Source organism: Taudactylus pleione, unplaced genomic scaffold, assembly GCF_031769625.1.
Source record: "Taudactylus pleione unplaced genomic scaffold, aTauple2 ptg000428l, whole genome shotgun sequence".
In the NCBI taxonomy this organism is placed as follows: domain Eukaryota; kingdom Metazoa; phylum Chordata; class Amphibia; order Anura; family Myobatrachidae; genus Taudactylus; species Taudactylus pleione.
The window spans coordinates 389,127-461,215 of record NW_028284830.1 but is presented as its reverse complement, the minus strand read 5'-3'; the positions used below and the strand labels follow the sequence as shown (position 1 = coordinate 461,215).

General features: G+C 47.3%; 1 protein-coding gene across 1 annotated transcript; it reads right to left on the bottom strand.

The window, feature by feature from the left end:
* Positions 1–22,708: 22,708 nt before the first annotated feature.
* On the bottom strand, positions 22,709–26,669 carry LOC148506071 (uncharacterized). Its single transcript, XM_088447284.1, has 2 exons — positions 26,135–26,669; positions 22,709–23,601 (listed from the first exon to the last, which is right to left on the bottom strand). Exons 1-2 carry the CDS (start codon positions 26,667–26,669, stop codon positions 22,709–22,711), a joined length of 1,428 nt encoding a protein of 475 aa, XP_088303410.1.
* Between the last annotated feature and the right edge of the window lie 45,420 nt (positions 26,670–72,089).

The window sequence follows — 72,089 nt, the reverse complement described above, 5'->3', positions numbered from 1 at the left end:
GGGGGGACCGTCTCCAACTGGCTTTTGCCAAAAGTGCCAGATGGCCAGTCCGGCTCTAATCTAGTATCAGCTGCAGGGGTTAATTGTACACATGCTGTGAATTAGAAGCAGCTATGTAGCATATCTACGCTGCCGCCGATCTATGGCACAATTGTATACCAAACACGTTGTATAAACGTTTGATTTGATTATATAAATATGTGATACCGGTGATGGGGTACTGTATGTTTATTGAGCAAGAGTAACATGCATTGCGCAAACATTATAAAAGGGAGTACCGCATGCATGCAGGGATACTGTGGAGATTGAGATTCGGGCAAGAATTAACAATACACACTATATATGCCCACCAGCCAACCCGGCAGTATTAAGGGAACTCAGTGAACTGCATTAAAACACAATGATTATAAAACGGAGCTGTGAATACAGCTGTTTTGCAGGATATCTGACACTTGAGAAAGCCCAAATGTGTAACACATTTGTAACATAGGGGTCTATGTACTAAGCAGTGAAAAGTGATGTCTGTGATAAGGTGCCAGCCAATCAGCTTCCAACTGTCATCTCACAGGCTGTGTTTGAAAAATTACAGTTGGGAGCTGATTGGCTGCCACCTTATCACAGACTTATCACTTTTCACTCTGTCACTTATCACTGCTTAGTACATAGACCCCATAGTCTGCTCGAACAATGTTACAATTATAAAACTGCAACACATACTTGCAGGAAAGACCATACAGAATTTAAGAACGTAATATTGAGACTATGTATCATTTTTTTGAATACACTATAAGGTTTGTGAAAGATAATGATAAAATTGGAAGAAGAACAAATGCTCTCCTTTATACTCAGGGGCAATTAAGACGGGAAGCAATCAGGAAGCTGACTGCCTATATACTGGCAGCCGGCTTCCCGACTGTCTTATCCCGGCAAGGGTGAAATGCCGGGCGTCTAGATGCCGGGAGACCGGCGCCCGGCATCACGATCGTAGTGATGCTGGGTGCCGCGAGCGGACAGCCGCGGGGGTGGGGAGGGTTAGGCACCCCCCCGGGGGGGGGAGTTAGGCTAGGGGGAGGGAGGGTTAGGGTTAGGCACCCCCGGGGGGGACTTAGGTTTAGGTAGCGGGGAAGGGGGTGGTTAGGGTTAGGCACTTAGAGGGGGGATTAGGGTTAGGCACTTGGGGGGGAAGTTAGGGTTAGGCACCCCTAAGGAGGGTTAGGGTTAGGGGGGTTAGGTTAGGTTAGTGGATACTTACCTATCCACGATCGGGATTTCCAGCGCTGTGAAATACGGCCGGCCGGCAGTATTTCATACCCATTCCATTAAGACACGGAATACTATTAAAAGCGCCTGATACCATACATCCCCATTTAACAACAGCTATAGACGAATGTAGAAATCTATAATTCAAATACGGTATGAAAGTATAAACACCTAAACATATTAAGAAAAGTACATTCATGTAACAAGCACCGAGTATCAGAATAGAACACGTGGAAACGACGACAGGTGGCATTTTAAAACCACTATAATATATTTTCTACATATGTATACACACTTTTCTTTAATTCTTTCATTTTAAACATATATTTCGCCTCAATTTTTGGACCTAATTAAAACCTTTTAATAAAGACCCTAATAAAAGTTACATTTTAATAACCAATCCAGAGAAGCAATTGGATCAAATTACGACCCTATGAGTGCACCAGACATAAATCTTATATTTTTCTTCTGTTGTTCTTATGTAGCATACCTGCATTCAGCGGGACAGTCCCATTTTTTGTGTTAGGGAGAGCAGAGGTAGAACAGACGACACACGAAATGTCGCTCCTTGTAAATCATAAAAGTTGGGACTGATTTAGTCTGCTGGTATCATTACCGACACATAATTTGACACCAAACCTTTAGTTCCTATAAAGAACATGCCTGGGATCCATCCAGTGGGGCATTGATTACTAAAACTCATTTAAATGTGGCGTTTTTTGATAAACGGAGGGGGGAGGCTCAAACCAGTATTTTGTCTATAGCCTGATGGCATCTCAATCCTAGTTTCTTACCATGCTAGACAAGCACCTCCCTCGTAAAATAGTGGTGGAAATATTTACTTGTGGTTAAACACACCAATTATTTATGCATGTTATTCACATCAGTAATACACAGGGCCAGTTCTACGCATACGTAGGGCGCCACATAGTGGAGGGCGCCTCAGCTGCGACCATGCGGGCCACGGGCAGACTGTGTCTCTGTGACACAGCTGCACCGCACGTGTAGCGCTGATCGGACAGAGTTCGGTCAGCACTACACAGTGACGAACACTCAGGCGCCGGCAGCTGTGTTTGTTTTAATTAGCAGCCAATGAGAGTCTGTTAGACTCTCATTGGCTGCTGCGCCCACTGCCGCAGCCGGGCTCGGGAGGACGGATGGAGGAGCAGATGGCAGTGGCGAGAGCAGGAGCCGGAGCAGGGATTCAGGTAAGTGTTTATTTTTTATTTTTTTTATTACGTGTGTGTCTACTGGGGGGGGCACTACAAGGGGGACTACTACTGGGGGCACTGCATGGGGGGAACCTTCACTGGTGGCACAACAAGGGGGGACTATTACAAGGGGGGACTACTACTAGGGGCACTACAAGGAGGGGACTACTACAAGGGGAGGACTACTACTAGGGGCACTACAAGGGGGGGACTACTACTATGGGCACTACAAGGGGAGGACTACCACTGGGGGCACTGCATCAGGGGACCACTACGGGGGGCACCATATAAAGGGCAATACTGGGGGTACTGCATAGGGGGGACTACAACTGGGGCCACTGTTTAAAGGGCACTGCATAAGGGGTACCAATTTTGGGGATACTGGATGGGGGGACTACTACTGGGGCACTATATAAGGGGCTCTGAATAGGGGGTACCACTGCTGGGGGCACTGCATAGGTGGAGTACTACTGGGAGCACTATATAAGGGGCTTACTACTGGGGGCACAAGGGGCACTGCACAGGGGGGACCACTACTGGGGGCACTATATAAGGGGCACTGCATAGGGGGTACCACTACTTGGGGCACTGCATAGGGGGACTATTACTGGGGGCACTGCACAGGGGGGACCACTACTGGGGGCACTGTAAAAGGGGCACTGCATGGGGGGATTACTACTGGGGGCACTACTGGTGTCCTGCATAAGGGGGACCTCTCCTGGGGCACAAAGGGCATTGTATAGGGGGGACCACTACAGGGAGCACTGCATAGGGGGGACTACTACTGGGGGCACTATATAAGGGGCACTACTGGGGGACTGCATAAGGGGGACCACTCCTGGGGCACAAGGGGTACTTCACAGGGGAGACAACTACTGGGGACACTGTATAATGGGCACTGCATAGGGGGGATCACTACTTTGGGCCTGCATAAGGGTGACCACTACTGGGGGAAATGTATAAGAGGCACTACTTGGGGCCTGCTTAAGAGAGACCACTACTGGGTGCATTGCATACTGGGGGTACTGTATAAGGGGCACTACAGGGGGGACTGCATTAAGGCGCATATGGAATGGAAAGGACTGTTCCCAGAGTGACGAGAAAGGGGTGTGTGTCATGGTTAGGGCTTTTTCCATGAGACTACGGCCACTTAATTTGTTTGGGCACGCTCAGCAATATGCCTGGGGGAGCCAAAAAATATACTCGCTTACCAAAAAATTTGGGCTAGGGCCGGCCCTGGTAATACACAGCCATTCACATATATTGATGTCACTTAGTGGTATTACTTTAATAAGCACTGGGCACATGCACTCACTAAGCATGTCAGCAGAAGAAGTCTAATAAGCAGATGGCAGTCAATAGATAGATAATGAAAAGGTCGACAGTGTCTAGGTATATACCAACTGGTAGACAGGCAATAAGCAGGTACAAAAATTTTACATGGTCAAAAGTTCAAAACAGAAAAAGTCGACTTGGATGAAGATTGACCGTTACAAAAGGTTGATGTCACCATCAAGCGCTGGAAAATCCAGCTCTTCCCTGAACGCCGGACCGGACCAGGGGAGGTTGTCCTTCCCGGGGGGGAGGAGGGGAGGCTGTCATTCTGGAGGCAGGGAGAGAGCCTCCCCATATGAAGCGGGGATGTGGTAAAAACCGGAACAGTCCGGACCATATGAGGAGGCTGTAATCTCTCCCTCCTCCGGGGACAGCCTCCCGAATGACAGCCAATCACCATACGGGAAATGGGTCCCAGGTTGGAAGTCCTGGGTAACCCGTTTCCACTGAGCCTGACCAGGGTTTTACCCGCGTATACTTTGACACTGCAATAACCCGGGTATTTTGACAAGTGTAAAAGGAGTATTAGACACATTTTCAGCAAAAAATGCACCCAACGTTAGCAGAATTGCACGGGACTTAGCAGCTCACTCACAGCAGGCATATTGCACTGCAATGGCATATCAAGGCTAGATGAGCAAGGACACATCTGTATGCACACAAACACTGTAGGCTGACAGTGGAAGATCTACTGTACTGTGTAGTGGTGGCACAAGACAATTGGTTCTCTGTAGGGCTCTCTGTGGAGAGTACTTCGGGGGCATGTCATACAGGATGCCAAGGAGCAAAGAAGATGAATGCCGTAGGTTAGGCCTCTGTGGAGAGTCGCTAAATCCTAGTGCAAGGTTAAAAGGAACAATCCAAGAAGAGAATCGTAAACCATTTGTCATGAATCGGCACATAGGATGCACTTTCTGGATTATAGGTGCTGGTTTCCTCCTAGGTAAGTTCAGTTGGTGGGTAAGCTCATAACTTTGGCCAAGTTTATGCCAAAACCCTCGTATATAATGTATAATTATTAAATGGTTGATTGTATGGTGCATCTGCTCTCCCCTTTTTTCTATGTTGTAGTACTAAGTCTCAGCTAGGTAGCCCATCCTATTAGAAATATCTAGGGTGTGCAGTTCAGGCCCCCTTTCCTAACCTAATCCGCCCCCCTCCCTGCGGCTGTCCACGCCCGCCACCCGGCTTACCTTCGATCGGTGTACCGGGCGTAGATAAAATGACAGGCATCGGGATTTTGACGCCTGTCATTGGACCCCTGCCAGGATTAGACAGTCGGGAAGCCGGCGGTCAGCATTTCGGCTTCCTCACTGCATCCCGTAAAACCTTTATGTATTTATAACTATATAGCAAGTCAGTTGTGGAATAAACTTTGGGGTGTGGGGGCCCTTCAACTGCTCTGGCTGGGCTTCTTTGGGGCATCACCACTTAATACTTATTTTTAACACTTTATATCACTCTATGTTTGTTTTTTTATTTATTAAATTTTCACACATTTGTTTTTCACTTAAAACGTCTATCACTAAGCAGCTACTTTCACTTACCTAACACTTCAACACTTCACTGCTATTTTTCATTTTTGTGGTGCCCCAGGGTGGCTTGGCTGGGTTGGTTTGGGGGTGCCCCAAGCTCCAGACATGAACCCCTATAATGTTAGAGACTTACCTGATGAGGTTATATTGACGTTGGTGGGTAAGCTCATAATTTTGGTCAAATTTATGCCAATACTCTCGTATATAATGTAGAATTATTTAATGGTTGTATTGTGCATCTGCTCTCCCCTTGTTTCTGTGTTGTAGTACTAAGTCTCAGCTAGGTAGCACATCCTTTTAGAAATAGCTAGGGTGTGCAGTCCAGGCCCCCTCTTCCTAAAATATTTATTATATTACATGTATGTATACACACCTGACGGCCAAGACTCTTTCAATCTGGACTAGCACCCCACCCACCTGCCTCTGATGTTTTTACATAGGGAACCAGCATTTGCTGACTGTATAGCAAAGCCACAGGTAAACCTTTATGTATTTATAACTATATAGCAAGTCAGTTGTGGGGGACTTACCAGATGAGGTTATCTTAATGTTGGTGGGTATGCTCATAACTTTGGCCAAATTTATGCCAACAACATCTTGTATGTATAATTAATAAATGGTTGTATGGTGCATCTACTCTCCCCTTTTTTCTAACATCAGTTCAGTGACAGATCTTTGGGCCTGATTCAGACCCACTCGCGAGCAGCTGTCCGCTCGCAAGTGGGTCGATGTTATGGACTGAGCATGCGCACGACGGAGGGAGCTCCGTCGTGCGCATGCGCCAGACGCGACGAGCGAAGGAAAGTCCTCCGCTCGTTGTGTCCGATCAAAGGGGGCGTGCTGTCAATGTTGATTGACAGCACGCCCCCTTTGGTGGGCGTGCCTCCCTGACGGGGGCGTTCCCACGGGAACGCCTCCCGTCAAAAGCCGGCCCACTGACATCACTAGTGATGTCAGTGGGAGTGATTTTGGCTCTGATAGAGCCAAAATCACTCCGGAGCTTGCGGTTGAAAACCTCAACCGCAGGCTCCGGCTCGCAATTTCGATGGTCGCGATGGTCTCGACCATCGCGGCCATCACAATGCACGCTCGTATAGCCTGTGGGTGGTGACCCACAGCTATACGAGCATCCAGGAGGACGCTCCATTTTCATGGAGCCCGGCCCTCATTCAGAGCGTGCGCTCTGCTCAGAGCGTACGGCTCTGAATGAGGGCCTTTGTCTCTTCTTCCTGGGCTGATGACGCTCAGGTAAATTTACTAAGATTCGTGTTGGTCCAAATGTGGCTGTATGGGAATGTTGAGTCATTTTTTCAAACCCAGGAATTTACGATTGCAAAAACGGGAGTACTTCACGGGCAAAATCACAGTTAAAATGCAGACAAAAATACTAATAGAAATAAATACACCATCGTCTAAACACGGCATAAAGGTCGTCTCAACATGGCAGTACTTTCCCTAGACAGGAATACAACACGGGAATTTACAAAAAATCGTGATTATAATCACGGGTGTAATACTAGCAAACTCGGTGTCCAAATCAGTGGCGTATCTATAATGGGTACAGTGTGTGTGGGACACACAGCCCCCCGGGTCCAGGGGGCCCCGCACCGCACACCCTGCACCCATATTAGTTTAAATTTACCTGTTCGTGTCCCGCATCGGGTGTCTGCGCGGCTCAGAACACCGGATAATGACCGCTGTGGCCATGTTTCCAGCATTCTGCGCATGCGCAGTAGACTCTGGGCACACTCTAGTAAATAGGGTAGGGAAAATTGAGTCCCCCTATTTTTAAAACCAGCACTGGGCTCAAATCTGGCCGGGGTGTAATGCCACAGCAAGGGGACCCTTTCACCGGGTCTCCCCGGCCAAAGCATTATCACCAAGCCAGTCAGCCCAAGCCGGGAAGCTCAGGGGAGGTGGGGACCCTCCCAATCAAGGGTTCCACCATCTCCCAAGCACTCCAGGCTTAAGCTGAAGCCCGGGCTCTTCCCTGCACCCCTGGGCGGTGGGTGCAGAGGTAATAGTTTTGAAAATAAAATATTTTCGTCACTCTCCCGCAACTTGCGTCACAGCGTCCCATGGGTGGTTGGGAGGTTTGGGGGGACACTCTTTCACCACTTCTCTAGCTACCTCTGGCGTGCACGAGGACGCAAGCGATTTAATAAACTACGGTGCATTTAGCATCACAAAAAGTTTAACAACCCTTGTTGTAATGCTCATTACGCATTCGCCGACATACACCCAGTTTGCAAATGTAGCACAGTCTGTTTCCAGCCAACAATTTTGTTACCTTATACTGTACTTCAGGACACTCAGTTTTCCAATGAATAAGATAAAGATTTGTGACCAGATGTTAATGACAGAGACAGACATGACGAAGGCTGTAAGGACAGAAGGAAGACCAATGAGAGCCAGTGCACGAAAAATTACGAGTGGAAAAATACATTTAATTCAGGGACTGCAATGTCTGCATAGGAGATAAAACAAAATTACCATCTTCCCATAAATCAGCTGTGTGATTTGGGACAAAACTGTGACACGGTCTGTCTGTGAAATATATGAATTTAATATTGCATCTGAATCCAAAACAAGAAATACAGCGTACAGATTATGTTAAACTGATATTGTACTATTTTCCCCTGTGCTGTCAACTTCGGGAAGGATGCAACAAACTTTTGTTTGTTGGTGGAAATCAAGAATTAAAACGTTACCATGAATTGTTCCAAAAAGCTGCCCTGGTTGGCAGGGGCTGGCTGGCCGGCAACTTTTAGCCTGGGAGAAGGAGTCCAGAGCACTGGTCCATAAGTAACGGCCTATTTATTAATAACAAAAAAGGGCCTTGTGTTGCGTTATTCTAATTCTAATTATTATTATAATAATAATAATAATAATAATAATAATACATTTTAAATTGCACTGATATTGTGTGAGCTACAAACTTATTCGATACTTTATTCCGCTTCGGCCGATCTACACTGGTGCCTCCACACAAGCCTTGTGATGTTTACCTGGGGTCTATGGGCCCGATTCAGACCCGCTCGCTAGATGCGTTCACACGCAGCCAAAGTATGCAAATCCCGCGATCACACAGCAAGGAATTAGCACGCCCACTATGTCTTGCCGTGCGATCGCGGTGTGTATATAGATGCCCACCTTAAGACACTCACTTTCCCTTTGCAATACATGTCATCTCCAGGAAGTGTATGCAAGAATCGGTAATCTTGAGTACCATCGGATGCATACGCAGCATGCTTGTGGCTGACCATACCCTATCGCAAGCATTGCGAGCGCTTCAGTGTAAAATTCAGCCAATGGATGAGTACTATGCCATTGCGTCTTAATCTTACATGCCTACCCTCCCGGTTTTCGCGGGAGGCTCCCGATTTTTCGGGTAACCCCCCACACCCCCGGAAGGGTAGGCATTTCTCCCGCATTCTGCCCACTTCCTAGTGAAGTGGGCAGAATTAGGAGAATACCCGCGGCAATCGCGGGTCTCCGTGAAGGGGGCGGGGCTTAAGCTGTGATTCTGCATGAATCACAGCATTTGGCCCCGCCCCCTATGTAAATTGTGCCCAATCGCGGCAATTTTACCGCAAGGGGGCAGGGCTTAATGACGCGAATCATCAAGCCCCGCCCCCGTCAACCCCCTGCTGCTTCTCTTACCCGGGCTTCTCCCGGGAAGAGAATATTAAAGGTAGGCAACCCTGGTCTTAATTATGCACGCCTCTAAAATGGCATTAAGATGCTCAGGCACGCCTGCGCTCACACCACCACTCCCCCGTTTCCATCGACCAACCCCTGTCACCACCCACAAACAGCTCGTCCTGTCACTCATTCTAGCGAGGTGGATGTGAACGCTTCGTGATTGCATGTACTGCGAACGCATCCTAGTGAGCGGGTCTGAATCGAGCCCTATGTACTAAACCTTGATGAGAGATAAAGTGGACGGAGACAGTACATACTGTACCAATCAGCTCTTACCTGTCACTTTACAGGCTGTGTTTAAAAAATTATAGGTAGGAGCTGATTGGTTGGTACTTTATCTCTACCCAAGCTTTGATAATCTCCCCACAGCATTTAATGGCAAGACTCTAGATGGTGCATTTTTTTCCTGGACTCAAGGTCCGATTATTATGCTCCTTATAGTTTTTTCTGTAGATAAATGTGGGAGGATTCCTTACTGTCACTCTGTGATAATATAAACCTGTCACCCTGCCAGTGGACTACCAGGTAGAACAGTTGCCTTTTGGATAGAATAAAATATGTCCTTTAGTGAACTGAGGGCGCTGAGCGCTCGCAACCGGGTCGATGGTGGCCCAGAGCGCATGCGCACGACGGAGCCGGCTCCGTCGTGCACATGCGCGAGACCCGGATAGCGACGGGCAATCTGTCACTCCGGGTCTCGCACCAAAGGAGGCGTGCTGTCGATGTTGAGTGACAGCACGCCCCTTTTGGTGGGTGGGCCAGGGGGGGTGGCTGCCCAGACGGAGGCATTCCCATGAGAACACCTACCGTCTGGGGGCGGCCCCACTGACATCACAAGTGATGTCAGTGGATGAGCTTTTGGCTCTGTTTGAGCCGAAAGCTCTCTGGGGCTTGCGGCCAGGAGACCCTACCACAAGGGTCTCATCGTAAGCCCGATGGTCGCGATGGTCTTGACCATCGCGACCATCATCCTGGCAGCTCACATTAGCTGTGGGTGGCAACCCACAGCAATGCGAGCGGTCAGGAGGTCGCTCCATAAAAGAAAAAAAAAACGCCCTGATTTAGAACGAGCGCTCTGTCAGAGTGTCCGGCTCTGAATCAGGGCCTGAATCTGTTTGCAGATGGTAGGTATGATTTGATGCTGACTACCTCGATCAGCTGCTGGTTAGCTGTGTGCACTAAGCTCAGAGGTGCACACTCTTTCACTTTATTCAGTTGCCTGGGCCTGAGCTGACAGAAGTGTATGTGTGTTACATTAAGTAGCAGGCTATTTTACCGTGTCAGATATACAGTAGAACTCCGCTCTGCATGAGTTCTGTCACACTGGAGGTGGCAGTTATGATCCTCTGGACTGAAGCTTCTGTGTGCCTTACTGATGTCTTGCCTGCCTGGGTGAGGAACAAAGGATTTCCTTTATTGCCTAGATGAGGACACGTCCCAATAGTGCAGTAAAGTACCTTAAACAATGGGTTAGAAGTAGCTCTTATATCTGCCACTCCTAGTAGATGGGGGATTTTCTTTTAACTGTTAAGTTGTGCAGGTTGAAAATAGAGTGGAAATAATAGACGGACAAGGAGAAAAGCGCTGCTCCGGAATGGTCCCAGGGGGGGCATGGGGGGGAGGGGTGTATAAGAGGTCTCGAGATGTGCCCCCCAGAGCCAGTCCTATCTGGAGACCTCTCACACACCCCTCCCCCCCCCATACCCCCCCAGGGACCATTCCGGAGCAGCACTGTGCCTACTCATTATACGGTTTGGCCCTGCACCTCCTTGTCCATCTCTTATTTCCACGCACTCACTAAATAACACGCACACACAACCTTCTTCTCCCACACATCTAGTGAGCACACCTGACCCACCCTTCTTTCAGTTTGCACTAGTAGTAGGACCTGGTACTCCTACAACAAGTGCAGCACTCTCCCATCCCCCCTCCCCAACTTCCCGCACCACCACAGATACCCAAACACATATTAACTACCCCCAAACCTTCCCCCCACATCATCTACCCTGCAGCCCAGCCACCACCTCCATCACCCTACCACCGTCCCTCCACCAGCACTACTCCCAATCCACCCACCGTCTACATCATGGGTCTTCAACCTTGGCCCTCCAGCTGCTGTGGAACTACACATCCCAGGATGCCTTGCCACTGTTTTGCTATAACAGCATGCTAAAACTGTGGCAGGGCATCCTGGTATCTGTAGTTCCATAGCAGCTGGAGGGCCAAGGTTGAAGACCCCTGGTCTACACAAACACTGAATGAGCGCGATTCACAACCATTCCTGTAACCAGGTTAATAATAGTGCTAGATCTGATTAAACTCTGTTCTCAGACTGAAAGTCTAAAGCTGGGCATCCACTATACAATTTTCTGTCAGATATCTGTCCAATCTGGCTGGTTGGAATGAGAACCTGGTAATGTATGGGAGAAAATGACAGTCGATCATATGGTTTTAAACACTGAAAAAAGGACAAAAAAATTTGTTCAAATTGGTTACATTTGTGTGTTTTAACTAGGGATGAGCGGGTTCGAATTTCTGAAATCCGAACCCCCCGAGCCCCCCCGATCCGAGTCGTATCCGAGTCAGGCTCGACTTTTCCCGCCTGACTGGGAACTCAAATCGAGGTAAAACGTCATCATCCCGCATACCGGATCTCGCGGGTTTTGGATTCTATTAAAGGTTCCCGCGCCGGCGCCATTTCTCACTCTGGCTGTGGACAGTGAAGAGGGAGGGTGGTTGTTGTCCATAGGGGCTGTGACCACTCAGTCCATAGGGGCTGACTGGGCTGTGTTGTGCTGCTGTCATAGGGGCTGGCTGGGCTGTTTTGTGCAGTCAGTTGTCCATAGGGGTTGTGTCCACTCCAAAGACTATAGGGGCTGGCTGGACTGTGTTGTGCAGTGTCCCATAAAGGCTGTAGTCCTAGAGGGGTGCTGTAGTGTTGTCCAAGGGGTGATCTGTGCATCAGGGGTGCTCCCCCAAAGTGCACTCCAAAAAATTATTTTTTTGTGTTTTTTTGTGTTTGTGAATTGTGTGCGCAGTAGCCGCACGTGCCTCAACAAAGTAACGCCAAGCGTGTGCCTGTGTCATAAGAAAAGGGTCGGCTGGCTTGACCGTTAAAGGGTGCTGTAACCCCCAAAGTGCATTTCAAACAAAATAACAAATTATTTTCTGTGTTTGTGAATTGTGTGCACTGTGGCTGCACGTGCATCAACAAAGGAGCAGTGCCAAGCGTGCACCTGTGTCCCATAAGTAAACGGCCGGCTGGCTTGTCCATTAAAGGGTGCTGTAACCACCAAAGTGCACTCCAAAAAAAATAAAAAAATATATTTTTTTGTGTTTGTGAAATGTGTGCACAGGTGCCACACGTGCATCAACAAAGTAGCGTCAAGCGTGCGTCTGTGTCATAAGTAAAGGCCAGCTGGCTTGACCTTTAAAGGGTGGTTTAACCCCCAAAGAGCACTCCAACCAAAACAAAAAATTATTTTCTGTGTTTGTGAATCGTGTGCACTGTGGCAGCATGTGCATCAACAAAGTAGCGCCAAGCGTGTGCCTGTGTCATAAGTAAAGGGCCGGCTGGCTCGTCTGTTAAAGGGTGGTGTAACCCCCAAAGTGCACTCCAAACAAAATAAAAAAATATTTTCTGTGTTTGTGAATTGTGTGCACTGTGGCTGCATGATCAACAAAGGAGCAGCGCCAAGCGTGTGCCTGTGTCCCATAAGTAAAGGGCCGGCTGGCTCATCTCTTAAAGGGTGATGTAAGCCCCCAAAGTGCACTCCAACAAAAAAAAAAATTTCTTCTGTGTTTGTGAATTGCGTGCACTGTACGTGCATCCTTAAAGCAGCAGCACCAAGCGTGCGGCTGTCTGTTAAAGGGTGGTGTAACCCCCAAAGTGCACTCCACAAAAAAAATACATTTTCTTCTGTGTTTGTGAATTGTGTGCACTGTACGTGCATCCTCAAAGCAGCAGCGCCAAGCGTGTGTCTGTCTGTTAAAGGGTGGTGTAACCCTCAAAGTGCGCTTCACAAAAAATAAAAAATTATTTTTTTCTGTCTTTGTGAATTGTGTGCACTGTAGCTGCACGTGCATCAACAAAGTAGCAGCGCCAAGAGTGCACCTGTGTCCCATAAGTAAAGAGCTGGTTGGCTCATTTCTTAAAGGGTGGTGTAACCCACAAAGTGCACTAGTCTCCCACAAAAATAAAAAAATATTTTCTGTGTTTGTGTGCCTTAGCCGCACGTATATATCAATATAACATAAATGGAGGACCAAACTTTCCCCGATAAAAATAAAATAGGGAAAGATCAAGACCCACTTCCTCCTAGTGCTGAAGCTGCTGCCACTAGTCATGACATAGGCGATAACATGCCACCAACGTCGTCTGCCAAGGCCGATGCCCAATGTCATACTAGAGGGCATATACAATCCCAAATGACAAAGTTAAGGAAAATGACCTTAAAAAACATTTAAATCATCTGAGGAGAAACGTAAACTTGCCAATATGCCATTTACGACACGGAGTGGCAAGGAACGGCTAAGGTCTTTCCCTATGTTCATGACTAGTGGTTCAGCTTCACATGACGATAGAAGCCCTCATCCCGCTAAAAAAATCAAACGAGTTAAGCTGGCAAAAGCACAGCGAAGAACTGTGCATTCTAAGAAAATATCACAAATCCCCAAGGAGAGTCCAAGTGTGGTGGCGGTTGCGATGCATGACCTTCCCAGCACTGGATGGGAAGAGGTGGCTCTTTCCATCATTTGCATGACCTCTGCAAGTGCTGAAAGGAGCACCCACAGTCCACTTGCTGAAATGCAAATTGAAGATGTCACTGTTGAAGTACAACAGGATGAGGATACTGGTGTAGCTGGCGCTGAGGAGGAAGTTGGCGAGGAGGATTCTGATGGTGATGTGGTTTGTTTAAATCAGGCTTCGGGGGAGACAGTTGTTGTCCGTGGGATGAAAAAGCCCATCACGGTCATGCCTGGGCAAAATACCAAACATTCTACCTATTTGGTCTGGAAATATTTCTATCCAAATCCGGACAACAACTGTCTTTCCATATGTACCATATGTAAAGGTGAAATAAGTAGGTGTAGGGACGTTGACCACCTAGGAACATCCTCCCTTATACGTCACCTGAAGCGTGTTCATAAAAAGTTACTGTCAAGTTCAGAAACTTTGGCTAAGACCGTAAGCAGTCCAGGGACACCTAAATCCCTTTGTCCTGTTGTATCCAAGCACCTGCAAACCACACCGTCAACTCCCTCCTCGTCAATTTCCTCCTTAGTCAGGATCGGAAGTAGTCCTGCAGGCCATGTCACTGGCATGACTGACTCTCCTATACAGGATTCCTCCGGAGGATCCTGCATTGCTATGCCTACTGCTGCTGGGAGTCATTCATCATCCCAGAAAGGAAGTAGGAACACCACTACTTTTACTAAACAATTGACCCTCCAACAGTCCTTAGCGAGGAGGATGAAGTACGACAGCAGTCATCCTGAAGCAAAACGTATAATTGAGGCCTTGACTGCTATGTTGGTGTTAGATGTGCATCCGGTATCTGCCATTAGTGCACTGGGATTTAGACAATTGATGGAGGTAGAGTGTCCCCGGTTCCAAATCCTGTCTAGATTCCACTTCACTAGGCAGGCGATACCGAGACTGTGCAGAAACGTCAGAAAAAGTGTCCTCAGTGTCCTGAAAAATGCAGCTGTACCCACTTCACCACGGACAAGTGGAACAGTGTACCCAATGTCCACTTAACCACGGACAAGTGGAACAGGGCAGACTAAGGACTATATGACTGTGACAGCCCACTGGGTAGATGTATCACCTTACGCAGCAACAGCAGCAGCGTCACCAGTAGCAGCATCTCAGAAACGCCAGCTCGTTTCAAGGCAGGCTACGCTGTGTATCACCGGTTTCAGTAAGAGGCACACCGCCGACAACCTCTTAGAAAAACTGAGGGAAATCATCGCCCAGTGGCTTACCCCACTTAGACTCTCCTGGGGATTTGTGATATCTGACAATGCCACCAATATTGTGCGGGCATTACATCTGGGTAAATTCCAGCACGTCCCATGTTTTGCTCACACATTAAATTTGATGGTGTAGATTTTTCTGAAAAATTTCTGGCCACTTTTGCAATTCAGTGACTGCGTGATGAAGACTGGAGCGCCTGCACTCTTGAACCTGCCCCGCCATCACCTGAAGCAAGAGGTTGTGACGCGGTGGAACTCAACCCTCTATATGCTTCAGAGGATAGAGGAGCATCAAAAGGCCATCAAGCCTATATATCCACCTATGACATAGGCAAAGGAGGGGGTATGCACCTGACTCAAGCACAGTGGAGAATGATTTCTGTATTGTGCAAGGTTCTCCAGCCCTTCGAACTTGCCACACGTGAAGTCAGTTCAGACACTGCTAGCTTGAGTCAGGTCATTCCCCTCATCAGGCTTTTGCAGAAGCAGCTGGAGAAAGTGAAGGAAGAGCTAAGATGGAGCGATTCCGCTCAGCATGTGGGATTTGTGGATGAAGCCCTTTATTCGCTTTGCCAGGATTCCAGGGTGGTCAATCTGTTGAAATCAGACCACTACATTTTGGCCACCGTGCTCGATCCTAGGTTTAAAGCCTATGTGGTGTCTCTCTTTCCAGCTGACACAAGCCTGCAGAGGTGCAAAGACCTGCTGGTGAAAACACTGTCAGCTGAAGCGGAACGTGACACGTCAACAGCTCCTTCTTCATTTTCTCCTGCAACTGGGGCTGCCAGGAAAAAACTTAGGTATCCTAAGCAACCCGCTGGCGGTGATGCAGGGCAGGCAGGACCAAGTTTGGACATCTGGTCTGGACTGAAGGACCTGGCAACAATTTCTGACATGTCTACTGTAACTGCATATGATACTGTCACCATTGACAGAATGGTGGAGGATTACATCGGTGACAGCATCCAAGTAGGCATGTCAGACAGTCCGTACCTGTACTGGCAGGAAAAAGAGGCAATTTGGAGGCCCCTGTACAAACTGGCTATATTTTACCTGAGTTGCCCCCCCTCTAGTGTGTACTCCGAAAGAGTGTTTAGTGCAGCAGGGAACCTTGTCAGCGAAAGGCGTAGGAGGTTGCTTCCACAAAATGTGGAGAAGATGATGTTCATAAAAATTAATTACCAACTCTTCCAGGGAGACCAGCCTCCAGAACGTACAGAGGGACCTGTGGTGGTGGATTCCAGCGGGGACGAGTTAATAGTCCGTGAGGATGAGGATGTACACAACACTGAAGAGGGTGAGGAATCGGTGGATGAGGAGGATGAGGACGACATCTTGCCTCCGTAGAGCCAGTTTGTGCAGGGACAGATTAATTGCCAGCTTGTTTTGTGGGGGCCCAAACGAACCAATCATTTCAGCCACAGTCGTGTGGCAGACCCTGGTGCTGAAATGATTGGTTGGTTAAAGTGTGCATGTCCTATTTATACAACATAAGGGTGGGTGGGAGGGCCCAAGGACAATTCCATCTTGCACCTCTTTTTTTTCTTTGCATTATGTACTTTTTGGGGCCTAGTTTTTCAAACTGCCATCCTGTCTGCCACTGCAGTGTCACTCCTAGATGGGTCACGTGTTTGTGCCGCCCACTCGTATCTCTTAGCATAGTCATCCAGCTACCTCGATGCAACCTTTTGGGCATAAAAACACTATTGTGAGGTGTGAGGTGTTCAGAATAGACTGGATATGAGTGGAAATTAAGGTTATTGAGGTTAATAATAGCATAGGAGCAGAAAAACCCAGAAATTCTGTGATTTTAGCAGTTTTTATGCTTTTTAAAAAAAAAAAAAAATACAGATCCAAAACACAAAACCCAGAACCCAAATCATGGAAGGGTGGTTTTCGCAAGACCAATCCAGATCCAAAACACAAAGAAAGATCCAGATCTAAAACCAAAACACAAAACACGAAAAGTGGCCGGTGCACACCCCTAATTTTAACCAAATTGTCTGAACAACTATTTTTGGCTATTTTCCAGTGTTTGTGAACAAATGGACGATTGTCATTTGCTCCCATACATTATCAGGTTTTCATATCAACCAGCCAGATTGGACAGATATCTGACAGATAATTGTATAGTGGATGGCCATTTTAAGTTAAGCTATCCACACTGTGCTACTTCCTAAATAGCCGCCACTCTGCTACAATGCTGTCTATCTCTTTAGGCCCCCATACATAAGAGATGGATTGCAGCAATCGTGCAATTTGCAATCGATTGTGTATAAAAATCTGCAATGTATGGGCTTCACAGATCGCAGATTGCAACCAAAAAGTGATAGGAATTGTTTAATCAGATTGTCCAACATGTTGGATTTCACAGATCAATTGGGGCTGTAGATTGCTAGTGTATGGACATGATCAGCAGATTTGCAGACCGTTTCTAGCAAAATGATGGGCCTTTCAAGATTGCCAGATCTGTGTTTGCTGCAAGCGATCTGCAAATCACTGAAAAAGATCTGTAGTGTCTGGGCGCAGATTGCTCGATTGGGAAATCCTAAGATCGGCAATAAATCTTCAAATTGTTCAATTGTGGTTTTCAGATTGCTGATGTATGGGGGCCTTTAGTGATTCCTCCATGTGTTTGATGTGCTATGGTTATTACACACCTGCTGCAGCTGGCTGCTGGATTAAGTACCCTCTCTCTTTCTCACTGGCTTAAAAGCTCTCCCCTGACTCTGGTACTATGCAACTTCTAACTTTATCTCGACTCCCTGTACTTCAGCAGGGGCTCCGAGAGGGTGGAAGAGATCGGGTGCTAACTACCTGGACCCAGGCTTGAGGGAGGGACCTGGGTCCACACTGCCTGCCACCCTCCTCCCTTATCTGTCAGCGCCAGCAAATTGCATCTCCCCAAGCCAACAACTCTGTAGTTGGTCCAGGGAGGCTGCTGCCTGCGATCAGCTGCAGCAGTCTCCTCTGGCTGTGATCACACTAATCACCTCCCCCCATCTCCCCCCTGTGGAGTGCTCTGCTTCGCGGCGCAGAAAATACATTATTTTTAAGGAGGCATGGTCAAGCCTCAGTCCTCACATAAGGCCATCCCCTCGAAAATATCCGGCCCTGGACCTCAATGCTGATCTCTCCAGGGGCTGTCTGCTGCCTCTCACCAGTAGAAGCCTCTTAACATGTATCTACCTCTCAGCCAACCCCTGGAGCCTCCTTGCTGCATTCACTGCTGTCTGGGACAGTGAAACCTCCTGCAATCCTCACAGCATTCTCTCTCAGATGCAGAGACTCCAGCAGGGCCGGCTCCAGGGGTCGGAGCACCCTGTGCCGGCCCCCTCCAGCGCGCGCTATCTTTGTGCGATGGAAAATGGGGGTATGGCCTAATTACCATAGGCCACGCCCCCTACGTGCCGTTATTAGGAGGCGTGTCCGCCTCCAAATAACGTCAGGCTGGGAAGAGCATCACTAGCTGGGTTTCCCCCAGCCCTCCTGTCACCGATGCGTGACGCCTCCCCAAGATTGTTAACCATAAGTGGGTGTGGCTTCACAGGACAAAGCCACGCCCCCATCCGCCCGCGCACGTCTCAGGCACGCAAGATTATGGCCAAGGACCGACCACCGCACCATGCAATAAAGGTAAGTGACCCACTGCACTCTTACACATAGATTTTTAATATTCAACAATTTTAACATTGGTTATCCGATAATAAACTTAGCTAACCACCTAACAAAATGGGGTTACATGTATATACGGAAAATAAATACTACAAAAAAATATATATACATATATGTATAGTTTTTTGCAAAATGCACATAATGCTAAATATTATGTACAGGTGGGACCTATTCAACTGTCGTGTATTTTGCATAAAATAAAAGAAGGTGAAACTGTTGCCAAATTGAATGTTTTAAAACACTGAAGATCATCCACAGAGTTAACACTGATCTCATCAGTGAGCAACTTTCAATTTCCAGCCCATAGTCAAAAGAGTTCCAAAAGATCTTGTCCGACGGTCATTATCATAAGTACTTCAAGCAGCTCTTGTCCCATTGCAACTCACAGTCTTCTCTTTATGAGTTTCAGTTTACTAAAAGCTCTTCACATGCCACTCACCACTTGTGTGAGCCATAGAGTCAGTAGATACTTGTATGCACAGACAGATTATCATAAGCAGCTGCATAAAGATTGTACTTCAGAAGTCATTTGTGACAACAGAGGAAGCAGTTTATACAAGAGTTGCACTTTGTTCCGTCATCCTGTATTACAGCAGATGCACCCCATTCATCTTCATCCCCACCATCTCCTTCTGAAAGTATATCTGGCCTTCTTGGTTCATCTCCTGTCAGCTTAGGAAAGAGGTTAAATTCACTAATAAGAGGTACTTCATTAACTTTCGCCCATTCCGAAATCCATTCAAGAGATCCCTCTTCAGGTAGTTGTGGATCATTTCTAGAGATGTGCTGGTCCAGTTTTATTCGGTTCTTATCGCCAAACTATCGCAAGTTCAGATTAGTTCGGATTTATCTTATTGGCTATCTAAAACGGGATGCAATCGAGAAGCCGTCTGACGTAAGCCCGACAGTCGGCTTCCCGACTGCTTTATGCCGGCGAGGGTTAAAGGACAGGCGTCTAAATCTAGACGCCTGTCATTTTTCCGACACCGGGTGCCGCAAGCGGACAGCCACGGTACGGGGGGAGGGTTAGGTTTAGGGCTCCCGGGTGGACTTAGGCACCCCCCGGGAGGGTTAGGGTTAGGCTAGGGGGAGGGAGGGTTAGGGTTAGGCACCCCCGAGGGAGAGCTTAGGGTTAGGCCCCCCCCGGGGGACTTAGGTTTAGGCAGCGGGGAAGGGGGGTTAGGGTTAGGCACTCAGAGGGGGGATTAGGGTTAGGCACAGAGGGGAGGTTAGGGCTAGGCACCCCTAAGGAGGGTTAGGGGGGTTAGGTTAGTAGATACTTACCTGAGGACGATCGGGATTTCCAGCGCTGTCGGGCTGTCGCTGCCGGGATCTCTGCTTTTGTCTGCTTGGCGCTGCCGGGATTCGAACTCCCGGCCATGCGGACGCCGGAATTTCATACTGCTCACGTGACAGCCGGATAGCCAATATGATGCCGTTTATGAGATCTGAACATATACGAGTTAATCCGAGTAAAACCGAACCGCACATCTCTAATAATATATTTTTAAAAAATCGAGGATCCAAAAATTGTGTGTCAATCACCCACTGCTTATTTTCTGAAAATCTCTCAGCGAGACTTGCTGTCACCCGCTATTCGCTTCTTTCGAGCAACCGTCCTCACTGGAAGCTCAGTTTCAATCTACAGGAAAGAAATATCTTCATTATTGCTTATCAGATCATTTATTTTTAATGCAAAATGTGTAGCCTTGTCTTTGATTTGACTAAACTCAATTTTCTAAAGCTGTTCAACTTCATTTTTAGAGCAACAATGATGTCAAGGTCGCTAGCCTGCAATTATTTTGAATCTGGACCAATCACATCAAAAACAGGAATAAATAAATTTGCTGTTAAAATGGCCTTGAACTCACATTGCTTTTCATACAACATTGTAGCCTTGAATCACAATTATCCAATGGTGAGATTGAAAATAAAACCTCACTGGCATCCAAACACAGAGTTTGCATCCCTCCGGATAACCAAATAAGTGCTCTCCTACTTTGCCCGCCATCTTGTCTAGTTTTCTGCAATCGTAAAAACTTTACTTGTCCCCTATCTTTTATGAAGTTGTTCTGCCCAAATATTCATTCCTTTGTGGGAATCTCCGATGAAAGCTGCCATGCGACTTCAAAGGCCAAAGAAGTTTTTGCTTCAAGTACAGGTTGAGTCTCCCATATCCAAAATGCTTGGGACCAGGGGTATTTTGGATATCGGAATGTTCCGTATTTTGGAATATTTGCATACCATAATGAGATATCTTGAGAATGGGACCCAAATCTAAACACAGAATGCATGTATGTTATAAACACCTTATACACACAGCCTGCAAGTCATTTTCTACAATATTTTCAATAATTTTGTGCATAAAAAATAGTTTGTGTATATACCTGAAATTCATTTATTCATGAAATTCATTTATGTTTCATATACACCTTATACACAGAGCCTGAAGGTTATTTTATACTGTATTTTAATAATTTTGTGCTTTTAACAAAGTTTGTGTAAATTGAACCATCAGAAAGCAAAGGTTTCACTTAAACCTCCCATCGTCTGAGGATTGACCCGCGTGTGAATCAATGACAATAGCACATACTCAATTGAAATAAAGACACGGAGACTTGTATTTGGCAGAATTTGTTAGCTATTTATTAAAAAATAGAATGAATTAGTTACTATATTAATTAAATAAATTTAAATATGGTGGCAAAGAAAGAACGGCTAACAACAGCCCAAGCCTAACACTATAAACACTCTAACCACAACACAATACTCTCAAGCCTTCTATCTTGACTACCCACCCGGTAAGGTGATGATGCTGCCCCCGGCAGGGTGGTCCAGCAGACTTTAAGAGTCAACGAAGGTGAGCAAAACAATGAGTAAACAAATATTCACAGTGCTAATAGGTAACCTGCCGTTCTTTCCCGCCAAAAGCAAGGCTCTGCCAAAGGAACCTTGCACCGCCACCATAGAACTAACGCACAGAAACCACAACCTCAAACAGATCCTCAAGAAAAAGAACCAAATCTTCCTCCGCTAAGTGAACCCTGTCAGACCGAAAAAGGTAAGTATACCTAAATGACCACCGCCCCGCCATTCTAAAACACAAATTTTGAAACGGCAAAGTTCACTTTTTTCCGGGTTTCATCAATGGCTCTGCCGTCAACCACACCACGCCAACACAATCTAGGGACCATGAAAGACCAGACTATTTTGCAAGCTGGCCATGCCATCATAATCTGACCCAAATCCTCCACCACCGCATGCCTTAACTCCAGAGATGTCCTCTTGCCCAAATCATTCCCGCCTAGATGTATCACCAAGACTCTCGGTAAGCCATACCGCTAAACCTGCTGCAAGAGTTTAGGCTTAAGGCTCTTCCTCAACATACCTCTGACCCCTATCCATCGAACTCTACCAGGTCCCGGAAACAACGGCGTCTCCTGTGCCTGCATGAACCTAGCCGCCCAAAAAACAAATGAATGGCCAATTATCCATACAGTACAATCATCAAAAACCATTCCTATAATGAAGGGAAAACAAAGAAATTATTAAAGTTATTGTAAATCTTAGCATATTTAATAATGTATATCTAACAGGGAACATATTAGTGAGGATCTGCCAAAAAGAAAAATTTTGATTTGAATCTTTAAAGATCAACAAGCTTCTGTGCCAATTTGAAGCGACATAAAGACACAAGAGGATAAGTTAAAATAAAAGAAGGGGTCGGGGGGAGGGGATGTCGGATAACACAAATGAACTCGACCAGAGAGAAAACGTAAAACCTGCTGAGGGACATATAATTGTAATTATTAACCAAATAGCCGAATTAAATCCGTCAGATCAGGTAAAAAAAAATCATCAAAACTCTCCAGACTCCCACTGAAATCAATGGCGAGTAGCTAATGCCCGAGTAGGAAAGACAGGATAAAAAAAACAAGACCAGGACCAATGACGCTTCGTAAAAACACTTAACAAACCATATGTAACGTGCATGCACAACATTAAACCTCAACGATTCGGCCGAATATAACGCTTATAGCTGGCTGATTTCCACCGACCCAGAGCATAAATCTGTGACTCTGGAAATCCCGCAGCGGCGGCGGAAGTGGCAGCACCAATTCGAAATGAATGCGTGCCGAACTCCCCTGGTGAGAGGCCCACGGTGCAAAGACATCGCCGCAGCATCCAGCTAAACTGAAATTTTGTCAGTGGAAGCCCATCGCCATGCATCAGCCATGAGCCCTCTGCTGAGTGTCTAACAGATGCATAACGAGTGGCCAAGCCGACCGGGCAAATTCGACAATCCGCCGAGGGGACCAATGTTATCCAGCGACCCCTGCCTAACTGATCGGTCTTCGAACGACGCAATCTGCACAGCAAGGACCCCTCACCCACCTTCACATCCGAACGAAGCATAGTTGAATCCCTCCACTTGGTGGGAGCAACCAATTCTGACACCAGGAAAGCACCATGAAAAGCCATGGAAAAAACTAACTTAAACAAAAGCGTTTCGAAACCAGAGGCCGCCACGTCCGCAACCGCTCTTAGGATGGACGGTAACAAATAGATGTCTATAGGCCGTCTTTTATCGGGGTTAACCAGCTCAGCGCGCGCCCAACCTTTCAAGGCCTTTGTGATGACAAAACTCCTTGTAAGGTCAGGGATTCCCTTCAATTTGGAGAAAAACAAAATACCTGCCAGGTACCGTGAAACTACCTCTCTCGATTTGCCAGATACATACAGCTGCCAAATAAAAGCAAGCATCAGTTGATGCTGACCCTTACCTCCAAGGCCTTGTCTACGGGAAAAAACTTCCCATTCTTCCCAAGACCGACGGTAAGCCTTGAGGGTGCTTGGTGCAATGGACAGTTCCGCTAACCCCTCCAGTCCGGCTTGATAACCTGCCAAACATAAGAGGGGCACAGCACACCATCAATCTCTGCATCAGGAGCCAATGTACGGAACCGACCCCATTGACATCTGGACAGCACATCGGCAATCCCGTTGTCAACTTCGGGTATGTGTTGAGCTCGAAAAAGCACATTATGATGCACACAGGCAAGCACCAGCTGCGCTAGCACACGCAAAACCAGCAACGACTTTGCTCTCTGCCTGTTTATCGCATGCACCACGCCCAGATTGTCACATCTGAACAAAATGCTGCGATTGCAGATGCGCTCACCCCAAACCTCCAAGGCCACCATTATTGGGAACAGTTCTAAGAGCAGTATATCTCTTGTCAACCCTGCACGAATCCACTCCTCCGGCCAAGTTGTGACGCACCAGGATCCCCTCAGGTAGCAACCGAACCCCGAAGATCCTGCTGCGTTGGTAAAAAGCTGCAAATCCACATTGTCCACAAGAGGGGATAACCATATCCTGATCCCATTAAAATCCGCCAAAAAGGAAACCCAAACTTCCAGGTCTCTCTTTATTTCTGACGATAAACGGATCAAATGGTGAGGTTTGGAAACCCCCGCTGTGGCCCTCTCTAGCTTTCTGCAAAATACCTTTCCCATCTGTATAATTCTACAAGCAAAGTTCATACAACCCAACAGTGATTAGGCCTGCCTGAGAGAAATTTTGCGCGCAACCAAACACTCTGAAATGGATTTTCACAATTTGTCAACTTTATCGTGCGGCAGACAACAGGAGCCAGCCAAGGTATCAATCTCAATACCTAAAAATGACAAACACGAGAGGGGTCCCTCTGTCTTTTCGTCTGCCACTGGTACTCCAAAATGAAAAAACAACGCTCTCATGGAGCCAAGTAACTCGTTACAATGCTCTGACCCAGCAGGCCCCATGCAGAGGAAGTCATCGAGATAGTGCGCTATCCCATGACCCCCACAAGAAAACTCCACGCACCAATGAAGGAAAGTGCTAAATTTTTCAAAATATGCACAGGAAATCGAACACCCCATAGGCAAGCACTTGTCTATGAAGTATTCCCCCCCAATGCGAAAACCCATGAACCTAAACGATTCGCTGCAAAGGGAGCAAACAAAAGGCTGACTCCACATCCATCTTAGCCATGAGGGCCCCGCATCCATATGCCCTAACGATATTGAGAGCATCATCAAAAGACTGATACCTCACTGAACAGTTTTCAGGAGGTATAGCATCATTAACTGAGGACCCCGATGGATAAGACAGATGCTGGATCAGCCGAAATTTTCCTGGAGTTTTCTTAGGCACCACCCCCCTCCGGGGAAAGAATTAGATTCCCCACTGGAGAATGAGCAAAGGGACCTGCCATACGTCCTAATTGAACCTCCTTCTCGACTTTTAACCGAAGAACTTCAGGAAAAAGACGAGCAGATTGTAAATTTCTAGGGGAACCGACTCGAACCTCCCCTATAACGGGTAAACGAAAACCCAACTTGAACTCGAAAAACAAAAACTCAGCGTCCTGTCTATTAGGGTACCACCCTAGCCACCTGGACATAGCATCCAAACGGATAGGGGTTGGTGCCCTATTTAGAACCTGCGCTACCTTCCGCTTTGGGAATAACTCCTCCTCCCGACTTGGAACCCTGTTGGGCCGCCAACCGGAAGCAATTAGTGGCGGGGTGCGATCCGTTACAATGCAAGCAAAGGTGTCAAAATGACATCGTTGGCCCTGGGGACAGGAGGCATTATTAAAGGCAAAACATTTACCTTTAAAAGGCGTCTGCGCAGAAAGCCGCCCGGGGCCCGTCTGGCGACGCCCCGGGGAGGGATCAGAACTCAGGCGCCACGCACCAGACCCCCCTTATGAGAATCTCTGCCTACCCGAGAATCCTCCGCTCCACCTTTTGGTGGTTGCGTGACGTCAAGTCACACTTCCACGTCCTTGCACCCAAAATCTAAGCGTTTGGATCCGTCCTGCTTGCGCCTAAACTCCTCATCATAGGTTCTCCAGGCGCTGCCCTTGGATTTACGCTGCAACCCATGAATCAGGTGGATATACCTTATTATGTTCAGGTGCTCCCCTGGGCAATCTTTCAAGTAGCATGCTGCGAATACGCAAAACCCAGCAAGCCAGTTATCAATCATAAGAACGAAAAGCTTCCAACCACACCCCGCCTTTAAGCTTAGCTGCTTTGAAATCTTTTTTGGCTTGCTCAGTTAGAATAAACATGTCCACATAATCGCCCTTCCTGATTTTTTTCTTGCAACAATCGCGCAGAGCCCCCAATACTGCTGTATTGTCGCAATGCACCACACCTGGTTGATGCTGACGCTTCTTGGACTTCCGCGCTCTACTACTCTGACGCTTAGCCCGCTTATCGCGCCTATCAGCCTCCTTGTGCGCGTATTTAGCAGCCCTCTTCCACGGCTTTTTCGCGCTGCTGACAGAAGAAGCCAGAGAAGAAGAGGTCGACGACAAGTCCGAGACAGAGGAAGAAGAGGAGACAGAGTCAGCAACATCCACATCTTCTGAGGTCTCACCTGATGACCCTGACTGTTCACCCCCGGAAACGGCTGATGATGAAGCCTCCTCCATGCCGACATCATGGTCCAACGCCTCGCCCTCACCAGCATCTGAAAAAGACGAGAAATCCGCCCCCTGGGCCGAAACCCTGGGCACAGCCGACACCATAGGAGACGCACTAGCCCCAGACGCCTCTGGCCTAGCCACTAACTGAGCTGCAGCGGAGCCCATAGCCCTGCAAGCCTGCATGAACTGATCTATCACTGGCCCTATAGTAGCAGAGATTGAACGCTGCCTCTGATCCACCCCTTCGCCAGCTGATTGGCTAGGAGCAAATGCCGCAACCATGGGAGCAAAAGCAGATGCCATTGACGACATCATGGCCGTAAAAGCTGCAGGGTCAAAAGACTGACTTGCCCCCCCACTAACGACCTGCCCAGAAACGACCCTGTCCGCTGAGAGCTGACTAGCAGTAAAAGCATCCGGCTGAACAACAGTACTTGTCAGCCCATTATCCACAGGATTGATATTGGCCTGCCAATCATCCTCCATGTCAAGTGACAACTCCGCCCCCCTTCCAGCAGCTCCTATTGCTACAAGATGGCTGCCCGCCTGCCTGCTAGACTAAGCCCTTATACTGGTGACAGGGCTAATCCTCTCCCTATCTTCCCTTAACCTGCTTTGGGCAAGTCTCCCCTGCCCCTCCGATGACCAACGGGTCTATTATTGCTGTCCATCTCAGTGTGCGTGCACCCCCTAGAAGCGCGCACCCGCAGGGAGCGAGCAACCACCGGCCTCCGTCCGGCGGCTCTGCCCGCCGCAGGTTCATAGTGCGCTGCTCGTGGCTGCTCAGTGCAGCCGCGCCTGACCTCCTCTCTTGGCTGCCCACAGCAGCCATGTCTAAGTCGCGCTGACGGCCAACTAGCGCGGCCACGCATATCCGGCCATAGCGCCGCGGGGTCCTGCTACTCCCGCTGACTACCTCCGCCCCCTCCTGAGAGGCAGAAGCCTCCCGACGGCTCCCTACACTGTCCTCCAGCACCCGGTAACGGGCGGGGGTCCGCGATGCGCGGTGTGGGCGGGGCATGCTACCAAATGGGGGGGTCACAGTCTTTGTAAGGGTTAGGAGGATGGTAGAAAGCGCACAGCGCAAAGGTGGGGGGGAGGGCAGAGAAAGAGAGGGATATATGCAGAAAAATGTGAAGAACAAAGATAAGAAGAGGAAAGAAAAACAGAAGGATAGCTATGAAGAAACTACAACAGAGCGCAGGTAAGAGCACTTACCCACTCCAAGACAGGAACAAAAGAGGCTGACTCCGCCTCCAACAAACTGTAATATCCCTGCTAAAACCTACAACCCTAAAAACCCATTGGCCCTACATGACACGATTCCCCACTCCGGTCCGCCCCCAGCCTAGGAGGTTTAACCCTCTCCACTCCTATACAGTCATTTCGTTTATCTTCTCAGTCATGCTAAAAATATTCCGTATTTCGGAATATGCCGTATTTTGGAATATTTGGATATGGGAGACTTAACCTGTACTTCACAACAATCAGAGAGGCGTAGATTAAAAATGTCACTTGATGTAGATGGAATCTGGCGCTTCTTCAGCAATCTATGCTTGTACACCTTCATATGAATGCCTCATATTTGCTGCACCGTCAATGATTCACCAGCAATTAAATGGTAGCCAAGTCCAAGCACTTCAAAATTAGTCGTCAGCAGCTCATTGAATCCTTGACCTGAGGCATCTGTATTAACCGGGAGAAAAGAGATGATTCATTCATGGATGTCTTCTTTTCTCACATACCTAAGGACAATTGTTGCTTGGTCTACAATTCCTGCATTGTGTGTGGAATCAATTGGGATACTAAACCTCTTTGCACTAATTTCAGGAGCTACAAATTCCTTAAAGATCATTTCCAAAAAAATTTCCATGGTTAATCTCCCTGTTGTTAAGATTGTAGAGTGATTCTTAGCTCCATGGCCACGAAACGTCTTGTTTCCCAAGAAGTTTCACCACATGGAATAAGCGTTTCATGACTCCCATATTGTGATGCACCTCTTTCTTTTTTTCGCTTTAAAGCACGCTCCTTATTTATTAAAGTGTCAATGCCTTTGCTCTTCTTTACAATGAGGTATGCATTAGCAGCATCATAATGACTTTTTTAAAGATTCAAGTTTATTTACCGCTTGATGGCAGTGTCTAAATATGTACAGCCGGTATCAAATGGTGAAGAAGTATCTATAAAAAATGATGCATATGCTGAGGAAAAATTCTTTTATTTTTGGATTTTTTCAATCTGAAATGTTAGCCAAGAGTGCCAAAATGGTCTCCATTTTTTTTCCACGCTAATAGAAATCTGCTTCTTTAAATGAAATGTTGTCACAATCCATGGTACAGTAGTTGCTGGATAAGGGTGCTGGCCAGCAAATACAATTATTTTTTTCAACAGAACTTAATAGAGAAAGCACAAATGCCAGGCTAGAAGATTTTAAAACCACGTCCAAGTCAGGGCTCACTTCTACTGTGATGACTTCTAGATCCGGAAGCCTCCTAGATTCCTCCTGGGAACGACTGTGTGACTGTAGTTGAAAGCTCAGTTTAGGGCTGCTTTCAGGCTAAACTTTCCTATGCACCCCTCTGTATGGCCACGCGTGGTGACTTATAAATAAAATGTAATAATAACTTCCATATCTCTGAAATTAGCTTCTGAATCTGCTCCCTACTCATAGGTTTTGAACAACTACTTTGGCCAGCCACATCCTCCTCATTAAGCCTTTTTTGGGGTACATCAGCAGCCTAAAATATACTTTGTGTCATGGAAGCCCCAAATATTTGAATTACATCACTTTAAAGCTGCACTACCACCCGGTACAGAACAACACCTTGGAAACCTAGGGGCTGCATAGTGCATTCGTTATGTCCCAGAGCTAGTGAGTTTTCCCATGCTTAGTCTTGCATAATCTGCAGTCACAGACATTGTGGCTTCTGATTGGTTCTCCCACTCACAAGCCCTGCCTGCAGCCATTTTAAGGTAGTGAACAAAGATGATCACTTGTTTAGGTGTAAAGGTGCAGCTTTAGCAATTCAACATGCAGAAACAAAATACACATCAATAAAGAGCACAAATATGTATTTGAAAGTGGAAATATAAACACATGGGGCCAAATGTAATAGGGTGATAGTTTAGTCGTAAAACTCTCACACGAATACAATGATCAAGTTGTATTTCAAAAACAGGAAACACCTGGGGCGGGATGCACTAACATATGGCGCCACTTAACGCCATGCACCGCAATTGTACTGATTGCATATGCACTAACATATGCAATCAGTACAGCAAAGGACAGCTCTTCCAATAAGAGCTGTCCTTTGCGATCTCCGCTGCACAGTGGACTTCCGGGTTTATGACCTGGGAGTCCATCTGCGCATGTGCAGACTGATGCGGCAGCCACGGGGCACGATGGAAGGGAGCCAATTAGACCCCTCATAGCAACGCGATGCGGTAGAAGCCCATAGGCTTCTATAGGGTAACGCCAGCAAAAGCAAAAGCTGGCGTTACCCTCCGCATCGGAGACCCGGCGGTAACACATTAGTGCATACGGAAAATGCGGTAAAACCCCAGAAACTGAGTTTTTACCACATTCTTCATTTAGTGCATTCCGCCCTTGGAAGAGATTTTGGGGTAAATCTACTAAAGTTCGATTTTGATTTTTGAGTGATTTGGCATTTGATTTGCATTCGATTTTGCATTTGAGTATTTACTAAAGGCCAAATCAAATGTAAAATCGAATGTAAAACCAAATTTTACTCAAATCAAACTCAAATTGAACATCGGAAAAACATCGGCACTTTAACATAGACCAACACACAAATCCCTTATTTACTATCATTCAATTTGAAATCTAACACAAAATCGAACTTCAAATCCTCAAATGAATAGACCTGCTTCATGCTTTCGATTTGAGCATGAGCAGGTCAGATTGACACAGATATGTACATGCATACATCAGTGAGATGCATGCATGTATCTTACTGTAAAAATCTAAGAAAGACTTCAATTTAGAAAAAAAATAACATGGGGTCCCCCCCTAAAACAGAACCAGCCCCGGACTTTTCATAGCCAGTCCTGGTTGTCTAAGACAGGCGAACAAATGCGTAGAGATCCACTGTACTTAGCACAACCAGCACTGGGCTCTGATCCAGTCTTGGTTCTGGAATTACAGGGGAAAAAATGTGCAGGGTCCCGCTGTAAGCTCCAGAACCAGCACCAGACCATTTCTAGCAGAGGGCTGATGCCACAGCAAGGGGAGCCCTATCACCGGGCCCCCCAGCCGCAGCATCAGCCCAGACCGCTAGTCAGCCCAGGCCAGGGATCCCTGGGAAGTTGGGGACCCCCTCAATAAAGGGGTCCCCCTTTCCAGGTCACCCCTAGCCTTAGCTGATAGCCCGGGGCTATCCCCGCCACCCCTGGGCAGTAGGTGGCGGGTTGATAGTGTAGGTGTAGTGTAAAAAAAGAAGATTAAAATAAAAACATTGTCTTTACAGTAGAACTGCAGGTCCCAGCAAGCCTCCTCTGCATGCTGGTATTTGGGAACAACAAGGACCAGCATGCGGGGTATTAAAGGCCCACTTGTACCTGTAGTTCACCTGTAAATAAATGTTTAAATAAACACAAGACACACACACTGTGAAATTAAAGTTTAATACATACATGATACACACACACATACTCACCTACATTACCTGGAGTGGTCCCCTTGTCCCTGTAGGCATCCATGGTCTTCTTAAAATAAATAAACAAATAAACCAACCTACGTACTAGATAACAACCACGATGGTTGTTATCTCCCGAATGAAGCGCTCAGACACGGCTTTTGCCTCTGTAAAGCCATATCTGAAGTTCTGAACGTTCACTGCCTGAGAGAGATCAGTCCCTGCCTCTCTCAGCCAATGAACAGCTCCTTCCATTGAAGTCAATGGTGGGAACCGAAAAATAAACTTTAGTTACCTTGCATGTAGTTCTCCCAGCGCCCACTCCGGGGGCCTCACATACATTGGGGGGATTCACACACACCGGTGGTCACACACACACACTCATGCACACACACAATCACTCATACACACACACAGTGACATACTCACCACTGCTGCTGGAGTCCGGGTTCTGACGCTGAATGAAAAAGACAGCACTTCGGAAGGTGAAGTATTACTGACTAAACTAATTGGAAATTTCCAATTGCTTAATTAGTCCTAAGGAGGGTGCCGCCGGGGTCCCAGAGCAATTCCCACTGATTTTTCCTAAATTTAAAGTTTTTAGGAAATATCACAACATCTGGAGATGCGAGGGAAAAAAACCTACCGGCTCTCCAAAACCAAAAAAACACGCACCTAATTGAATAGCGAAAATCCCGCACCTGCAGGAAAAACCTTGCAGGTGCAGGATTTTTGATATTCTCGCACACAATTGAATATGCCCCATAGCACGCGATGAAGTTAGCAAATCCTGCGTACGGTCTGACCTTGTGCAAGTGTGCGTGAGGCTCCGATTGTACTCGATGTTACCGATGGTTTCTTATTAACAATTACGGATGTTTATAAGGTAAAGTGGGCGTCCTTATGTTGCGTAGCGGTCGCAGTGGATTAGCATACTATCGCAGCGAGACTGCGTGCATAATTGCTATTGCAATCGCAGTTGCGATGCGCAATGAATGAGGCCCTCTATTCCCACTAGCACTGTCCCATTTTTCAGGAACACATTGTTTTCTATTGAGTGAGGGTAAATGCATCATGAAATCCAACATGTCCACCAAATACTATGGAAAATACTAGTAACAAACTCACTTGTGATGCATTTTCACTCCAAAAACAGAAAAAAACATATTACACTGGGCACCTGTCCATAGCCAGATGAAACTGTATTTTTAAATAGTTAACTTGCAACATGCCCCTTTAAAAGTCTGTTTTTCTATGATTAGGATCCTTTCCAGACAAATCACGCTCTTTGTTTATTTCTCTCTACCTTTCTGAGCACCTCCTTTCACTTTTGTTTTTTGATTTGGTGCTCTCTATATTTATTAAGCTGGAATCAACTATCTTTTGTAAACATTACAAAGAACTCCTGTGAATTGCAGACCACCGCATGGAAGCCCCAGAATGTATCGCATTCTGGAGCTTGGTGCATATGCGGTGAGCGGCCAAACCTCCGAAAACTGCATTTTTGGAGGTTTGATCGCAATATCTGCAAAGATGTATCCAGCCCCGAGAGAGATAAAACGGAGAGATATACAGGGGTATTCAATATGAAATATAAACGTCCCCGTCTATGCGGGTCAAAGTTTTCGCCGCACATCGGAGCTTTTGCCGCCAAAAAAATATTGCGCACTCCCCCAATTATACCCGTATTCAATATGAAATTGGCGAAAACAGCACCCTGCGGATGTGAAATCAGCGAAAACTTAGCTGATTTTTGGGGAAATCACCCTAACACCCCCAAAAAGATGCTCTGACATGGGGGATCACTCTGGATACCCCCGATTAGCCCTGCTGAAGGTTTTTGGGGTCTTTAAACGGGGTCAATAGCTACTATTTTGGGGATTTGGGAAGGTGGTGAATAGTATTTAGAAGTGTTTTTGGCTGAAAATAAGTAGTCCCAGCAAATTTTGGGTACTTGAAAATGGGGGTGAGCATATTTAAAAGTTGCTAAAGTGAAGTTTTAATAAACGTGAAAAATCCACCTGCCACAAACACCTGCAATGAAAAAAACACCTGGGGCATAATTGGGGACCCCCCTAGATTGTAGTTTGCTAGTTTTTAACTTTGTACCCCTCAATTTGTTTTTTCGCTCCCAAAATGAAAGTGCTTTTTTTGGGGTCCTCTGAGGTATTTTTTTTAAATGTTTTGACACAGTTCACCCTTGGGGGACTGTCTGAAGGTTGCAGGGTGGTTTCCGAAATGTTGCACCCCAAAACCCCAATTCTGCACTTTTTTTCGCCACCCATTCCTTGGTGATACTTTTTCGCAGGGTCAAATGCAATATACTTTTCGCACTGGCGAAAAGTTTTCAAATTGAATACGGTGTAAAAGTAAAAGCGGCGAAAATGACGTCATCCGAGTGAAAACCTCGCAGAAACGGCGTTTTCGCTCCATATTGAATACCCCTAATAAAGTACCAACCAATCAGCTTCCAAATGTAATTTTACTGGCTATGGGGTAGATGTACAAAGCCTTGGAGATGGATAAAATTGATGGAGATAAAGGGCCCGATTCACTATGGATCACAATACTGTGTACGAACGCAGTCCAACTGCGATAGCAAGCCAAACCACTGCGATTGCAATGCAATCTCAACACCACATAAGGACGCCCACTTTACCATACGCACATCCGTAATACTTAACAGAATAGCAAAACCATCGGTACAATGAATCAAGTACCATCGGACCCATACGCACACTTGCACAAGCCCTGACCTTACTCCGGAATTGCTAACAACCACGCATCGCAGTGTATAATTTATGCATGCCCCTGCAATGGCATTCAAACGCACTGGCACGTCCGCGTTCGGCCTCCCCCCGTTACCACCCACAAACGGCATTTCCTGTTAATCTCTCTACGATGGGTCTGCGTAGCCTCTGCGATCGCAGTCCCCATCGCAGCGGCAGGTTCGCCCACATGCACTGCGATGCGTATGCATGCGCAGAATGAAACAATCGGCTGGTTGAGTGCGTCTTAGCAACTGCGATCCAAACTGAATCAAGCCCAGAGTACCAACCAATCAGCTCCTGTCACTTTACAAACTGTTTTCAGAAGCTGATTGGCTGGTACTTCACTTTATCTCTCGCTAAGCTTTGATATATCTCCCCATTTTGGTTTCTTTAACAAAAATACAACACACAATATTAATGAAGCAGACTTAATAAAATGTAATTCCAATCAATATAGGAGCCTATTTATCATGCATTGAGGCAGTACACCCTGTTCTTCTAACACCATATTGTAACCAGAACAGAGGTTTTGAAAGAAATCTTAATTGTTAGAAGAATAAACATCTAATGCAGTATGATTTAAATTACTTTTACTGATTTAATGAGGTAATTGTCATTATACTGCCACAATGTAGCTTACCCCACACTTCCACTTGAACAGCTGTTTTCAAATCTCCGACTGAAAAAAATCAAGATTTGTTCTTGATGAAGGACTAAAAACAGAGGTTCACGCACTACGAGTGCTACATCAGTGACTGTATAAATAGCCTAAAAACTAAAACCATTTCTCATTTAAATAAATGAATCCCCCCTTCAGCAACTCTGATTCTGTCAGCCGCCCATACAGTGGGTCAGGGCCGTACTGGCCATCTTGCACTTCTGGCATATGCCAGAAGAGCCGATGGGCCGGTCTGGACTGAAACCCTGGCTGAACAGCTCCGCAATGCTCGGCCAGGATACTGAGAGACAGGGACTGCGGCAAGGACACACCCCGTGCGGCGACACCACACCCTGTGCGGTAAAATCACATCCCTGTGCGACAAGGCCACACCCCGCCTGGCAAGGTAACTCCCCCTTTTCGCTCACACAGGGATTCATCCCAGGGTTGAGCTGGAGCCTCAGTACGTCCCTGCGTTGGGTACAGGATCACCGAATTCAGAAGTGATTTCCACCTGTGACTCCTGCTAGCTTCAGTGAGTTGCCCAACCCATGCCTCAGTTATCTGGCTTCCCAGTCTGGCTTGTGATATTCATTTTTGGTATTCATGCTATGGCTTTCTGCTGTATGTTATATTTAAGATGAAATACCCTGTTAATGTGAAATGTTTTCCCATTGTTTACTCTGTATGCGATGCGTACATTTTGTGGTGCAATATAAATAGAAGTTGAATATATCTATGTACAAACACACAGGGGCGCCGAGAGGGGGGGGGGGCAGTGGGTACTAATTACCCGGGCTTGCTGGAGGGGCCCGGCGGGGGCCCGGGTCTGGCGCTGCCCCCCCCTCTTATATCACAACAGGCCAGCACACGCTGCTGTGTGCAGGGCTGCACTGGGAGATGCTCGCGGATGCTAATTAGCAGCTACAGCAGTCTCCTATGCCTGTGGGGGAGCGATCGCACTGATCGCGTCCCCACTGGCTATACGCCGGGATGAGGGGCTCACATGGCCCCCCCTCCCAGCACTACAAAAATCTTTATTTGTTTTCTCTAATGGGGCGTGGCCATGCCACCCATGATTAGGCCACGCCCCATTCTTCCTGGCCCGGCACAGCTCTCAACGCCCCTGATAACAGTTGAAAACAAATCACAATACCACACAGTGCTACATCTGGGCACTAATGAATAAAGTTTCCCTTCTCGTCCAAATCAAACCAAAATCCATCAATTAGTCTATCTTAACCTGGCGCCAAGTTAAAAAAATACTTATTTATGGATTCTGGTTTTGTTTTTTTGGGGAAACAGGCAAAGTTTTGAATTCTCTCAAATCTTTTTTCTTCCCTGTCCTTTTTGATAACAGCGTCCAGTTTCTAAGTGCGAGAAAAGAGTTCAGTTGCGAGTGTAGAGGAGAGCTGTGCCCACTGAGCAGCAGGACATATGCCCAGCGCTGAGCTGTCAATATGCAAGAAACATGGCATCTGTCAGCAGAGAGAGCCAGTTGGCTGTTAGCGCACTGGGGAACGAGCGCCTGAGAAAAGCTTCCCGGAACCAGTGGAGACAGAAATTTTGTTACTAAGCAGCCGGAGAAAAGCAGACCTGGAATGTGATGTACTGGGCTCCCTGCAGCCACAATGTCTGTCTATTGATAAATAGCCACACATAGACAATGGTTAATCAATGCGCTCTGTGCGCCCGCTTTTAAACGCTTGTTAAATATATGTGGATAATTTGTTACTTATCTTTGATTGCATCTAGTTACAGAAGCACTAAAGAAAGAATTAATCAAAAGTGTAGGTGATCAAGTGTACCCAGGGGAGGTGCCCTCCATCGCTGCGTTCCAGACCGTACCCCTGTGGACACTACACTGCTGCTTGTGCATGGGCAGGGGCCAGTGTATGCAGTGGCATAGCCCTGTTTCAGCTTAACTGTTCTTGCACAGGATAATAGAGGGAGCAAGCAGCAGCGGAACCATGGATGGTGCACTACATGCTGCAGCTACGGGTCCACGCACATCTCAGGACCCTGTAGCTGCTGCATATCCTGCAATGCAGTTCCACGCATGCTAGAGGCAGCCATGTGTTGGACTGAATCAACATTCACTAGTATGCAGGCTAATATTATTAGTAGGAGTGAGCGGGTTCGGATTTCTGAAATCCGAGCCCCCCCGAGCCCCCCCGATCCGAGGCAGACTCGAGTCAGGCTCGACTTTTCCTGCCTGACACGGATCTGAAATCGAGGCAAAACGTCATCATCCCGCCTTCCGGGTCTCGCGGGTTTTGGATTCTATATAAGGTACCCGCGTCGGCGCCATTTTCTCACTCGGCTGTGGACAGTGAAGAGGGAGGATGGGAGTTAGGGCTGGCTGGGCTGTGTAGTGTAGTGTAGTGCAGTGTAGTGTTGTGCTGTGCTGTGCTGCTGTTGTCCATAGGGGCTGTGTCCACTCCTCCAAAGTCCATAGGGGCTGGCTGTGTTGTGCTGTGCTGCGCTGCTGTTGTCCATAGGGGCTGTGTCCACTCCTCCAAAGACCATAGGGGCTGGCTGTGTTGTGCTGTGCTGCTGTTGTCCATAGGGGCTGTGCCCACTCCTCCAAAGTCCATAGGGGCTGGCTGTGTTGTGCTGTGCTGCGCTGCTGTTGTCCATAGGGGCTGTGTCCACTCCTCCAAAGACCATAGGGGCTGGCTGTGTTGTGCTGTGCTGCTGTTGTCCATAGGGGCTGTGCCCACTCCTCCAAAGTCCATAGGGGCTGGCTGGACTGTGTTGTGCAGTCATTTGTTCATAGGGGCTGTGTCCACTCAAAAGTCCTGTGCAGTGTCCCAGTCCTAAAGGGGTGCTGTAGTGTTGTCCAGGGGGTGCTCTGTCCATCAGAGGTGCTCCCCAAGTGCAAAAAAAATCAATATTTTTTCTGTGTTTGTGAATTGTGTATGCAGTAGCCGCACGTGCATCAACAAAGTAGCGCCAAGTGTGCGCCGGTGTCATAAGTAAAGGGCCGGCTGGTTCATCTGTTAAAGGGTGGTGTAACCCCCAAAGTGCACTCCAAACAAAATAAAAAATTATTTTCTGTGTTTGTGAATTGTGTGCACTGTGGCTGCATGTGCATCAACAAAGGAGCAGCGCCAAGTGTGCGCCTGTGTCCCATAAGTAAAGGGCCAGCTGGCTTGTCCGTTAAAGGGTGCTGTAACCCCCAAAGTGCACTCCAAAAAAAATAAAAAATTCTTCCTTTTTTTCTGTCTTTGTGAAATGTATGCGCAGTAGCCGCACCTGCATCCTCAAAGCAGCAGCGACAAGCGTGCGTCTGTCTGTTAAAGGGTGGTGTAACCCTCAAAGTGCGCTCCACAAAAAATAAAAAATTCTTCTTTTTTTTCTGTCTTTGTGAATTGTGTGGGCTGTAGCCGCACCTGCATCCTCAAAGCAGCAGCGACAGGCGTGCGTCTGTCTGTTAAAGGATTACATCGGTGACAGCATCCAAGTAGGCATGTCAGACAGTCCGTACCTGTACCGGCAGGAAAAAGAGACAATTTGGAGGCCCCTGTACAAACTGGCTCTGTTATACCTGAGTTGCCCCCCCTCCAGTGTGTACTCCGAAAAAGTGTTTAGTGCAGCCGGGAACCTTGTCAGCGAAAGGCGTAGGAGATTGCTTCCACAAAATGTGGAGAAGATGATGTTCATAAAAATGAATTATCAACTCTTCCAGGGAGACCAGCCTCCAGAACGTACAGAGGGACCTGTGGTGGTGGATTCCAGCGGGGACGAATTAATACTCTGTGAGGATAAGGATGTACACAACACTGAAGAGGGTGAGGAATCGGTGGATGAGGAGGATGAGGACGACATCTTGCCTCCGTAGAGCCAGTTTGTGCAGGGACAGATTAAGTGCCAGCTTGTTTTGTGGGGGCCCAAACGAACCAATCATTTCAGCCACAGTCGTGTGGCAGACCCTGGCGCTGAAATGATTGGTTTGTTAAAGTGTGCATGTCCTGTTTATACAACATAAGGGTGGGTGGGAGGGCCCAAGGACAATTCCATCTTGCACCTCTTTTTTTTCTTTGCATAATGTACTGTTTGGGGCCTAGTTTTTCAAACTGCCATCCTGTCTGCCACTGCAGCGTCACTCCTAGATGGGCCACGTATTTGTGCCGCCCACTCGTGTACATATGGCAAGACAGTTGTTGTCTGGATTTGGATAGAAATATTGCCAGACCAAAGAGGTGGAATGTTTGGTCTTCTGCCAAGGCATGACCGTGATGGGCTTTTTCATCCCACGGACAACAACTGTCTTCCCCGGAGCCTGATTTAAACAAACCACATAACCATCAGAATCCTCCTCGTCAACTTCCATCCTGTTGTACTTCAACAGTGACATCTTCAATTTGAACATCAGCAAGTGGACTGTGGGTGCTCCTTCCAGCACTTGCAGAGGGCATGCAAATGGTGGAAAGAGACACCTCTTCCAGTCCAGTGTTGGGAAGGTCAGGCATCGCAACCGCCGCCACACTTGGACTCTCCTTGGGGATTTGTGATATCTTCTTAGAAGGCACAGTTCTTTTCTGTGCCAGCTTAACTCATTTGAATTTTGTAGCAGGAGGAGGGCTTCCATCGTCATGTGAAGCTGAACCACTAGTCATGAACATAGGGGAGGACCTTAGCCGTTTCTTGCCACTCTGTGTCATAAATGGCATATTGGCAAGTTTATGTTTCTCCTCAGATGATTTAAATGTTTTTTTAAGGTCATTTTCCTGAACTTTGTCATTTGGGATTTTATATGCCCTCTACTATGACATTGGACGTCGGCCATGGCAGACGACGTTGATGGCATTTTATCATCTATGTCATGACTAGTGGCAGCAGCTTCAGCACTAGGAGGAAGTGGTTCTTGATCTTTCCCTGTTTTATTTTTATCGGACAAAGTTTTGTCCTCCATTTATGGTATATTGATATATATGTGTGGCTAAGGCGCACACAAACACAGAAAATAAGAATTTTTTTTTTTTGGAATGCACTTTGGGGGTTACACCACCCTTTAACAGATGAGCCAGCCGGCCCTTTACTTATGACACAGACGCACGCTTGGCACTGCTCCTTTGTTGATGCACATGCGGCTACAGCCCACACAATTCACAAACACAGAAAAGAAGAATTTTAAAATTTTTTGGAGTGCACTTTGGGGGTTACACAACCCTTTAACAGACTTATGACACAGGCACACACTTGGCGCTGTTCCTTTGTTGATGCACATGCGGCTACAGACCACACAATTCCTAAACACAGAAATGAAGAATTTTTTATTTTTTTGGAGTGCACTTTGGGGTTTACACTACCCTTTAACAGACAAGCCAGCCGGCCCATTACTTATGACACAGGCGCACGCTTGGCGCTGCTCCTTTGTTGATGCACATGCGGCTACAGTCCACACAATTCACAAACACAGAAAAGAAGAATTTTAAATTTTTTTGGAGTGCACTTTGGGGGTTACACCACCCTTTAACAGATGAGCCAGCCAGCCCTTTACTTATGACACAGGCGCACGCTTGGCGCTGCTCCTTTGTTGATGCACATGCGGCTACAGCCCATACAATTCACAAACACAGAAAAGAAATTTTTTTTTTTTGGAGTGCACTTTCGGGGTTACACCACCCTTTAACAGACTTATGACACAGGTGCATGCTTGGCGCTGCTCCTTTGTTGATTCACATGCGGCTACAGCCCACACAATTCACAAACACAGAAAAGAAGAATTTTTTATTTTTTTGGAGTGCACTTTGGGGGTTACACCACCCTTTAACAGATGAGCCAGCCAGCCCTTTACTTATGACACAGGCGCACGCTTGGCGCTGCTCCTTTGTTGATGCACGTGCGGCTACTGTGCACACAATTCATAAACACAGAAAAGAAGAATTTTTAATTTTTTTGGAGTGCACTTTGGGGGTTACACCACCCTTTAACAGACAAGCCAGCCGGCCCTTTACTTATGACACAGGCGCACGCTTGGCACTACTTTGTTGATGAACGTGCGGCTACAGTGCACACAATTCACAAACACAGAAAAAAAAAATTTTTTTTTGGAGTGCACTTTGCGGGTTACAGCACCCTTTAACAGACGAGCCAGCCGGCCCTTGATATATGACACAGGCACACGCTTGGTGCTTGGTGCTACAGCGCACACAATTCACAAACACTAAAAAATATATATATATATTTTTTTTACAGTGCATTTGGGGGTTATAGCACCCTTTAACAGATGAGCCAGACGCTTGGCGCTGCTCCTTTGTTGATGCACGTGCTGCTACAGCGCACACAATTCCCAAACACAGAAAAAAATAATTGTTTTTTTGCACTGGGAGGGAGCACCCCTGATGGACAGATCACCCACTGGACAACACTACAGCACCCCTTTAGGACTACAGCCTTTATGGGACACTGCACGACACAGCCCAGCCAGCCCCTATAGACTTTGGAGTGGACACAGCCCCTATGGACAACTGACTGCACAACACAGCCCAGCCAGCCCCTATGGACAACAGCAGCACAACACAGCCCAGCCAGCCCCTATGGACAACAGCAGCACAACACAGCCCAGCCAGCCCCTATGGACTTTGGAGGAGTGGACACAGCCCCTATGGACAACAGCAGCACAATACAACACAGCCCAGTCAGCCCTAACTCCCACCCTCCCTCTTCACTGTCCACAGCCGGAGTGAAAAATGGCGCCGACGCGGGGACCTTTTATAGAATCCAAAACCTGCGAGATCCGACAGCGGGATGATGATGTTTTGCCTCGATTTCAGATCCGAGTCAGGCGGGAAAACTCGAGCCTGACTCGGATCCGACGTGGATCGGGGGGGCTCGGGGGGCTCCGAACCCGCTCATCCCTATTGCAAAACCACAGTCGAAACAAATTTTATAATAGAAATGAACAGGACTGCCATTTATAAACCACCACCAAACCGACACCAAACCCCCGAAGTTTAGAACCTGCAGTCAAGCCGCCACCAAACCGCCGGGGTTTAGAACCCTCCGCTTAGTAAATTTAGCCCATAGTGTAGATTATGATTTCGTTAAAATAAATTCCACTACATCACTTAAAATAATAATAAAAAAGAAAAGCGTGACTTGTATATCTCATACTGCAATAAAATTAACAAAATCGATTTATGTACAGTATCATGCTCCCTTTAGAAACATCAGTATATATACTAAGTAATACAATAAAAATAATACTAAATGAATTTAGGGCAATACTTCAGTACTTGCGAAAACTCAAAACAAACAGATTCCACAAAATGTCAGAGTGCATGAGCACAATACTCCTTAATGGATCTATTTATAAATAAGCATTTGGAGGATGGTTAAAATAACAGCGATTTATAGTCTAAGTCAGAGGTTTTCAAACTTGTTTGGGAACCTCTAGTCTAAGCAGTTCTTTGTGTTACACAGGGGAGTGTCACAGGAACACATACTCTGAATTGCCTTGTTGTAGCCAACTCATTCATTCCTGAATCTCACTATATACTAGGGGTGTGCACCGGCCACTTTTCGTGTTTTGTGTTTTGGATCTGGATCTTTCTTCGTGTTTTTGATCTGGATTGGTTTTGCCAAAACCACCCTTCGGTGTTTTGGGTTCTGGGTTTTGTGTTTTGGATCTGTATTTTTTTTACAAAAGCATAAAAACAGCTAAAATCACAGAATATGTTGATTTTTCTGCTCCTATGCTATTATTAACCTCAAAAACCTTAATTTCCACTCATTTCCAGTTTATTCTGAACACCTCACACCTCACAATAGTGTTTTTATGTCCAAAAGGTTGCACCGAGGTAGATGGATGACTATGCTAAGCGACACGAGTGGGCGGCACAAACACGTGGCCCATCTAGGAGTGACACTGCAGTGGCAGACAGGATGGCAGTTTGAAAAACTAGGCCCCAAACAGTACATAATGCAAAGAAAAAAAAGAGGTGCAAGATGGAATTGTCCTTGGGCACCCCCACCCACCCTTATGTTGTATAAACAGGACATGCACACTTTAACCAACCAATCATTTCAGCGCCAGGGTCTGCCACACGACTGTGGCTGAAATGATTGGTTCGTTTGGGCCCCCACAAAACAAGCTGGCAATTAATCTGGCCCTGCACAAACTGGCTCTACGGAGGCAAGATGTCGTCCTCATCCTCCTCATTCACCGATTCCTCACCCTCTTCAGTGTTGTGTACATCCTCATCCTCACAGAGTATTCATTCGTCCCCGCTGGAATCCACCACCACAGGTCCCTCTGTACGTTCTGGAGGCTGGTCTCCCTGGAAAGGTTGATAATTAATTTTTATGAACATCATCTTCTCCACATTTTGTGGAAGCAACCTCCTACGCCTTTTGCTGACAAGGTTCCCGGCTGCACTAAACACTCTTTCGGAGTGCACATTGGAGGGGGGGTAAAATAGAGCCAGTTTGTACAGGGGCCTCCAAATTGCCTCTTTTTCCTGCCAGTACATGTACGGACTGTCTGACATGCCTACTTGGATGCTGTCACCGATGTAATCCTTTAACAAACAGATGCACGCTTATCGATGCTGCTTTGAGGATGCAGGAGCGGCTACAGCCCACACAATTCACAAAGACAGGAAAAAAAAGAATAATTTTTTTATTGTTTGTGGAGCGCACTTTGAGGGTTACACCACCCTTTAACAGACAGATGCACGCTTGTCACTGCTGCTTTAAGTATGCAGGTGCAGCTACAGCCCACACATTTCACAAAGAGAAAAAAAAAGAAGAATTTTTTTATTGTTTGTGGAGCACACTTTGAGGGTGTCACCACCCTTTAACAGACAGACGCACGCTTGTCGCTGCTGCTTTGAGGACAGTATCATATGCAGTGACAGTAGACTTGTCAGAAATTGTTGGCACGTCCTTCAGTCCAGACCAGATGTCCAAACCGGCCCTTGACTTATGACACAGGCGCACGCTTGGCGCTGCTACTGTGTTGATGCACGTGCGGCTACATCGCACACAAGTCACAAACACATTAAAAAAATAGTTTTTTATTTTTTGGAGCACTTTGAGGGATACACCACCCTTTAACAGACAGACGCACGCTTGTCGCTGCTGCTTTGAGGATGCAGGTGCGGCTACAGCCCACACATTTCACAAAGACAGAAAAAAAAAGAAGGATTTTTTTATTGTTTGTGGAGCACACTTTGAGGGTGTCACCACCCTTTAACAGACAGACGCACGCTTGTCGCTGCTGCTTTAAGGATGCAGGTGCGGCTACAGCCCACACATTTCACAAAGAGAAAAAAAAAGAAGAATTTTTTTATTGTTTGTGGAGCGCACTTTGAGGGTTACACCATCCTTTAACAGACAGATGCACGCTTGTCGCTGCTGCTTTGAGGATGCAGGTGGAATCTAGATGGGATTTGGAACCAGGGACACACTACCTCCATGAATTGTCTAAATCCCACTGCACTAATGGCAGATACCGGACGCTCATCTAACACCAACATAGCAGTCAAGGCCTCAGTTATATGTTTTGCTTCAGGATGACTGCTGTCATGCTTCATCCTCATCGCTAGGGACTGTTGGAGGGTCAATTGTTTAGTAAAAGTAGTGGTGTTCCTACTTCCTCTCTGGGATGATGAACAACTCCCAGCAGCAGCAACAGCACTAGGAGGAAGTGGTTCTTGATCTTTCCCTATTTTATTTTTATCGGAGAAAGTTTGGTCCTCCATTTGTGTTATATTGATCTATACGTGCGGCTAAGGCGCACACAAACACAGATAATATTTTTTTATTTTTGCTGGAGAGTAGTGCACTTTGTGGGTTACACCACCCTTTAAGAAATGAGCCAGCCGGCTCTTTACTTATGAGACACAGGCGCACGCTTGGCGCTGTTCCTTTGTTGATGCACGTGCAGCCACAGTGCACATAATTCACAAACACAGAAAATATTTTTTTATTTGGTTTGGAGTGCCCTTTGGGGGTTACAGCACCCTTTAATGGTCAAGCCAGCCGGCCCTTTATTTATGACACAGGCGCACGCTTGGCGCTACTTTGTTGATGCACGTGCGGCTACTGCGCACACAATTCACAAACACAGAAAATATTTTTTTATTTTTTTTGGAGTGTACTTTGGGGGTTACAGCACCCTTTAACGGTCAAGCCAGCCGGCCCTTTACTTAAGACACAGGCACACGCTTGGCACTACTTTGTTGATGCACGTGAGGCTACTGCGCACACAATTCACAAACACAGAAAATATTTTTTTATTTGGTTTGGACTGGAGTGTACTTTGGGGGTTACAGCACCCTTTAACGGTCAAGCCAGCCGGCCCTTTACTTATGACACAGGCGCACGCTTGGCACTACTTTGTTGATGCACGTGCGGCTACTGCGCACACAATTCACAAACACAGAAAATATTTTTTTATTTGGTTTGGAGTGTACTTTGGGGGTTACAGCATCCTTTAATGGTCAAGCCAGCCGGCCCTTTACTTACGACACAGGCGAACGCTTGGCACTACTTTGTTGATGCACGTGCGGCTACTGCGCACACAATTCACAAACATAGAAAAAATCTTTTTGTTTAGCACTTGGGGGGAGCACCCCTGACGGACAGAGCACCCCCTGGACAACACTACAGCACCCCTTTAGGACTGGGACACTGCACAGGACTTTGGAGTGGACACAGCCCCTATGGACAACTGACTGCACAACACAGTCCAGCCAGCCCCTATGGACTTTGAAGGAGTGGACACAGCCCCTATTAACAACAGCAGCACAGCACAACACAGCCAGCCCCTATGGACTTTGAAGTAGTGGACACAGCCCCTATGGACAACAGCAGCACAGCGCAGCACAGCACAACACTTCTCTGCACTACACTACACTACACAGCCCAGCCAGCCCTAACTCCCACCCTCCCTCTTCACTGTCCACAGCCGAGTGAGAAAATGGCGCCGACGCGGGTACCTTATATAGGATCCAAAACCTGCGAGACCCGGAAGGCGGGATGATGACGTTTTGCCTCGATTTCAGATCCGAGTCAGGCGGGAAAAGTCGAGCCTGACTCGGATCAGCCTCGGATCGGGGGGGCTCGGGGGGGTTCGGATTTCAGAAATCCGAACCCGCTCACCCCTACTTAAAGTGTATGATTTAATTTTTTTCAGTTAATTTAAATGCTGATAAATAAATATATTTGATAACTAAGGTATTATACATGCTAAACAAGTCGTGTATGGTTTTGTACTGATACGTACTCTTTTTACAGTATTCCGGTGTTATCGATGGGGAGATCTCATCATGCATTCTCGAGTTATGGATCGCAGAGCCTACAAGCAACAAAATGTATATTTCATGAACAACTGTTAGGATGTTGCAGGGGGTGGGAAGGGAAAGATCCCCAGCTGTTAGAGGCAGGGAGAGTCTATTTGAACCAGCCTGTTAAATGCCCTGTAACAGATGCTTCTCCCCTGGGAACCAATGACATCAGCAACAAACTTCTCTATTGTCCTGTTTATTCTGGGGGGGTATAAAAATGTGTGCTCAAACGCTGGTTCTTAGTCTTCATGCTGAATGCTGTATGACGAGGGGTCTCTTGCTGATGCCTATCTTCGGGTTCGGAAGTACTGTGTATGTATACTGTACTTGGGTCTGTATAATTTCCTTTTGCGCCTAAATTGTGTCTGGATCAATTGCGTGTAACTGTCTGAACTTTTACTTGAATAACACTTGTGCTTTGGAACCACAGATTCCAGGTCTAAGTCTTTATTTACTGTATGACTGCGTACGCAAATTAGCGTCATCCTTAGAGGTTTATAGGAAGGGTTTTAGAAGGTATAGGCAGGGGTATATTGAGGTTCTGATCCAGTATCGTTAGTTGGGGGCTCGTAGTGAAGTCGCTTACCTGCTCACACGGTACATATGGCTATCGATATTTCAGCAAAGGGTGGAGTGGCCACATGCAGGGTTTGCCTGCAACCGCTTTGTGCTGAAATATCGCTGTCCGTCTCCGTGTGAATCAAGGAAGCTGACTAGAATCCAGGGACAAGAGAGGAAAAAGTTTGTTTTCCTCTGTTGATAGAACCTTACGTTTAAAGGGGTGTTGCAGTACTGAGTACGCGGCTAAGTCGCAGGTTTGCGCATAGCAAAGACGCACTTTTGCGTATGCAGTTAAAAAGCCATTATACGGTTGTGTGGTAGTAGCATTATTGTGTATGCGACTGGTCGCACAATAGCGTATACGTACTTCCGGTTGTGCTGCCATGTGTTTGAACAAAGCCATTGAGGTTTAAATTTTTTTCTATTACCAATATCTGGGTCAACGTGTATTTTTCTGCGCAGGAAAAAAGTGTGTAACAGTGAATATTTGTTGAACAAAGTTAAAGGTATCGTATGATCCTTAAGGGCTAGGTGCAAGGGTTAGTCTAGCCGCTCGGTAAGCAGCTTTACCGTTCTATACACAGTAGCAGGTGTACATGTTGTCTTTGTTGTAGAGAGGTGCGTGAGAGTAGCCGACATATAAACTCTCATAGGTGTGGAAGTTGCCTTACTAAATCTTATCCGGGTGTGGAAGTTGCCTTTTTCAAATCTTATCCAGGTGTGGAAGTTGCCTTACTAAATCTTATCCAGGTGTGTGGGCGCCGCCGACTTAAATCGTCCACAGGTAAGTGAAAGTATCTTGATTGTCTTTCACCGGTTTAAATCTTTATTGAAAAGCGTAGGAGTTATCTCAGAATGGGAGCCACGCAAACAGTAGAGATGTTAGACAATGATGTGCTGCTAATGGAGGCGCCGATCAGATCAGCCCGTCGTATCATGCATACTAAGTACGGTACTTATGCAATAAGGTATTGTGATTTATGGTTTAATATGATGAGGAAGAGTGTTAGACCATTTCCCAGAGTTGGTAGTTTTGATAAAAATGTGTTAGACAATGTCCGGGATCACATCAGTGTGATGCGCTTCCGAGAGAAAAAGGTTAAGTATTTTGAATGTTTAAAACTGTGGCAGCATGAAGGGGATGCGTGGCTTAAAAATGTTCAAATGACGCAAACTAGCGTCGTGAGCACATTGCCAGAAAATACATCCGCAACGCTAAATTGCAATACGGGCGAGCCGCAAAATGGCGTGCACGTGTGGCAAGGTAGCATCGTGGAGAGTATTGCCAGCAGTTCATGCTCACCTCCCCCACCTTATGTGGATGGAGGTGCAAGTACAGTTACCAAAAATACCCATAAAAATGTAACAAGCAACTTGTACCCTCTCTTAAGCAACTATAAAGAAAATGTTCATGATACGGATGATGAGCCTATTGTAATGTCTGCCATTTCCAATGCTGTACAGATTATAGATGCTACATCACCACAATCATGAGTGGTGCCTCCATCTCCTTCGGTAACTGCAAGGGAAGTGTTAATGCCCTCTGCACCCGTAGAGGAAGTTGATCATACCATACGTAGCAGCAGCAGACTAAACCCTCAGCCAGGTAATCAGGTCAAAAGTAGCAGCGCTACCGGTCTGCATCCCATTCGGACAATAACTGTTCCAAATGGAAATGCAGATGCAAACGGTATAGTGCCCACAAGGGAAGTAGTAATGCATTGTCCTTGGACAAGAGCAGAACTAAATTCCATCATAAATGATTTCCCCGATCCCAAAAAGGAATTAGCCAAATGTCAAAGATTTTTGAGAAATTTGGGTAGTTCACATGAACCCACTAATAAAGATTGGCGTGTGGTGTTAAGGTTCTGTCTGCCATGCAATACCGACGTGACAAAATTTATCACGGATTGTGTATTGGATGCTGACGTTCCCTTAACAGACCAAGTAAACCAAGGTAACATTTCCCGCATTGTAACTCAATTGGGTATATATTTTCCAGTAGTAGTTAACTGGAACAAAATTTTCACCATTAAGCAGAAAGAGAGTGAAACTGCAGAAGACTATTGCGATCGGGCTCTGCAGGCTATCACCCAGTACACTGGGATAGAAGATATTAAAGATAGCACTCACCACAGGGAAATGATAGTTACGGTACTTGTGGACGGTTTGAAAGAGAGTTTACAAAATCGGGTTCAGACCTCACAGCCTGGCTGGCGGGGACTCACAATAGATACCCTCATAGAAACCGCCATTGAACATGATAAAAACATCTCCAAGAAGAGAGAAGCCCAGAGCGAAAAACTAATGGCTGTCAGTATACAAGCTCTGGAGGGAATGACGGTAACATCACAGCCAACAGACACACTTGCACTTGCACACACACTCACTTCTGAACAAGTATGTGCTCTCACTAACCCCACACAACAACAAACACAACTCTATCCCACTAACCGGATGCCACCACAGGTCCCAGGCTACCCACCAACTTCTTACCCCCCACAATACCCTTACCCTCCCTATCCTTACCCATATCCACCACCTTTACCCTCTGTGCAAACCTCACAACACCACATGTCTTCACCCGATACACGAACATGTTTTAACTGTAAACAAACAGGACACTTAAGTAGAAACTGTACAGTAAAAAGAGTAGAGATCCCACATCAGGGAAGACCTGGATATCCCCATAAGGGATATGCGCAGAGGCCAGCAAATGTTCAGCAGGCACCAGCTCCAATTGTAGCCGTAAATACTTTATTGGAGAATGGTAGCCAATGCTAGGGGTCAGGTCATACCTGTAGTCTACAGATAGTCAGGTTAACGGGAAGTACTAGGGAAGAACCGGTCATGATGGTTGATGTAGCTGGTACTGAATATCCTTTTCTTGTAGACACAGGGGCGACCAGGTCAGTGATAAAATCTCCCGTTAATTTGCAGGTGACCAACAAGACAGTACCAACAATGGGTGTAACAGGTAAAGTGGAACATTGGCCCTCATTCAGACCCACTCGCGAGTGGGTCGATGGTCTGCACTGTGCATGCGCACGACGGAGGGACTTTCCTTCGCTCGTAGTGTCTCATTAAAGGGGGCATGCTGTAGATGTTGACTGACAGCACGCCCCCTTTGGTGGGCGTGCCGGGGGCATGCCTGCTAGACGGAGGCGTTCCCAAGGGAACGCCTACCATCTGAAGCCGGCCCCACTGACATCACTAGTGATGTCAGTGGGAGTGATTTTGGCTCTGATAGAGCCAAAATCACTCCTGGCCTTGCGGTTGAGAAACTCAACCGCAGGCTTCTGCTCGCAGTTTTGATGGTCGCGATGGTCAAGACCATCGCGACCATCATCCTGCACGCTCATATATGCTGTGGGTGGTGACCCACAGCTATACGAGCGTCCAGGAGGACGCTCCATATTAATGGAGGTGGGCCCTGATTCAAAGCGAGCGCTCTGGTCAGAGCGTCCGGCTCTGAATCAGGGCCATTATCCTTTAACAAAGTCCACAGAGGTTACTATTGGGCCGTTGCATACCAGGCATTCTTTTCTCCTGGCTGCTGCGGCTCCTACTAACCTACTGGGTAGAGACTTGTTATGTAAGATGGGATGTGTTATATATTGCACCCCTGATGGTGTATTTTTGGATATCCCAGAGAGAGTTGCACACGAGGTGCGGGATATATTGAACACTCCCCAAAGCATAATGTATCACTCTACAAGTTTAAATGAGAATCCATCTCAGATAAATGAAATGTTGTCCCTAATTCCAGATTCCCTTTGGACTAAAGATGGACAGGACACTGGATTAATGGCAAACATAAGCCCAGTAATGGTAAATTTAAAAAGCGGAAGGCAAGCTCCAAAAATTCCCCAGTACCCACTAAAGCAGGAGGTAGAATTAGGGGTTTTTCCAATAATTGAGCGATTATTGCAACAGGGAATTTTAGTTCGTACATCTAGTGTAGCCAACAGTCCCATCTTTCCGGTAAAGAAGAGTGGAGGGAGGGGTTATAGGCTGGTACAAGACCTTAGAGGTGTTAATAAGGTAGTAGAGAGCCAATTCCCTGTAGTGCCGAATCCAGCTGTCATTTTGATGCAGATCCCACCAAATGCAACCCATTTCACTGTCATTGACCTCTGTTCTGCTTTCTTCTCTGTGCCTCTCCATCCTGACTGTCAGTATCTATTCTCATTTACATACAGAGGTTTACAATACACATGGATCTGTTCTAATTCAATATGTGGACAATTTATTGCTATGTTCTGACTTGTTTATTTCATGTTTGAATGATACTAAACTTTTATTACTTCATCTCTCACAAACAGGACACGAGGTGGCTAAGGACAAACTACAGCCGTGCCAATCCAGAGTAAAATATTTGGGACACTGCCTAACCCAGGGGTTACGACACCTTACAACAGATAGAATCCAGGCCATACAAAACATGACACTGCTGCAGAATCAACAGCAAATTCATACCTTCTTGGGAATGTGTGGATATAGTAGAATGTGGATACCAGGTTTTTCTATTTTGGCCTTACCTTTACGGGAATAAGTCTCTTCCTCAAAGCCCGATCGTGTCATACACACAGAGGAATCAGAACAGGCTTTCCTTAATCTTAAGGATAGTCTGACAAGAGCTCCTGCATTGGGAATACCCGATTATGAAAAACCTTTTGATTTGTATTGTACGGAAGCCGATGGTTGTGCTGCAGGTGTCCTTACACAAAAACATGGTGATGCCAGTAGGCCCGGAGCATACTACAGTGCCCAATTGGACACTGTGGCAAGATCACTCCCCACCTGTTTGAGAAGTGTAGCAGCTACCGCTCTATTGGTGAGTAAAAGTGAGGACGTAGTATTGGGCCATGATATAATTGTCTACACTCCCCATGCTGTATCTGCTCTGTTGAACTCAGCTCAAACCAGACACGTCTCCTCGGCTAGGTTCACCAAATGGGAACTAGCTCTAATCGCTCCTGCAAATATTACTGTTAAACATTGCAGTACGCTGAATCCAGCAACATACCTACCATATGTACAACATGATGTACAAAGGGTGGAAGGAGAGGAGTTGCTGGCAGGAGGTGAGTTCAGCAGACATAATGATATGCACGATTGTATGACATATCTGAATCAGACCTTTACTGCTAGACCTGACATACATGACACACCTTTAGAGAATGTGGATGTAACTTTTTATATGGATGGGAGTTGTCATAGACAAACAGACACAGGTGAATTATGTACAGGTTATGCTGTTGTAAATGACACAGACATCATAGAAGCTAAATCTCTCGGTCCTCCTCACTCAGCCCAGGTGGCAGAGTTAGTAGCACTGACTAGAGCATGTGAACTGGCAGCAGGCAAATCTGTTAACATTTACACTGACTCGAGGTACGCGTTCGGGGTGGTGCACGATTTTGGGGCTCTATGGTGTCTGAGAAATTTTATGACAGCAGCAGGCACACCAGTTGCACATTCCCGACACATAAAACATCTTTTAGAAGCAATCCAACTGCCCAAAGCACTGGCAGTAATTAAATGCAAAGCCCACACATGTGAGGATGACCCGGTGTCACTGGGCAACAACAGAGCTGATGAAGCTGCAAAATGGGCAGCAGGGTTAAAAATGTTTTCTCCAACTGAAACAATTATGTCATTTCAAACTATTGATATGCTGAAATTAATTGAGATGCAAAATTTGTGTTCAATTCAGGAAAAATCCATTTGGAAGTCCAAGGGATGTGGACAAGAGTCCTCTGGGCTCTGGAGGGACGGACATGGTAAGCCAGTAGCCCCCAAGGCATATTACCCCAGCCTGGCTGAGGCAGCACATGGTCTGACTCATCTGGGTAAACAGGGTATGTGCAAGTTGGTGAGGGCATATTGGTGCGCACCAGGTTTTTCTTCACAAGCAGAAAAGATAGCAATGTCCTGTCTGACCTGCTTGAGAAAGAACATAGGGAAAGCGATCCCTACCGAACCGTTCCACATTCCACTGACTGATGGACCTTTCTAGGTGATTCAAATTGATTTAATCCAATTACCACCCTGCAGGAACCTTAAGTATGTATTAGTGTGCACAGACGCATTTTCTAACTGGGTTGAGGCCTACCCAGTGGCCAATAATACTGTTGCGTTTACTGCCAAGAAAATAGTTCAGGAATTTGTATGCAGGTACGGTATCCCTAAAATCATCGAGAGTAATAGGGGTACCCATTTCACAGGTGATGTTTTTCAAAATATGTGTAAGCTGATGGGTATTAATAGCCGACTTCATACCCCCTACCGACCGCAAGCCAGTGCCAAGGTAGAGAGGATGAACGGGACTATTAAAAATAAGCTAAGTAAAATCATGACAGAGACTGGATTAGGATGGCCAGAAGTGTTATCTTTGGTCCTACATAGCATAAGGACCACTCCTAGACCTCCACTGAATCTGTCCCCATTTGAAATATTGTTCGGTAGACAACCTCATTTGATTATAAGTCCACAGGAAGACCTGAAGGGTAACAACGAGGTAACTGTAAAGTATCTTATATCAATGAGTAAGCAGTTAAAGCAACAGCAGCAGAAACTGAAATTGTTGTCTAATGATATGCCTGAAACTAACTGTCATGATGTTGAACCAGGAGAATATGTTATGATCAGAAATTTCTTGCGTTCAGGTTGTTTGACTGATCGTTGGGAGGGTCCATACCAGGTGCTGCTGACGAGTACTACATCTTTGAAGGTGGCCGAGATACCTGGGTCCATTACACTCACTGCAAAAAGTTCAATCAACCAGTGGAGAAACAAGTCGGAGACAAGCTGATAGTGTGGACCTCGTGAGCTTGTTCCAGGAGGATTGAACAGGTTGTAGTGAGATACCTGAACAGAAAGAAATCTGCAGGTCTTGTTGTGACAATGAACGGGCCTGCTGTGTTCATTTTCATATTCTCTTTTAGAGTGTTCACCATCTTGGTCGGTTCGGGAGTATCCAGTTTCTGTGATGGGAGACCGATCGAGGAAATAGGAGCTGATGGCAGTGAGGATGGAGTGGAGTCAGGAGGAGTGCAATGCCAATCAGGGGAGTCTCTGACCAATCTTAGCACTGTTATTGTTAAGAGAGCTGTCATTCCGGATACTCGGGGAAGGTGTGGGGGTTTATCGTCTGAAGATTCCTGTATTTGTGAGCTTTGTGGGTCCCTAGTTGATGAGAACTGTATCCAATGGTGCCAACCTAAATATAGCCCGTACGCATCTGCCCCAAGTTAACTAGCGTCCTTATATCAAACCCCGAATACTCACACATTACATATTCGCACATAAGGTTTAATAAGCTTTAAAGTGTATGATTTAAGTTGGTTCAGTTAGTTTAAATGCTGAGAAATAAAGATATTTGATAACTAAGGTATTATACATGCTAAACAAGTCGTGTTTGGTTTTGTATTGATGCGTACTCTTTTTACAGTATTCCGGTGTTATCGGTGGGGAGATCGCATCATGCATTCTCGAGTTATGGATTGCAGAGCCTACAAGCAACAAAATGTATATTTCATGAACAACTGTTAGGATGTTGCAGGGGGCGGGAAGGGAAAGATCCCCAGCTGTTAGAGGCAGGGAGAGTCTATTTGAACCAGCCTGTTAAATGCCCTGTAACAGATGCTTCTCCCCTGGGAACCAATGACATCAGCAACAAACTTCTCTATTGTCCTGTTTATTCTGGGGGGGTATAAAAATGTGTGCTCAAACGCTGGTTCTTAGTCTTCGTGCTGAATGCTGTATGATGAGGGGTCTCTTGCTAATGCCTATCTTCGGGTCCGGAAGCGCTGCGTATGTATACTGTACTTGGGTCTGTATAATTTCCTTTTGCGCCTAAATTGTGTCTGGATCAATTGCGTGTAACTGTCTGAACTTTTACTTGAATAACACGTGCTTTGTTACCACAGATTCCAGGTCTAAGTATTTACTGTATGACTGCGTACGCAAATTAGCGTCATCCTTAGAGGTATATAGGAAGGGTTTTAGAAGGTATAGGCAGGGGTATATTGAGGTTCTGATCCAGTATCGTTACCCCCGTCACTCAACATAGACAGCATGCCCCCTTTGGTGCGAGACTTGGAGCGACGAATTGCCCGTCGCTATCCGGGTCTCACGCATGCGCACGATGGAGCCGGCTCCGTAGTGTGCATGCGCTCTGGGCCACCATCGACCCGATTGCGAGCACTCAGCGCTTGCGACCGGGTCTGAATCAGGCCCACTATTCATACACTCTTCTAAATTATTGCGGCTTGTTGTTTTTTGTTTTCCTCTTTCATGAAAAGAAAACCTGAGGATGAAAAAAGCCAAGAGAATTTCAGCAGAACTATATAATCCAGGAATGTCTGCTTTCCACCTGCTGCTGGAGAAAATTGCTTATAAATCCCTCGTGAAAAGCCAGCCCGGTGCCTCTTCATATAATCCCCAGGACAGATAACATATACACCCAGCCCCCATGTACTATGTATACACACATATTAAATGACACTGCTGAAGCCAGTGATGCACTTAAGTCATAAGCAGTGGAAGCAGCAGGCACAGAGGGTAATGTACAAAAGAAGTGCTCAGTGACATGTAGTTCAATACAATGCAGAACGCAGGATACATCTGGGCAAACACTAGAAAAACGCTACATAAAACTGGAATCTATTGATTGTAAGGGTACTGAATTTAAACCTCTATATGCTCCTGCCAATACCTTCTAAAAACCTGCCTATACCTTCTAAAATTGACGCTATTTGCGTACGCAGTCATACAGTAAATAAATGCCTTCAGACTTTATGAAAATGTGTTCCAATGCACAAAGTACATTATTCAAGCAAAGTACAGATAGTTACATGCTGTGATCTAAATACAATTTAGCGCGAAGAAATTATACAGACCCAAGGTACAGTTATACATACTCACGCGCTCTGGGACCAGATTCCGGCATCAACAAGAAACCTCCATCAACAGCATCAGCATGAAGACTGAAGACTGGGGTCAGAACACACATATATATACCCTTACAGAAATAGACTATACAATAGAGAGGTTAGTTGCGATCCCATTGGTTCTCCATCACGGTGCTTCTGTTACAGGGCATTTAATAGGTCGATTCAAATGGACACAGACCAGCCTCCAACAGCCTTTTGTCTCCATTTTCCCGCCTCATGCAAACCTAAGCTGTTAATTTTACAAAGTACATTTTGGTGTTTTAACTCTCTAGGGTCCATAAGTTGAGAATGCATGTTGCGATCTTCACACCGATGATACCTGGTAGCTGTTGAGAAAGTGCAGATCAGTACAACACCAAACACGGTTTACTTATCATGTATTAAACCTTAGATACCAAATAGCCTTAATTTCACAGCATTAGTACTAAATGAATAAACCCTGGATATTACACTTTGAAGCTATGGTACCTTTTACGTGAGTGTGCAGTGCGTAAGTATTAGGGGTTTGGGAAAAGACGCTAGTTCACTTGGGGCAGATGCATATGCACGAAGCTAATAAACAGCGTTCGCATGTGGGGTATTATGCATTTGCTAATGTGCATTATGTTAACAGCGCAACTGTGCGTAATGTGCGGTGTTTATGCATGTGAGTCTATTTATGATGGATTTAATTTATATATATATATATACATATATATATATATATATATACACATATATATATCATTTCTTACTAACATTTTTAAACTGCAATGCAATGTGTTATGGGCAGTGAGCTTCACTCTCAAACAGGGTGGAGACCCCCCGCCAATTGCTGGTGCCATCCTGTCTGACAGTGAGTTTAAAAGCTTTCTTCTGCCTAATTAGGATACCTGTGTCAGTTCTTTTTAAGCAGATTTCTTAGCATTGTTCATTCAGTCATATTCAAGTGTCTGGGTCATATTACAATTGCCACAGCTACACCTGTCCACATTTGGGGTCTCTCCCTTTACATGCAAAAACACCCACAGTCCCTGGTGTATTGTCTTTTCTAATTACTTTTCTCAGGAAGCTGTTTTTTCTAGTTGTTTTGATATTTTTCTATGCAAGGTTGTCCCCAGAATGGGCTTGTCATGGCTTCTAAAAGGATTACCAAAAACATTGCCATCTGTACTTAGCTCGTGAGTTGTAACTTAAAATGGCGCTGGACGGCCATTCGCAAAATGGCGTTGTGCAGATTCTTATTTTTAAGATGGAGTCTGGTTTCCATTCGCAAGATGGCGTCGCTCCAAGCTAATTTTACACTGATGCTGTCTCAGCCACTAAACCAGCTTCGACAACTGTAATAATTAAAAATAAATAATAATAATAATCATCCTGAAAATTACTTTCCCAGTGTCCAAGTTGGCGAGCACCCCTATGTCCATAAGAGTGCAGCTATACTCTCATCCTAGTGCTGAGGTTACATTTTCCTCTAAGCAGACAGTGGGCGAAATTCAATTGATTCCTTCCCCAATCGCGCCCGACGGAGCTATTCAATTCTTGCTCCTGTAGGGCACGATCAGCTGACAGCGCTACATTTCAGCTCGCAGCCCCAGGGAGGCGAGAGCTGAAATGTGCGAAAAGTGACATGTTTGGGCGCCCAAACATCACTTTTCGCGATCGCGCCCAGCACTTTGGTCGGGTTTAGCTGCTTTACGCGGCTAAACCCGACCACTTTGGGTGCAATCAGCACGAAAATCTGGAACAATTGCATAGCGGTCCACGAACTCCTGTCACTTTATATGGGAGATGCGGGCCGCGAAAACAATTGAATTCCGCCCAGTGTTGTCAATGCTCCTCCTCTGTGATCCTCATAATTAGTGCTGTATAAGTAAGTAGGAGGAGCTTCGACAACTCTACTTACTGGCCTGCAACAGACACAGGGGGAGATGTACCAAAGTTTAGAGAAAGACAAAGTGTAGAGAAATAAAGTACCAACCAATCAGTTCCTAACTATCACTTTACAGGCTGTGTTTGAAAAAAATTGACAGTTACGAGCTAAGGTGGTACTTTACCCGGGTGACACCCTCTGCAGTGACAGGAGCTGGGTGCTGCAGTGTGACATTCTCCTGCGGCCTCCGGCTCTTGTTATGGAAGTGTAAGCTTGCAAGCAGGGCCCTCTTACCTCTATGTCTGTCTGTTATTACCCTGTTTTGTTCTATCAATGTTTCCAATTGTAAAGCGCAACGGAATATGCTGCGCTATATAAGAAACTGTTAATAAATAAATAAATAAATAAGTGGAGCCGACAGCCCAGTCTCCGGGGGCAGCCCAGCATCTCCGGCATATGCTGGGCTGCCCCCGAAGTGACATATTCGGAATCCCTGTGAGGTCATGCCCCTTATACTTTAGGCCACACCCCCTTTCTGGGCACGGACATGCCTTCGCCGCGCAGGGACACTGGGCAGTCAGAGAGCGCACTGGGTGTCACCAGACCCGATGACCCCTCTGCATTTAGACAATGAAAAGGCATTACCTCCACCCCCTCCTAGAGTATATTCTTCAACATGGAACAATGGCCCTGATTCAGAGCCGGACGCCCTGACAGAGCGCTCGCTCTGAATCAGGGCCATCCCTCTGAATTTAAGAGCGGCCTCCCGGCCGCTCGCATAGCTGTGGGTGACCACCCACAGCTGTAGCGAGCGGCCAAAATGATGGTCGTGATGGTCAAGACCATCACGACCATTGGGCTTGCGACGAGACCCTTGTGGTAGGATCTCGTTGCCACAAGCCCTGGAGTGCTTTTGGCTCTATCAGAGCCAAAAGCACTCCCACTGACATCACTAGTGATGTCAGTGGGGCCGGCCCCAGATGGTAGGCGTTCCCATGGGAACACCTCCGTCTGGGCAGCCACGCCCCCGGCACGCCCACCAAAGGGCACGTGCTGTCAATCACCATCGACAGCACGCCCCCTTTGGTGCGAGACTCATAACAATGGCTTGGCTGTTGTTATTCGGGTCTCGCACATGCGCACTTGCCCAACATCGACCCGCTTGCGAGCGCTCAGTGCTCGCGAGTGGGTCTGAATTAGGCCCAATGTACGGTTTCCTGGAGGTGGCAAACAAGAGCAGCCAAGTCGCACAGATGCCGCTGCGTTGGGGCAGACCGGAGACAAGTATGCGAGTCCAACGTCTTCCAGGAGGCCGCACCGTCTATTGTTTTTCAGGCCACAGCCATCATAATTAGTATTTGCACATACTTCTGCTCCACCGTGGATGCAAAAGATCCATCAGAAACAGGTGCCACAAATCTATCCACACCCCTCAAAGCAGCATGACAGTTAGACTACACGCCCACAACGTACCCATGACAACGACGCATCTGTAATATGTGTCCGCATAGTAACCGCCAATTTGCCGCCCAGAAGTGTCCATTTCACAAATGGAGAGAAGAGGCCAACGCACTGAGTGAACCATCCGCTCTCGTATTCGTCGTCAAGGATGTGCGTATGCATTGGTGGGGCATTTGTGCAATCTGCTGAAAATCGCGGGATGTGTCTGCTATTGGACTTGCGTCAAGAGTCAGGAACTTTGGGGGCGATGTGTCAACCAAGTGAAAAGAATGGAGAAGTTGCCTCTAGCAACCAATCAGCTCCAAAGTATCATTTATCAAGTTCATTCTATAAAATGATAGGTAGAAGCTGATTGGTGGTTATGGTCAACTTCTCAGGGGTATACCTATAATGGGTACAGGGTGTGTTATTATATATCTAATACATACCTCTCCGAGGTACCGCAACGGGTGTCTCAGCCCTGCACAAAATGTCAGAAAATGGCCGCCGCGTCCATTTTTCCGGCATTTTACGCATACACAGTAGACTCTGGGCACAGACTAGTGCCTAGAGTCTACTGTTGCTGCGGTCGGTGAACATCTTCGCAGTCTGCTGCCGGACGCTGGGGACAGAGGAGGGGGCCCTGGACGGGGCCCCTCCTCTCTTAATACTCCCCTGCATTTTCTCCACTCTTTTCTCTGCTTGCTGTATCATCCCCTTTGTCTTTAGTACATATACTTAACATTAACAATCTTAACAAAGAAAAAAAAATGTAGAAATGCACTTGGAGTGAATGAAAATCAGCGCTCACAGCCTTGCACGCTCCCGTGCCTTGATAATCCTCTTGACTGGCTCCCAAGAACAACTAACAAGATTCGGTGTCACTGCAGGGATTGCTGTGGCATTTTAACAGTCGGATGGGAAGCAGGGAGGCTCGTGCCCCTGCTCTGCGTGGAAACAGATGGGTTGGCAGAAAGGAATGGGTTTGAAGGAAGACGGCTTTGCGGTAACTATCTTGTTGATGATCAAATAAAAGCGTGCATTTTAACCAACTAAAAATGCAAAAAAACAAAAACAAAAACAGGTCTATAAAAAAAAATCACAACCACTGTAAAGTGGGGATAAATGCAACCTAGCTGTGACACTATCTCATTTTTGGAATTGCCAAACCTAGTGATGCAGACAGCTATAAAGAAGCCACCCTGCCTTAGCAGCGTTGTGGGGGAACTTCCATTGTTCATGCCCCCTGCTGTGCTCTGTTCCTGGAGGCAGGATGTGATGTGCCTCTCACAGACACCCCCCGAAGGTCTCAGGCTTCTCTCTGCTCAGTGGATTTGTGACAGACGCTGGGGCCCGCGGCTTGTTCTGATTCACTTCCATGTTATATATACTATGTGCTCACTGAGAGGGGTGGGGGGGGGCAAATGAGGGTGAGCAAGGGGAACATGGAAAGCAGGATGATTAGCGAGGCATCGGCACAGTGTATTGGGAGTGTACACATTACAGAGCCAGAATGCTGGGAAGTACCGTTATGTCCTGTGTTAGACGTCAGCAAGGCTCTACAGCTCTTGTTGTACTACAAATCTCAGTATGGCCTGACAGCTTCTTCTCATAATTGAATAACAGCCCTTGGCTATTCATTAACCACAAGAAAACAAAACCCGTAGCAGCAATGTGTTCTGAAACAGATGTCCTGCGCTTGTATGGTTGCCCACCCAACTTGCACCGTTTTGCAACGCAAGCATATTTAAGTGAAATAAAGGGGCGCACATTTAAGGGCAAGGTCCCAGCTTTGTGGAAAGAAGTACAGCCTTTACCTTATCATAAAACAACCTTTCCTGCCCCTAAAGTTTAATGAGGTGATACCTAATGTGTTGAGGAATTTTCTTATTGTTATAACAACCAAGATTGTGTTCTTACAAGTGTACTAGCATTCTTCAAAGCATGTGTTCTTGCGTATTTATCTAGTAAAGGCCTCTATGAGCAATCCACTAACCTTTCATTGGTCTCACTTAACACCCGCCCCAGGAGGAGATTTATCAAATCTTTGAGATAAAGGGCCTCATTCAGAAGCGGTCGGAGGATGCAAGCGGTCGCTCAGAAACTGGGCGGCCACTTGCATCCTGACCGCCCGCCTCTGTTGCGGTCGTTAGGCTGTGGGTTAACACCCACAGCTCTAACGACCGCTCTGGTGATGGTCGCGATGGTCAGAGACCAACGGGGCTTACGACGAGACCGTTGCGGTAGGGTCTCCCTTGTCGTAAGCCCCGGAGAGCTTCTGGCTCTGTCTGAGCCGGAAGCTCTCCACTGACATCACTAGTGATGTCAGTGGGGCCGCCCCCAAACGGGGGCGGCCATGGGAACACCTCCGTTTGGGCTGCCACCCCCCCGGCCCGCCTTCCAAACGGGGCGAGCTGTCAATCAACATCGACAGCTCGCCCCCATTGGATCTAGATCCGCTACGACCGGTGCTGTCGGTCGTAGCGGGTCTCACGCATGCGCACGACGGCGCCGGCGCCATCGTGCGCATGCTCTGTGGTGCGCCATCGACACGGTCCGAGTGCATCGGCGCTAACGACCAGGTCTGAATGACCCCCAAAGGACCAACCAATCAGCATCTGACTGTCATTTTTCTAGCACAGCCTGTCACATGACAGATAGAAGCTGTTTGATTGGTACCTGATTCAGAGATGGAGGCAGTGCCGATGTTTAAGTAGCTGAGGGATTATCGGTGGTCTGCGCCTGCGTATGAGTCGCACTGCACGTGCGGCGAGTTTCACTAGCGTTGTCGCTCGCAGAGAGGATTTTATTCGCAAAGTTATTGACAAGCAGGGACCGTGTGTGGGCAGCATTGGGGAGGTGGCGACTGAAATGCAGAAGCGTCGATACTGTTTTTGGGATGTGTCTCTGCGTGCGACTGGGAACCCCTATACAGTCCAAATAGCTGCGGCACCTCAGTTCCCGTGGCCATTCTATCTGACCGTAGGGTTACTCAGAAGGCCGATTATCGGCTGATGTGCGACCGAGCTACATCTGTGTGCACAGTATCTTGGATTTGCGAAGCTGCCAGCGGGCGTCTCTATACAATTCCTGCCAGCTGCTACATTTGCATATTTTTGCACAGCCGCTGCAAACACATTCGCCGCTACAGCAGCGGCAGCGTTAGTGTCCATCTATGAATCCGGGGCTTTATCTCTCTCCACTTTATCCATACTTTACGAAATCTTCTCCCCAGGAGAAGCCTGGAAAGGAGATGTAGCTGGGCACTGCGGGGGCGGGATCGGGCTCCCGTGTCATTAGGCCCCACCCTCATCATTGCAAACTGCCCCCAATCGAGGGACCTCGAGGAGGGGGGCGGGGCATTTTCACATCATTTAGCCCAGCCCCCTGTATACGGAGTCGCGATTCCCAGCAATTATCTCCCCATCCTGCCCACTTCAGTAGGAAGTGGGTGGAATGCGGGTAATCCAGACACTTCTGGAGGGGGGGGGGGATCCCCGAAAATTCAGGAGCTTCCTGCAACTTCCAGGAGAGTAGGTAAGTATGACATTATCTCTCTCCAACATTTGACCCATAATGTAATGTAATAATTTTTAATGATCTGTGGTCAATAGCCTTCCCCATGCATAGGCTTCACAACAGGTGTTATCTGGGGATCTGTATGAAATACCACAAGAAGACCGGCAAGAGAAGATCCTGACAGGTGAGTTTTTTTAAGTATTACTAACCCTATTCTCCCCCCTAACTCTCCCTTAGGGGTGCCTAACCCTAACCCCCCCCCCAAGTGCCGACCCCTAACCCCCCTGTAAGTGCCTAAACCTAACCTCCCCTTCCCCGTAGCCTAACCCTCACTGGGTAGGCCTAACCCTAACCCCCCCCTTCCCCTTGCCTAACCCTAACCCACCCTGGGGGGGGTGCCTAACCCTAAGTCCCCCGTAAGGAGCCCTAAACCTAACCCTCCCCCCTGTGGCTGTCTGCGCCCGGCTTACCTTCGTTCGGTATGCCGGGCATCGGACTCCCGGCAAAGGTATAATGACAGCGTCGGGATTTCTACGCCTGTCATTAGTCCCCTGTCAGGATTGCACAGTCGGGAAGCTTGTGGTCGGCATTTCGACAGTCGGCTTCCTACCTGCATCCCGTTACCTGCAGGGTATTTGTTGTATAGGGTGAAGTGAGAACAAGCTCTCTTGCTGGTGAAAATAGGTATTGTCCACTATTTGATACCTTGGACCCTTAATCACAATTCTGCCAACGTCAAGCAACAAAAATTTCATTATCAACCTTCTCCCCCAGTCACCCCCAACCCAAACTCACGTTTCCAAACAGCTTGTGCTCTTTCTGATAGAGGGAACCAGTGTCGGACTGGAGCATGAAGGGCCCACCAGGGGAATGCAGTGATAAGGGCCCAACCACCACAGACACTTGGCTAACCAATAGGCAACTCCTGGTGTAGTTTTTATAGAAAGGACCCAAGCACCCATGTTGATCAGTGGTACTACTCCACCAGGTAACTGACAATCTAATAGAGTAACAGTGTATCATTTTAGGTCTGGAACCTGACACCTAGGTGAGGAGGGTGGGCCCACAGGCAGTGGGGCCCGCCGAGAATTACCCAGTACCCCTGTGGGCCAGTCCAACCCTGGAGGGAACTTTTAATCATCAATCACACCAGTGCCAATTAATTACTGACCCCAATAGGACATCTATCACACGCCTACAAAGGACAATGACAAAATGACCACTTGACGGGAAACTCTTCCTGCAGAAAATGAGCAGGACGTGCCGGGTAAGCGTATGGTTCTGGGCTATATCTCAGAATATTTACTAAAGAATGAAATGCCCACTGGCAACAGAAAGCCCATTTATTTCAGACAAGCTGGTGGCTGCTTCTGCTGCGCAGGTTGTAATGTGCTTTTCTTTTAATAGCGCATCTTATAAGGCTTTCCATAAGGACGCTCTCATGTGGTCGCTCTGTAGAGAATGAACATATTGTAAAGATTACAGGCTGCACTGTGTACAAGGCGAACAGCATGGTGGGCGATTTAAAGATCTTGCACCTTGCAAAATACACAGCAGAGATGTTGCTCTGACACCCGTGTTTTGGTTTTGGATTTATCTTCGCGTTTTGGTTTTGGATCTGTATTAAAAAAAAAAAAAAAACTATAAACTTTTTTTAAAAACCGCAATCCAAAACCCAAAATTCGGATTTAAAATCGGGAATTTGGAACTGCTGGAAGGTCAGAACCGTGACTCAGATTTATCCGGATTTCCTCAGATTACAATTGCTATATGGATCTGTTCGTATTCCTGAATTTCGTGTGGATTCGGATTTCTGGAGAACAGACATCTGGCAGAGAAGATTAGGAATATATCACTTCAATACAAATAAAAGTAACACAAATTAACATAGCAATATAGTGCACCAGATGGAATGGGATTGAAAGATCCCGACAGAGGCAGGTAAGTACCCTAACCTCCCCTGTACCCCCCTAACCCTCCCTTAGTGGCGCCTAACCCTAACATCCCCCCTAGTGCCTAACCCAAACCTACCCCCGGGGGTGCCTAACCCTAACCTCCCCTTACCGCTCCCTAAACCTAACCCTCCCAGTGGGGTGCCTAACCCTAACCTCTCCCTGGGGGTGCCTAACCCTAACCCTCCCCCCTAGGGGTGCCTAATCCTAATCTCCCTCCCCCAAACCTAACCCTAACCCCGCTATACTCCCTAATCCTGACCGCAGCTAACACTAAGGGCTTCATTCAGAGACGCTCGTAAGCGGCCGCTCGTTCATTCCGAGCGATGTTCGCACATCTGCGCATGCGTACGGATTGTAATACGCATGCACGAATCAGTCAGTGCGGCCGAAAATCATGTGCTCGCTAAATAGCGAATGCCTGCTATTTTGAGTGACAGGAGGAGGCGTATGTGGGTGGTAACTGGGGAAGGTGCTTGAAAACGGGGAGTGGAGATCAGAACGCAGGCGTGCCTAAAGGTCAAAACGGGCGTTTTAAGGGTGTGCATAATTAATAAAGCAGCGTCATCGACCATGTCACTTGGTTGTTTTATAGTCAGAACTGCTCGCATGATTGCGGTAGGAAAATCCAACCACAAGAATAGCGAGCAGTTCATACGCCGTTCGATGTACTCGATTAATCTAATAAATAGCAGACATGACGTATGATGCGAGCGGCCAGGGGGCGTTTTTTTTAAAAAAACGACCGCATGTTTTGTTCGCTCGTTCAGACATAGAGGCGTGAACAGACCGCAAAGAGCGAACGGTTAATTTAAATAGCCACCCCCTTTTTCTGAGCGAGCGAGCGCAAATAGCGTCCGGCTCTGAATCAGACCGTAAGGGCGCCCAGGACTTACCGTATGTACTCGAGTAAAAGCCAAGTTTTTCAGCACATTTTTTGTGCTGAAAAAGCCCCCCCTCGGCTTATACTCGAGTGACCAGGGCCGGTTCTCCCGTTACGCAGCTGAGTAGGGCGCCACATATTGGAGGGTGCCTCACTCAGCTGCGTACCATGCGGGCCGCGGTGCAGACTGTGTCTCTGTGACACAGCTGCACCGCGTGTGTAGCGCTGACCGGACGGAGTTCGGTAAGCACCACACGGTGCCAAACACACAGCCGCCGGCGGCGGCAGCTGTGTGTTTGTTGTAATTAGCAGCCGATGAGAGTCTGCCAGTAGGGCCGTAGCTAGGGTGGTGCACAGAGCGGAACATCCCTGAGGGCGGAACCGGCCGCCCACCACAAGTGTCTCTGTAGCATGAAAGCCAGCGCAGGCTCAGTGTCTAACACTGGCCGCACTGGCTGAGGGAAATAAAGGAGAGCTACAAGCTGTTTGGGGCCCAGTTTTTAAATCAAAGCGGGACACGCTGTGTTGCCTTTGTGTATTGTGCCGCAGCAGCCAATCACCGCCGGCGGCATCTTCTGCTCACTGCTTCTCCCAGAATCCCCATGGTGCTTGTGGCTCCTTCTTCCTCTGTGTCCGCTTCTGCAGCTGCCGCCCGCCCCAGTGATTCTCCGTGCTCCCGGCTCCGGTCCTTCTCCCTTACACTCTGCTGCCGCCCAAGCCTAGCCACTCTCCACTCACTGTGCCTAAGCCTCCGTTCTGTGGGGATATCGGATCCGGATGGGGGAGGTGTCTGCAGCGGTGTGGAACACTTTGGACCCGTCGGCACTGGAAAAACAGATCCGGACTGGAAGCTGCTGCTCAGTTGTACATGGTGCTGGTGGAGAAAGGTGCCCTGCAAGGTGAGGGACCATGTTCCTGGCTGGCTCTGTGGCCCCTTCCCCTGGTATTATTGGCCAGCTGTGTGCCCCCCCCTCAATCCTGACTGTGTAACAGTGTATTATTTCACTATCTCCTGACTGATAACTGTGTGCACCCCCTGCATTACCAACAGCTCTGCAGGTACAACATGTATAAGGGTCACTACTGTGTAGCGTAATATGTATAAGGGGCTCTATGTGGCATAATGTGTATAAGGGGGTACTACTGTGTGGCATAATTTGTATAAGGGGTACTACTGTTTGGCATGTGTATAAGAGGCTCTACTGTGAGGCGTAACATGTATAAGGGGCTCTACTGTGAGGTTTGGATTACTACTTTGTGATGTAATCTGAATAACAGACACTACTGAACGGTGTAATGTGAATAATGGACACGTGCGGTGTAATGTGAACTGGTCTGGTACTTTTGTGTGGCCACATCCCATCTTGGTGAGGCCACGCCCCTTTACTTTTTGGTGCATGCATTCGCTGCGCACTATGCCTGTTTAAAATATAGGGGGTGGGGCACCAATGTTCTTTCTGGCACAGGGCACCAAAATGCCTAGCTACGGCTCTGTCTGTCAGACTCTCATCGGCTGCTGCTGCTCCCACTGCGGGAGCCATCTTCTGGCTCCCGCAGTGGGTAATGGGAGATACGTCATGATGTCATGACGTCTCTCCCATAATGCAAAGCGGCCAGAGGAGCCAGTAGCAGCGTCGGGACCAGGAGCGGGGTTTCAGGTAAGTGTTTTTTTTTATTTTATTACGTCTCTCTCTACTGGGGGGGGTACTACTGGGGGCAGTACCAGGGGGGGATTACTTGTGGTAAATTTATTTGTGGTAAAATTAGGTACCTCAGCTTATATTCGGGTCGAATTATACTCGAGTATATACGGTACCTTCGTTCGGGATATCGTCCCCGGCATTCCGGCGTCGGGATTATGATAAGCATCGGTATTTCGACGCCTACCGTAAGTCCCTAGCCGGCATTCTGCTGTCAGAGAGCCAAATTCATAGTTGCTGATGTTCTAGGCATTGTGGTGGAAAATGTAAATGCATGCACCCCATGGACTCACTCTTCCTTCCCAACATAGAAAAACATACCACATTAATGTATTTATCATCTCTACATTTTTTGCAGATATTTACATATCGCTGACTTACGCAGCACGTTACAAAGAATATTTAGTCATTAACATCAGCCCCTGCCCTATGGTGCTTACATCTCCCCTAACGCATGTGCGCACACATACACACCATACTTATAGACTTTAGATATTTTCTCTCTGGTAGAACCCTGGAGGGAAGATGCTGGTGGGCAGTGATGAGGGCCTGGACTATCAGCGCCATTAGACCACGCCCCCTCACGGCAACTTGCCACAAATGGCACATATTTGAATTGGGGGTGGGGTCAAATGTCGCGATTATCATAGCATTCCGTCATTTTTATTTTATTTTTTGTTAGGAGCCAATTAACCTACCAGCATGTTTTTGGAGTGTGGGAGGAAACTTCTTCACAGATAGGGCCTTAGTGGGAATCAAACCCAAGACCTCAGTGCTGTTAGGCAGCAAGCTAATCATTGCACTAAAGTGCTGCCCATCTACAGTGTCTGTCTATCTATCTTTAGCATATAATGAAAACACTAATACAAAGTCACTTAATAAGGCGTTGAAGCATTCTGGTCTTGGTTCTGAGCCGGACATGAATAGTTCATTTAAGCATCCTGTGCATGCACAGAGATGAATTTAGACACTTTTGTGCATCTCCAGTACAATTCTGATTCGGACAGGTCTTTCCTGGATCTCTGTTTGCATGAATTCAGGGAGGCAACTGGGTGGTAAAGCCACGGACACATGCAAAAGATTTGTCTCTTGGGAGTGTCATGGGAGTGTACAGTTGATGTATTTAGACTTAGGGGGGTATTCAATTTTCGCTCCACATCTCAGGTTTTCCGGGGATAAAGGGCCTCATTCAGAGGCGGTCGGAGGATGGAAGCGGTCGCACAGAAACTGGGCGGCCGCTTGCATCCTGACCGCCCGCCTCTGTTTTGGTCATTAGGCTGTGGGTTTACACCCACAGCTCTAACGACCGCTAGGGTGATGGTCGCGATGGTCAGAAACCATCGCGACCATCGCGGCTTACGACGAGACCCTAGGGTAGGGTCTCACTTGTCGTAAGCCCCGGAGAGCTTCTGGCTCTGTCAGACAGGAAGCTCTCCACTGACATCACTTGGGAATGCCTCCGTTTGGGCTGCCTCCCCCCCGGCCCGCCTTCCAAACGGGGCGAGCTGTCAATCAACATCGACAGCTCGCCCCCTTTGGAAAGAGACCCGCTACGACCGGCGCTGTCGGTCGTAGCGGGTCTCACGAATGTGCGCGAAGGAGCCGGCTCCCTTGTGCCCATGCGCACTTGACAAACATCGAGGCGGCCGTGCGGTTGTACACCGTACGGCCGCCTCTGAATGAAGGCCAAAGTATCGGTGCGTGCCCGCTTTATACCTGTATTCAATTAGGAAGCAGCGAAAGCGGAGCTGACGGAAAGGTAAGTATCGCAAAAAATTTGGGAATTATCGGGAAATGTCCCTGGGTCCCGCCTAAAGATGGCCAGAGACAGGTGGGTTCACTATGGGTACCTCCATTTTAGACTGCTGAAGGAAGTCGGGGATTGTAATAGCCGCGGCAGGTGCATAAATGCGGCTATTGAAGAAGTGGTGAAGGAAAGGGTTTTTTTTGGGGGGAAAAATAACTTGTTCCATCAAATTTGGGGTACATAAAAATGGGTGCAAGCATATTTTAAAGTCCCTAAAATGATTTTTAAATTCTTCAAAAATGCACCTGCCGCTTTTCCGCACCGGCGAAAAGTCAATGTAATTGAATACGGGGATAATTGAAATATGCGAAAATGACGTCGCCGATAAATTATCGCCGATTCCGACATTTCGCCTCGAATTGAATACGGCCCATATATTTTGCAAAATGCTAGTTTACAAATAGAGGGGGTGATTCAGTAGTGGACGGAATTGCAAAGCCGCACGCAATCAGCTTTGCGATTCAATCCATGGAATTATGTTAATGCAGCAGGAGGTGTCATGCTGTGCTGTGAGGGGCTGTGCTACAGGAGGGTCTGTGATGAGGGGGGCTGTGCTGTGTAGGGGGGCTGTGTTATGCAGGGGACTGTGATGAGGGTGACTGTGATGAGGAGGCCTGTGCTGTGACAGTGCTTGTGCTGTGAGGGTCTGTGATGAGGGGGGCTGTGCTGTGTAGGGGGGCTGTGTTATGCAGGGGACTGTGATGAGGAGGCCTGTGCAGTGACAGTGTTTGTGCTGTGAGGGTCTGTGATGAGGGCGGCTGTGCTGTGTAGGGGGGCTGTGTTATGCAGGGGCCTGTGATGAGGAGGCCTGTGCAGTGACAGTGCTTGTGCTGTGAGGGTCTGTGATGAGGGCGGCTGTGCTGTGTAGGGGGGCTGTGCTGTGTAGGAGGTCTGTGTTATGCAGGGGACTGTGATGAGGGTGACTGTGCTATGATGGTGCCTGTGCTGTGAGGAGCTGCGATGAGGAAAGCTGTGCTGTGAGGAGCAGCGATGAGGAAGGCTGTGCTGTGAGGAGCTGCGATGAGGAAGGCTGTGCTGTGAGGAGCTACGATGAGGAAGGCTGTGCTGTGAGGAGCTGCGATGAGGAAGGCTGTGCTGTGAGGAGCTGCGATGAGGAAGGCTGTGCTGTGAGGAGGGCTGTCATATGAGGGGTGCTGTCATGTGAGGAGAGCTGTAATGGGGGTCTGTGATGAGGGGGGGCTTTTTTGTAGGTAGGCAGGATTACTACTCCAAAAAGTAATGGTAGGCGAAGTTACACCAACAAATGGATGAGCATGTCATAGTAGCTGGACCTAACATATAAAACGTTTAGAAAGTATTGTGTTGTATCAGAAGTAGTTATGTAATTAAAACTGGGCTGACATTTAATCCTTTGTACAATCACAAACACTTTTTATAGCAATTATAATAACTACTTTAAGCTATACTCTATTACAGGGGTGTAAGTCCATCCCAGTTGCCTGGAAGCAAATTATGCTGACCATACACTAGCGCGATTTTGTGCCAATTGCCCGATTTTCAACGCGTCATATGATGTGGAAATCGTGTAGCATTTAGGTAGGAATACGATCCGATGTGCGCTCCCGCAGCTCTTAAAATGTATTGTATGATCAGTAGAGATGAGCGGTTCGGATTCTGTGGAATCCGAACCGCTCCGAACACTGGGGATCCGAGTCCACCCGAACCCTGTTCGGGTGTTCACCGCCTGACTCGGATCCCCGTTCGGGGCCGAACGGCGGCCGCCTGATGTCGGATTCTCACTAGAGAATCCAACATCAGGGCTCCTATTGTGTAGGGCAGAGCGCTGTGATAGCGCTCTGCCCTACACAGACACAAACACACAGCCGCCAGTGGCAGCTGTGTGTTTGTTACAGCAGCCAATGAGAGTCACACAGACTCTCATTGGCTGCTGCATGGAGGGAGCCGGCTGGAGCTCACACATGAGCTCCGTCTTCCGGCTCCCTCCTCAGCTTGTGACAGCAGAGCGGACGGCGCGGGAGCGGGGATACAGGTAAGTTTTAATTTTTTTTTTTAACTTGTGCAAGGGCCGGGGGCGCTACTGGAGGGGGTCTGCTACTGGGGGGGTCTGCTACTGGGGGTGCAGGGGGGCCATACTACTGGGGGGGCCTGCTACTGGGGGGGCTATACTACTGGGGGGGTCTGCTACTGGGGGGGCTATACTACTGGGAGGGGTCTGCTACTGGGGGGGTCTGCTACTGGGGGGGGCATACTACTGAGGGGCCTGCTACTGGAGGGGGGGCTATACTACTGGGGGGGGTCTGCTACTGGGGGGGTCTTCTACTGGGGGGGCCACACTACTGAGGGGCCTGCTACTGGGGGGCCATACTACTGGGGGGGGCATACTACTGGGGGGGGTTACTACTACTGGGGGGGCTACTACTGGGGGGGGCATACTACAGGGGGGGCCATACTACAGGGGGGGCTACTACTGGGGCAGCCTACTACTGGGGGGGGCCTGCTACTGGGGCAGCATACTACTGGGGGGGGCATACTACTGGGGGGGCCATACTACTGGGGGGCTGCTAATGGGGGGCATACTACTGGGGGAGCCTGCTAATGGGGGGCATACTACTGGGTGGCATGCTAATGGGGGGCATACTACTGGGGGGGCCTGCTAATGGGGTGCATACTACTGGGGGGCATTCTACTGGGGGCACTGCATAGGGGACCCTACTACTAAGGGGACTGCATAGGAAGCACCACTGCTGGGGGCATTGTGTAAGGGACACCGCTACTGTGGGCATTGTGTAAAAGGGGCACTACTGTGGGCATTGTGTAAAAGGGTCACTACTGTGGGCATTGTGTAAAAGGGGCACTACTGTGTGTCGTAACATAAATAAGAGACACTATGGTGTAATGTGAATCAGGCCCTATGTGCGGTGTAATGTGAATAAGATTGTGCACTGTGACTCCTTGGGCCGTAGCCCACTATGTAAACAAGTACTGTGATTCTGCTGGCCGTACCCCACTGGGTGGGTGCACTACTTTTCATTTCTGCCACTGCTGTGTGGCAATGTTTCATAGATGTGCTTTATACTGTGGTGTCTGTGTCGTTGTGCCGCTGCTTTGTCGCTTAGTAACCAGTCAGCTCACTGCAACCTTTGGCCAATAATGTTGAAAACAATATTATAAGCTGTGATATGGTCTAAATTGACTGGAAATTAATGTTATTGAGGTTAATAATACTCTAGGAAGAAAAAAAAGACCAATTTATGTGATTTTAGCTTTTTTTGTCAATTTTTGTAAAAAAAATCCAAATCCAAATCCGAATCCAAAGCCAGTCACCGCAGTTTGGCAAATCCAAATCCAAATCCAAAGCCGGACGACGAATTAGAACCAAATCCAAATCCAAATCCGGCAAAAATGGTCCGGCGCACATCCCTAATGATCAGATGTGCAGCCCATCATATCTATCATGATCGTATGCAGATCGTGCCGTGTATTTGCACATGCGATGCATCGCGTGTCCGACCGTCTGAGCAGCAATTGTTAAAAAAAAAAAGACTGATGCACGTGCGGGTGAGGAAGATCCGTGATGCATGCATCTGTCTTTAATAAAAATAAACACAGATTCAGGGAAGGTTCAGTGAGAACCATCTGTGTATCTGTGAAAAAAAAACGTGTTTTTGAAAAAAACGGCATGCCCCCCTCCTCAAAAAGCAACCAGCCCCGGGCTTTTAGTGACCCTGGTGCTTCGCTCTCCACGCTGTGGACACGGTGGCTCGCTTCGCTCGCCACAAGGATATGTTCCCCCTCTATGCCCACTTGGATGGTAGAGAATGACACTGGACACTGGCAGATACGTCATCGTACAGAAACGGAAGGGG

Coding starts and splice junctions, on each gene's coding strand:
- LOC148506071 (XM_088447284.1), bottom strand. CDS start 26,669: ATGGAGGATGATTGGCAGGCCAATATCAATCCTGTGGATAATGGGCTG. Junction 23,602..26,134: donor TGAACAGTCAGGGTCATCAG/GTGAGACCTCAG, acceptor TATGTTTGGCAG/GTTATCAAGCCGGACTGGAG.